General features: G+C 42.9%; 7 protein-coding genes across 16 annotated transcripts; 5 read left to right on the forward strand and 2 right to left on the reverse strand.

The window, feature by feature from the left end:
* The first annotated feature begins 4,569 nt into the window (after nt 1-4,569).
* On the forward strand, nt 4,570-8,673 carry ccdc43 (coiled-coil domain containing 43). The gene is made up of 5 exons (XM_042087045.1): nt 4,570-4,819; nt 5,582-5,675; nt 5,843-5,978; nt 6,509-6,558; nt 6,683-8,673. The coding sequence occupies exons 1-5, from the start codon at nt 4,646-4,648 to the stop codon at nt 6,868-6,870; spliced, it is 642 nt and encodes a 213-aa protein (XP_041942979.1). The 5' UTR covers nt 4,570-4,645; the 3' UTR covers nt 6,871-8,673.
* moto (minamoto) lies at nt 8,673-15,342 on the reverse strand. The gene is made up of 8 exons (XM_042087037.1): nt 15,168-15,342; nt 14,547-14,666; nt 14,106-14,263; nt 13,918-14,022; nt 11,778-13,467; nt 10,449-10,583; nt 10,093-10,288; nt 8,673-9,925 (listed from the first exon to the last, which is right to left on the reverse strand). The coding sequence occupies exons 1-8, from the start codon at nt 15,171-15,173 to the stop codon at nt 9,744-9,746; spliced, it is 2,592 nt and encodes an 863-aa protein (XP_041942971.1). The 5' UTR covers nt 15,174-15,342; the 3' UTR covers nt 8,673-9,743.
* Nucleotides 15,343-16,368: 1,026 nt separating this feature from the next.
* LOC121705798 (titin homolog) lies at nt 16,369-29,774 on the forward strand. 8 transcript variants are annotated; one of them, XM_042087029.1, is made up of 17 exons: nt 16,369-18,842; nt 19,166-19,501; nt 19,868-20,365; nt 20,660-20,797; nt 21,015-21,128; nt 21,382-21,516; nt 22,336-22,467; nt 22,929-23,066; nt 25,972-26,109; nt 26,467-27,630; nt 27,716-27,859; nt 27,937-28,011; nt 28,139-28,235; nt 28,358-28,503; nt 28,656-28,824; nt 28,962-29,087; nt 29,323-29,774. In XM_042087029.1, exons 1-15 carry the CDS (start codon nt 16,655-16,657, stop codon nt 28,727-28,729), a joined length of 5,517 nt encoding a protein of 1,838 aa, XP_041942963.1. In that variant the 5' UTR covers nt 16,369-16,654; the 3' UTR covers nt 28,730-28,824; nt 28,962-29,087; nt 29,323-29,774. The 8 variants fall into 8 exon arrangements, with proteins under 8 accessions (XP_041942963.1, XP_041942962.1, XP_041942964.1 ...); XM_042087028.1 differs by having other exon boundaries at nt 28,656-28,811; XM_042087030.1 differs by having other exon boundaries at nt 21,457-21,516; nt 28,656-28,811.
* A 2,245-nt stretch (nt 29,775-32,019) lies between these two features.
* On the forward strand, nt 32,020-45,149 carry mylk5 (myosin, light chain kinase 5). Its single transcript, XM_042087038.1, has 15 exons — nt 32,020-32,560; nt 37,002-37,220; nt 37,389-37,424; nt 38,846-38,973; nt 39,183-39,336; nt 39,732-40,040; nt 40,362-40,458; nt 40,633-40,836; nt 41,398-41,615; nt 41,875-41,998; nt 42,216-42,368; nt 43,667-43,787; nt 44,131-44,215; nt 44,332-44,454; nt 44,609-45,149. Exons 1-15 carry the CDS (start codon nt 32,437-32,439, stop codon nt 44,827-44,829), a joined length of 2,316 nt encoding a protein of 771 aa, XP_041942972.1. The 5' UTR covers nt 32,020-32,436; the 3' UTR covers nt 44,830-45,149.
* A 551-nt stretch (nt 45,150-45,700) lies between these two features.
* Nucleotides 45,701-52,830, forward strand: aldh3b1 (aldehyde dehydrogenase 3 family, member B1). The gene is made up of 10 exons (XM_042087040.1): nt 45,701-45,855; nt 48,599-48,783; nt 48,888-48,998; nt 49,367-49,487; nt 50,563-50,648; nt 50,740-50,821; nt 50,995-51,387; nt 51,888-52,054; nt 52,234-52,333; nt 52,512-52,830. Exons 2-10 carry the CDS (start codon nt 48,622-48,624, stop codon nt 52,700-52,702), a joined length of 1,413 nt encoding a protein of 470 aa, XP_041942974.1. The 5' UTR covers nt 45,701-45,855; nt 48,599-48,621; the 3' UTR covers nt 52,703-52,830.
* A 364-nt stretch (nt 52,831-53,194) lies between these two features.
* Nucleotides 53,195-56,281, reverse strand: LOC121705804 (caseinolytic mitochondrial matrix peptidase proteolytic subunit). The gene is made up of 7 exons (XM_042087042.1): nt 56,149-56,281; nt 55,604-55,705; nt 55,413-55,484; nt 55,200-55,296; nt 54,901-55,088; nt 54,694-54,799; nt 53,195-53,931 (listed from the first exon to the last, which is right to left on the reverse strand). Exons 1-7 carry the CDS (start codon nt 56,158-56,160, stop codon nt 53,705-53,707), a joined length of 804 nt encoding a protein of 267 aa, XP_041942976.1. The 5' UTR covers nt 56,161-56,281; the 3' UTR covers nt 53,195-53,704.
* Nucleotides 56,282-56,979: 698 nt separating this feature from the next.
* On the forward strand, nt 56,980-60,046 carry si:dkey-204f11.64 (uncharacterized protein LOC100537752 homolog). 3 transcript variants are annotated; one of them, XM_042087047.1, is made up of 3 exons: nt 56,980-57,727; nt 58,624-58,750; nt 59,357-60,046. In XM_042087047.1, exons 1-2 carry the CDS (start codon nt 57,638-57,640, stop codon nt 58,747-58,749), a joined length of 216 nt encoding a protein of 71 aa, XP_041942981.1. In that variant the 5' UTR covers nt 56,980-57,637; the 3' UTR covers nt 58,750; nt 59,357-60,046. The 3 variants fall into 3 exon arrangements, with proteins under 3 accessions (XP_041942981.1, XP_041942982.1, XP_041942980.1); XM_042087048.1 differs by having other exon boundaries at nt 56,981-57,727; nt 59,422-60,046; XM_042087046.1 differs by having other exon boundaries at nt 56,985-57,727; nt 59,331-60,046.
* The last annotated feature ends 506 nt before the right edge of the window (nt 60,047-60,552 follow it).

Raw genomic sequence — 60,552 nt, forward strand, 5'->3', positions numbered from 1 at the left:
AAATAAACCGAAGTGCAGATGATGCAGATTGAACAAATTGAAAACTGTGCCTTTAAATGAATTAGGTTGCCATGACGTGCCCATATCACACAAATGGTTTGTTTTGATGGTGTGCTCCATGCGTTCAGATTTGTGCTGTCAATTCAGCGAGTGTTCTGTGCACTGTCTGCCATAGTCTTCACATGGGCAGCATATAATCACACAGATCACACAACGTGACAATCTCGGTCTCCCCCCTTTTTTTGGTTCTATAACCACTGTTTTTGTTCTCCCAGTTTGTTTTTCCTTTTCTCTGCGTTTCGTTATTTTTCCAGTGGTTGGACCAACAAAGTCCACTCACAGAAAATGCAGCACTTTATTAAAGGTTAAATGTATCACTGTTAGTAAGTGCTATTAAGTGTTATTAAATTGTCACTATTAATTCACTCATTAATTCTGATTGACAAGAACCTTAACGAACATTGTGGCATTCACTGTTGTACTTGTGAGAGCACTAGTCAGTTTCATTGTTCTAGCAATGATGGAAAGAAATGGGGGAGCAATTTTTCTCTTGCGATTCCTGTCAATTTCTTTCTCCACGAAGATGGAGGCCTCCATGTATTTCGGAGAGGTGGCATCCAGATCACACTGCTGACACAGCTGTCCTGGAGCTTCTCTGCAGTCTGTAAATATTTGGGCAGTAGAGAGCAAACAGCCAGCCAGAGACATGCAATCCCTGGTATTTCCATCCACCATGCCATGCCACCACAACAACAACACAACACACTCAACGACGCCCTATAACACAAAACCTTTAAAGGCACCCACTATGTGCCTACACAGCCCGGCACACGTCCTTTAAAGGCACTTGCTGTGGCAATAGTTCTGCCTGTGGCTGAGCCCAAAAGGTGGCCTTTATAGCCCCACTCTGGCGCGCAGCAGTTAGTTCCTCCCGTTGATCCTGCTAATACTGCACACAGTTCTTGTGGTTCAGGGATGGAGGGATGGAGGGAGCTCTGCTGTTGCAAGTTGCAGTTCAGACGAACTAATGCAGAGGCAATCAAAAAGACAGACCGTGTAACACAAGGCTTGCCATGGAAAAGGTCAAGCAGACAGTAGAGACAGTGCTTCAAAATCATGGCGGTAATGTGAAATGAAAACAAACACACCCTCTCTCTCCTCTGTTCTCATGCTATGCATTACCCATTCTCAACGTTTCACCTACATTCCTCCTCCTCCATCTCCTCCCCCACCTCCTCTTTCCCCCTTCACTTTTGCAACCCCAGAACTATCCATCAATGGCCTGATATCAAACCAGGTCCCCAATTTGATTCACCATCTGTGGCACGCTTGAGATATTAGCCCTGAGATGAGATCCGTGACACTGAATACCAAGGGGAGAGATCCAGGGAGGGGAGGCTGTGAGGGCCGGGCCGTTCATCCCAGGCCAAAGTCACGTCCCTGGGCTTGACTGGCCGGCCTCGTTTGGCTCCTTTCCTGAAGTGGCTGGACTAAATATTTGCCCTCTGCTCTTGGCTGTCAGGAGATGTCCGCTCCCTCTCCGTCACACCCCCGTCCCCTCCCCGCCAGTGCCTTCCATCAATGCCAAAATCCCACTCTCCATGGCAACCGCGGGAGTTGGCACGGTGACCAGGGCGCCCAGCCAAAAGGATGCTGGGGAAAGGTTTTTTTCCCCGTCGCACTGTGGCAGGTTGGCAAAGGTCACGACCTGCAGAGGGATGGGTCTCCCGCAGGAGCCCCTGCAGCAATGATCACGACACAAATGCAAAATGCGGGAATTAAATGCCCCGAAGAGCCTTTATGACAAAAAAAATAAATCTTCTCTGGGAAGATTGTGGTACATAATTCATACACATTCACAATCACTCAATTACAATCACAAAGTTAATAATTCCTATATACATATAAGGGGCCTATATTCATATGTCCACACACACACACACACACACACACACACACACAGAAACACACACACACAAATGTAGAGCCACAAACTTTCTTGATGACAAACATTGAGAGGTAAAGGCTATCTGAGAACACTCCTCCTGCCTCCCCCTCCACCAGCCCCCACCTCCACCCTATAGCCCTTCTTGCCAGCTGAGACCAGGCTGTCATTCTCTCTTTGTGTTTCTTTCTCGCTCTTTCTTTGTCTTTCCCACATCCAGTGTCTCACATAAACATAGAGCTGCACACTGACTCAACTGCGGTGCCTTTGGCCCCTGTGTGTGTGTGTGTGTGTGTGTGTGTGTGTGTGTGTGTGTTTGTGTTTGAATGCCCTGGCTCACCTTAGACTCATCTGTCATCCCCACTCGCTCATCTAATTAGTCTCTCTCTCTCCCTCCCTCCCTTCCTCTCTCTCTCTCTATTTCTCTATTTCTCTCCCTTTCTATCTCACTGGCCACTCTAACAGGCCATTTCTTTTTAAAGGTTTTACTTGTAAGAAGTTGCTGTAGTTACTGTAAGACTATACTGTTGGTCAATAGTAGCTAACAAGCACAACCTCAAATTCATAAGAGAAACAACAACAGCAGCAAACTCAGCTGCAGTAATTAGACAACAAACAGATCTAAGTCCTCCGCAAAAGTGACATTCCATATCCTCTCTGATTCATATGCCAAAACTAGTCCTTAACAATTATCTTAAAACTACCAATCTATCCATATCTACATAATATACATAGTATACATTATGCAATAGCTTTTTATGTCTAAAGCTGATTTGATTTAACGATTTGATGGATCTGTGTAAGCATATGCTTGAGATTCAGGTGGTAAAGCCTATCTTTAGATCAGTGTTTCTCAAAGTGTGGTCCGGGGACCACTGGTGGTCCGCAAGCTATCCCAAGTGGTCCGCGAGCAAATGTTGTAAAAATAATATAGATGAGTTGTTTGCAATATTGAACCAACTTGTATGTAAATCCAAAGTTCTGCAATACCGCCTATGTAAGCTATGCCAATTTAAATCATATGAATCCTCTGACACAATAAGCAAGGTGCAAAGACAATAAGCAAGGTGGTTCAGTGAGTAGGCCTATTGTGTCTATTAGCTAGGTGGTCCGTGAGGTTTTTTTCTAATGGTTAAGTGGTCCTTGGTCTGTAAAAGTTTGAGAAACACTGCTTTAGATGACATGATCTGAATATCTGGAGCCTCCTTCTCGGGTGAAGTAGCCTAACTAACCAGCTTAAAAATAAATACATGCCACTTCACAACCAGATTGGAGAATTTTGGAAATATTTTCTTCTTTTCTACATTAGGCTGTATCAGAAGCAGCAATTGCCTATTGTCACCATGACTTTCCCAGTTGTCTCTCAAGTTGGTGGAAACTGAAGGAGAACTTTGAGCCTGCTAGTTTCAGTTAGGCCTGTCCTCATTTGATCATGTGGTTGAAAAAACGCCCCTTAGTTAGTTACACTCTGGGTGATTCTGCTAGTCCCTGAATGTGCGGCCAGTGAGATGTGGCTGGTGGTTCTTGCAGATGAGACGTGGCCAGTGGTCCTTTGCAAGGTCTGCTGGACTGTGCTGTCACATCCGTGCTCGTAGCGCAGCTAGATGTTTGACAGAGAGGCCACCGAATACCCAGCCCTGCTGGCTAGAGGGAGATGGAAATCGAATATGGGGGTGTGTAGGGTTGCCTGTAGAGCTGGAGACGTGGATACCTCACCGCCACCGCCACCACCCCTAACCTCCACACACTCACCCAGTCCGTGCCTTGCAGCTCCCGTCGCTTTGCATCAGTCTGCCACCCCTCGATATAAATAGGATGGCCGTCCCTCAAGCCACAAACAGCAGCAGCAGTTTGGGCCAGCCACCCAGATGCCTGGAAGAAACTCGGACAGCATCAGCCTGTTGGCACGCCACCCTCCCTCTCTCTCCGCCTCTGGTCCTCCGTCACTCTCATCTCAAACTATTTGTCATTTGCTCTCACACTCTGTTGCATATTCACATCTCCATGTATGTCCTCTATTATGCAAAAAATCATATCATGCACAAGTTTCTCACAAATCTCCCAAGGTAAACAGGCCTTTAAAAAAAAATGGAGATGATGTTAAATCTGTGAAATTTAAAACACAACCATATTGTGTTTAATGTGATGTATTCGTGTGATTCGATCTGGTTTACATAATTATGCATTAAAATAGGGCCTATATCGTTTAGCACTCAAGCACAGTCACAGGTTAGGGCACCTGTCATACAGAGACCCATGTCTCCATCTAGCGGTTAACTTTTAGTCTTACATCCAGCATTCAGTCACGTCAGGGCTGTCTGAAGTAGGCCAACAGAGAATTTGGTGCTCTGGTGGATGCTGCTGGTCTACGATCTCGGTCTTAAACAACTTTAACGTGTGATGTTAACTGAAGTTTGTGATGGTCGTGTAGCTAAACGAGCCTGCTTTTAAAATAATAATAATAATAAGAAGAAGAAGAAGAAGAAGAAGAAGAAGAAGAAAAGAGTATTTACAAAGTATCTAATGTGTTTGACAGACAAACAAATAAATAAACAGAATTCGAGGTTCTAACCTGTACTCGGATTCACAACTTCCTTCCGAATCATTGAGCCAAATAGGCCTTCTCTTTATTGAGCTTCATATTCTATTCAGGCTGTGTACAGCTACCTCTGTGTCATTGAAGGACCCCGAACAGCCAAGATGGCTGCGCCCGGAGAAATCAACGGGGAGTTTGAAAACTGGTTAAACGAACGATTAGATTCCCTTGAAGTAGACAGGGATATATATGGCGTTTACATTCACGGTGTTCTTCAGGAAGAGGAAAATGATGAAGAAAAGATTGACGCCTTACGAGGCATTCTGTCTGCTTTTCTGGTCAGTGCATGCCGGTTGGGCATGTCTTGTTGACTAGCAGCCTAGCTAAATGAACAGCAGAATAGACTAGACTGTGCCTGTTTCTTTAGATGGTTTGGTCCCCTCTGATTGTTATGACCATTTTTGTTTTTAGGAGGTAACTCTTATTTCCAGTTAAGAAAATAGCCAGGAACACTGACGTCAAAGGAGCCCAACTAGCAATGTTAGCTTAATGAAGTTAAGAGTCACTCTGAAGGCAAGGCATACTTCAGAGTAGCTACCGTATTTAGAAGATCATTGTTAATGTCACTATTTTTAGCATGCGGGATAGCCTTCCTTAAAGGGGCTTTCCGCGCGGTTTTCTTTTTTGCCATCGTTGATTACTGTAAGTTTGCTTATTCGTTTTTATCGGTCTGAATATACTAACAATTACATGAAATCTATACAATTAATGATATTTTTAAATAATATCTTTGCCACAGTCTATTTAAGTTAAGCCGTTAAACAATGAGATGTTATTCATGGAAAAAACTATTCGCTAAGCGGGGTAAATGGTCAATTAAACACCCATTCACGGTTGGTGAAAATGAATGAAGAAGTAGATTATGAAAGAAAAAGGTGTTCTGAAAGCACTGACAAAATGGTGGGCTGTCCTCCAGTGAATTTGATAAACCATAAGTATATGTGCAGACTGTCGGATCTGCCCCTCGTGAGCCCCTACTAATATAACACTGCACTCAAAAATAAAGCTCTATGTGACACAAATATTATTTTCTTGTACAGGAAGAAGATGCATTAGAAACTGTCTGTCAGGAGATCATAAAGCAATGGACCGACTATTGTGCCAAGACTGCAGTCACTCGGAACAAGACAGATGGTATGGCCCAGTATCATGTTTTTTTGTACTTATTGTCATGTCTGATCTCTTCCATATAGAGTAGAGTAGTTCCGGAGCTTGAGCCTACATGCAATCACTCACAACTGGTATGAATGGTCATGAGCTCTGTGGTGTGCTTTCTCACTCTTTTTATTGGTGCTTTTCAGCGGAGGTGCAAGCCATTGCTAGCCTGATTGAGAAGCAGGCTCAGATCGTTGTGAAGCAGAAAGAAGTGTCTGAGGAGGAGAAGAGACGGAAACAAGCCCTACTAGAGCAGTATGCCCAGATCACTGATGATGAAGAATATCCTTTTGTGTGTCTGACGACCTGTTGTGTTTCTGTAACCGGATTCAGAATTTGTTATTATTAATTTGCATTTTACAAGTACATGTCATTTCTAATTTTATAATATTCATTGATGTTTGACTTTATAAAGAGCCCATCTTAACTTTAAGTGCACACATAATGTGTGTCGGATTTCTTCCGGAGTCATTTAGATTTACATGAGTGGTCTATCTTGTATATCTGGAGATAAGAGAAACATATTAGAAGGCCTCTGTTTTTTTTCCTGAATTAGGTTTTACCCTAAAAACAAGAAACATCGGCAACATCACTTGCACATCAATAGCTTACCAGAAAATGTTTAAGTTCAACCTTCAAAAAGAGACTTTTAAGCATCAGCTAGGCTTATATGGTTTGGGAAGATGTGAACTAATCTACCTGACTAGATATACTGTATGTTTGAATGTAGGTGTAATATCTCATAGTAAGTGGTATGGCCCTGGCAACAAACATATTGAATGTCATGCTGTCCGTTTTCTTAACGCCTGCACTGAAGATGAAGAGGAATCAGCCGGAGCTATGGCCATCCCCAGCGATAAATGTATCCTTTCTAATGACATACTAGTATGTTCATCTTTGATCATGCATTTGTGACTCATGGGATGTGGTTTGAATTTACCTTATTTACCACGAGATCTGGAGGCTCCTTGACAAGGGAATCGCAGCCCTCTTTAAAAACACTAACGTGGAGGACGTGCTAGGTCGTAAGAAGCAGCAGCGGGACCAGGCCAAAGAGGACTCCCAGAAGAAGAAGGAGCAGGACAAGATGCAGCGGGAGAAGGACAAGCTGGCCAAGCAAGAGCGGAAGGACAAAGAGAAGAAACGCACACAGAAAGGAGAACGCAAAAGATAAAGCAACCAGACGGGATGGGAGGCAGGACGGAGTATCTCAAATCAAAAGTAATGGACTACTCAGATATCACATTTTCGCACCTCAATTGCCATTTTCTAATACAGAAATAACGATTTTTCAGAAGTTTGCTTGTGCTTTGGTGGATGTAACTAGAAGGAAATGAGATATTTTCTTCCAGGCCTTCCATGTTATGTTTAAGTGTACTTTGCTTTACTCTCCTGAAGAGATCTGCTGTCAACGTAAAGCCAACATGCAGAAAGTGTTTTTTTTTTTTTTTCTGCCATAACACTCGCATAGATTTTTGATATTGAATTAATTCAGGGTGACAATATGCATGTATCATCTCTCCAAAACAGCTTTGCCTTAAATGCATATATGTTTGCTGTAACCTAAGTAACGGTCATCTGTGTAGAGATTATGTGTCAGTAGAAGGGCTTCATGTCAGATCAGTTGTTTCAGCCTCAGAGGAACAGGAAGAAAGGAGAACTTGTTTTTTTTTTTTTTTAAATATAGAAGCTAAACAGTTTATTCAACCCTGGAAATACTTTTGAATTTTTACAGATTTTTTACAACGTTTTCCCACTGGCTCCCTGCAACAAATAGAGAGCCCAAGTCTTGCCCTTTTCTGTCAGTATAACGCTCGATGGTGTTTTATGCCCCCAATGTCGACTTAAAGGCACCTAATCCTAAATCTAACCCCAACCCTAACCTTAACCCATGCCTAAACATAGCGCCTTCCAGGCAGCGCTGCCTTGAAGACAACGTTGGGGGCATAAAACACCAAGAAACTCAGTGCAACTAATGGCGTCATGATGGTGACAGTAGGGAGCGCTGGACATTCTGCCACTCCAGAGCCGCTCTGTGCCACTTGGAATTTGGAAGCGCTAACTTGGAATCTTTTCAGTTGTATAGTAACACAATGTGTATCAGCTGTGCAGTAGTACGAGTAGGTACAGTATACATAACATCAACGTGACAGTTACGGAGAGTTTAAACAGTTTCAGACATTATTAAGAAAGTGGACTGCATTCATAGTCATGATTCATCTCTTATTTTGTTTCCAGCTGAAGTAAGACATTTAGAATATTGATGAATTTTGATCATGAATCATTATTAGTCATCATAATTAAGTGTTAAACAAGCACATATGTTTTAAGTTGAAGTAAATTAAAACATTAAATAGAACAGCTGTGTATCTACAGTGTGAGTAATGCTAGAGCAAGACTGCTCTAAAATGACAAGATTTAGAGTAATCTTGCTCTGGGCTTATTAACATTTAGTTGAAGAATGAGATCAATTGGGTTATTGGGTTAACCATGATGTTTCTGCTATATTTTCTAAGTATAAACAGATCAGTTTTCAAGTACCGGTAGTTGAAATGTCATCTGTATGTCAGAATAATGTAGTGGCATCTGGTCCAGTTAAGCTGTATGAAATAAGATTGCATCATGTGTTCTCCACTTGTGTGATCATACATCATTTGTACTGGTTACAGATTACAACACACTGAGGGAGTGTGTGTCATCAATGTCCTACAAATTAGGCACCCCTGTCCTAGACCTTGTTTGTGATGTTTTGCACATCAGACGTGTATGTAACATTTATAGGCATCTTGTTAGTGTGAGGCTGAAACCAAGGATGGTATGGCAGGCCACTGTAAGTGCTCTTTTCCACCATGCACAAATTTCCTGGAGTAGAGCTGCAGGCATTTCTTCCACCCCTTCCTAAAAAAGATCTTAATCCTGTTGAACATTTATATTCTCAGAGTTGTTTTATACTTAAATAAAGTGAGCAGAGAACGGTGGTGTTTTGGGCTGTTTATTTAAGTAACTAATTACAGAAGGTTCTGATTTACATGAATACTCAACAGAAAAATGGTTAAAATACACTGGTGTTGGAACAGAAATAAATGTGGTTGGTTCACTTAATTGATCACAATCTAGAAATTACACTCCTTATTGTTGGTTGCTGACCACAAGGAGAAAAGAGGTGATTTTAACACAGCAAGGAATACAAACATTTCAACGAGACGTTGTGGATGTCATGAATAAATCTTGGATGCTCAGGTTTATGTTTTGATGAGCCTGAAATAAATAAAGCATGGATTCCTCCAAGAAAATTTAAACTTTCATCATCTGATTATTTCTTCAAGATTCTCACAATTATTACTGGTACAGAAACACACAAAAAAAAACCTGAAAGCTGGATGTTAAGAAACATTCCAATAAATACATCAAAGAAAGGAAATTAACGTTACAGAAATCACAACAGGAATTATTCATAAATACTGCTTTAAATAATTAATACTCAAGATTGGTGTTTGTTGTTTATATATGTGTATATATAAGATACCAAATGCTGGTAGAACATTAATACCAGGCTTAAAGTTATTTCAAGATTAATTAATAAAACAGAAACTTTTTTTGTTAGCATTTTTAAACTTTTACCCTTTCCTATTAACAACCAGTTTTTCACAGCATACCCTTCATTACATGTTTATTCCAGAGCCTTAATGGTGGTGTTATCCTTCCCTTGTCAATACACTTTCTGTGATCTTCAGCACTACCACTCAAAGTTCTCAATTGTCCCTCTTTCCACTGTTCACACACGCATACACACCTTGTTACTGCCACTCTGGTAGTCTTTAATGTGGGTTTGGCAGATTTCACTGGGATTTGGGATATCACAACCAGCATAATAAAGTCTGTCCTTAAATAAATGTCACTGAACACTATCTGTTGACTAAAACATAAGATTCAATATCATTGTATATACATTGTCAAAAAACTAATAAATCCTGTCTTGGATGAAACTGAGTTAAGGCTACCTCACTCTCTTCCCTGAGACAGAGGCTTAGTCACTGCACTAGGGGGCTAAAATACAGCGCTGATCCTCTCCAAGTGGATCTCTGCAGCAGGGTAGATGTCTGCCTCTGGGCTCTCCAGGCCGTGGCTGCTTTTGGGCAAGGTCATCTGCAGGGCGCACCACAGGGCTGTGCGTGACTTCCTGGTGCTGCTGGTCAGGTCCCTAAGGGCCATGGCCAGCAGGAGAATGTCTGAAATTACAAAAAATACAAACATAAATGAATAAACATGCGTGAGGACACTGACACTGAGTGAGTGGTGCTGAACCCTTCATCAGTTTAACACCTCAACACATGCCCCTAAGCACCGTGTGTGTGTGTGTGTGTGAGTAGTAGGTCCTGTGGATTCAACTCTTCACCTCTGTCCTCGTTGAGAAAAGCTGTCCCGGGTCTCTGGTGTGAGCCACCATTACCGTTGCTACAGCTGAGAAGCTCCTCTCTGCGGCGGGCCTGAGTGTTGTAGATGGCCTCCAGGTGGCGGTCCAGCGTTGTGCAGATGTTGGCGTGCAGGGGAACGCTCCGCAGCCGCTCCATCCTCCCCAGCAGACTCGTCACCTGACCCACAGCAGACACGTTACTGGCCAGACACTTATATTTGGATACATACCAAAACAATGACCCATAATAACAAGACAAAAACAACAAAGTTACATGATGCATCTAGGGGTGAACAGAAATGAGAAACCAATGGCCATGCTGTGGTACCCATACAAACCTTAGCTTGCTCTCGCAGCTGGTCAACAATGAGGCGATCCACTCGGGAGGGGTTGTGAGGGACCTTGGGCAGAGGGTTGCTGCTTCCCACTGATATGCGCTTCCCTGGGTAAGTTTTGGTCAGGATACCCTCAGACTGCAGGACAAAACAGATACATTATCAACATATTGACTTGCTGCAGCTGGTCAGCTATGGCTCATGGCCATGCAACACACAATCAGTTCTCACATTCCACAACAATCTGTCTTAACTGTATTATCTGCCTAAATCCACACACATTCAGATAACATGAATAAATGATAGCTTCAGGTGCTTGTTATCTAGAGCTAATAAAAGTAAAGTAAGTCAGGGCTCGAAATTAACTTTTTTTCTCAGTGTCCCGCAGCTGTCCCGAATTCTACTTGCCACTGTCCGGACTTAACCACCAGTGTCCAAAATTCAAGTTCTTGTTTTTTCCCATTCTACATAATAAACAGCATAATAATCAGTAACTTGCATCACTTAATTAACTCATTCTGGTCCAATATGTAAGTTCTGAACACTTAATTTATTGAGCACCATTTTATTAACATTAATCATCTGCTGTTTCACACAACACTCATTTTCAGAGGTTGCGCTTTTTACTCTTTTTGGTGTCGGCCTATGTGTCACTTAATATCCATTTTTATACAAAACCAAGACGGCGGATTCCTAAGGAAACGCAAGCACCCATCCCATTTGGGTATCTTCTACTGTATTTGTACCAAAAATGACATTGTAGCCTACAATGATTCGAAGAGCAGTAAACAGTGTTGTAAGGCTGCTTGTAGCCTAGAAAACCGCTTCTTTACAGATCAGCTGGCTAACGCTGCTTTTGCCAGCTGCCCGTTACGCCAGGTAAAATTTTGTATAATTTGATTCAGACGAGAAAGATACGATTGCTCTTGGGTGCTCCTTGTTGGTGGCCCCCCCAAACCCAATCCTCCCCCACCTTTCTTATGCAGCCCTTGCCACTTAATCTACTAAACCCCTCTTCTACTGCACTTTTTACCCCCCCCCCATAAATGCACAAATAGGTTGACACCAGACATAATTTCACTGCATTTCTTACTTCCAGTAACTATATGCATGTGACAATAAACTTCCTTGTATCTTGTATCTTTAGTTTAGGAAAAAAGTACATATTTTGAAATTTGCTTTTTTCTACTGTCCCAGAGTTGTCCCAGACATCATTCTATTGTGTCCCGGAAGCATTTTTTATGGTCCCCGGGACGTCGGGACATTGTTAATTTCGAACCCTGACTCAGTAGCCCATAATAAGCAATGTTGCCATGCCATCTCCATGCTCACCTTCTTCCTCTCCTTCTCCAGGAGCCTCCACTGTTCGTAGCACTCCTCCAGGTGCTGGTGAAGCTGGTTGGTGGGTCCCCCGCGGCTCCTGCCCAGCCTGGGACCCCTGAGGGCAGAGAGGAATCCTGGGAGCAGCTGATCTCCTCCCACACCCAATCCCATTGCCTCCTGCAAGTAGGGGTTAAAGCCTGTTGCCTCTCCCTCGGGCGTGATGTCACCGAAGTCCATCAGGGAGTTGTAGGGATGAGAGGAGCGTGAAGGGAGGGAGTTGCAGCCACCGTGTCTCTGGCCACCCATGGGTGGGTAGAGCAGGGGCAGGAAGGAGGAGGACTGCTGAGGCTTCCCTTGGGCGCTGTGTTGAAGGGCTTGAGGTCCATACAGGCTGCCGAAGAGCTCCAAGTAAGGATTCTGCAGCAGGCCCTGCTTCCTGTCTCCACATGGGGGCTTGGACTTTCCTTCCATGAAGCACTGGGGGGCGCAGTTGTCGGAGCTGTGCATCCGAGGCTTCTCGGCGTGGACATCCATGTCGGGCCCGTCTCCAGCACCACCGTTTCCCTGGCCTCTCCTCAGGCCCTCCAGGCTGCCACATCCTGGCCCTTGCCGGCCCTGCAAGCTCGCTCCAACGTCCCCCTGGCTGTAGTCGGACATGAAGCTCTGGCCAGGGCCCCTCTGTAGCTGCTGGGTGGTCAGCAGTGAGCGAAGGTCAGAAGCAGAGGGAGTAGAGAACCTGGGCATCCCAAGATTACCTCCACCCATCATGTCAGCTCTGGACATCTGCTTGCCTTGGCCATGGTACTGGTTTGCCTGAGTGTACATCGAGACATACTGATTGAGGTTGGGCTCATTGACACCACTGCTGCTGATGCTGTTCTTGATTGGCTGGGGTGAGGGTAAGGTCTGGAAGTAGTCGCACTGCTGCTGCCCGGGTCCCGCGTAGAAGTCACATGGCGGGGACTGCCTTTTCCCCAGGTCGCTCCCACGCTGCTCCTCGAAGTCCCTTTGCACATCTCTCTTGAACTGCATAGCCGGAGGGATGCGGGGGTACAGGAGGCTTTTCTGTTCGGCCGCGCTGTCCTCGTAGTGCCTGTGGTTCAGTGCTCTGTTCTGGGGGAGCTCACGGGAGTAGATGCTCTCCTGGTCCCCCATCAGCATGGCCTGCATGTTGGCCGCCAGCTTGCTCACCTCCTGCATGGAGAGGGGCTTCTGCATCTTGGGCTTGGTGTGGCCCATGCCAAAATCATCCCCGTAGTCACTGTAGTACGACTCACCCGGCCTTCCAGACTCAAGGGCCCCGGCAATCCCGCAGAGGCCCTCGTCTTTCACGAATTCTTGAGCCTTTCCCACGCGGGCCTTGGACATGTATGAGCCGGCCCCTGGGGGCAGCTCTAGACCTGGGGGTTTAGGCAGCTCTGTCTCCAGAGTGGGGTAGGCCTGAGGGTCTCCATTGTAGAGGGGTGGGAGCCAGAGAGGGTCACTTTCAAAGTCACTGAGATGTTGGAGGCAGTCGGCCCGGAGCTGAACGTCCTTGCCCGTGAGCTGCCGCAGAGCCTTGAGCTGGGGGTCAGAGTAGCCCAGGCCTGGCTGGAAGCCGGAGTTAAGCTGCATCTTCAGTTCAGGGGTAAAGTACTGCTGCAAGCTGTTCTGTCTCATGGTTTTAGGAGACCAAGCACACTTCAGATTGCCTTGGTTTCTGCCATGTAAAATGAAACACTATTGTAAATGTCAGTATTTTATTTCCCATCACATTTGTTTTCCACTATGAATAGTGGAAAACGAATGACTATGAATCCGCCTCTTTGGATTTAAAATTGAAAAACTTTTTTTGTATAAGTCAAAATAATATTTAATTTAACAAACCAGATTTTTCAGTAGCATATGTAGATGTAGATATAGATGTGTGTGTGTGTGTGTGTGTGTGTGTGTGTGTGTGTCAATTCATGAACATATGTCATTTTGCTGCTTTATTGGGTGTATGCTAGGCCTATATACTATAACTGTTCCATTTTATCCCTCATTCAGTCATTCATTTACTCTATCACTTATTCACTCACCACTCCATACTAATTTGAATTGCCTCATTATAGGTTTGCCATTGGTTTGAGGCTTTGTATGATGCACTGATAAATGATATGCTACTTACTCTTCTGCAAAAGTAGTGTCCGACTGATCAGCATCTTCCAAGATATTGGACACTAAGCCATAGAGATCAGCCTCACTTCCACACTGGTTTGCATCCATCTGACTCCTTGAGGACAAAAACACATACTTTTTGCTGATCTGTCAATATCAAAAATACTCTCATAAAGAAAAAAGTCCAGGCAGGTTTACCTTTCAAATATATTTTTGTGATTGCTTTGAGCACAATCCATAAAATTGTGAAAGTCATCTGGAGCTCCCCATGGGGTGTAGAGGTTGGCATCCTCAGACAGAGGGAACTCGGGTAATGGATAGGGGTGAGGCAGCCTCCCAATATCTATAAGACTGGCCTAGAGACATTTGGTAATGAAGTTAGATTATGTAGTACATAATATCTTGCATAACAGGATCACTTTTCTAACACTCATACAGCAAAGAGGAACACAAATTTCAGCAAACCAGTCAACACTGATTTGGAGAAATAATACATTTTTATCTTAGATGGAATAACTCTATGCCATATTTTCAAGTGGAATATGAACATGTGAACATTGTAAGTCACCACGGATTCAAGATGATGTCTTTAAACGTTTTTTAACGTTACCTAACAACTTCCTAACTAGCATATCTCACCTGGTTCTTCTGCTGAGAGAAGTACGAGTCTGACCCTGATACTGCATTCTGGAACCGATCAAATGCCATTCTTGGACCACATAAATTCCCTCTTAACTGACTTTTCAATGCATTATTGCCCTTAGAGAAATTGAAGCAGTCGTTACCAAAAGTACATTTTGCTTACTAGCCCAAACCACATGAAACCATATGCACTTCATGAAGTAATTCAAGATGGACGTAAATATCTCCAAAAAACAAAATGGTAGCCTACCAAATTCCCAATTTTAGCCTTTACTGTCTATGATGTTAGCTAGCTAAATTAACCTTGTGAGTGCATGCAGTCACAACGTCGCTTAGCTTCTGATTTACTAGCATATTAGCAACACACCTCTTGTAACATGAAATATCAAGGTATAACGCTAGTTATGCAAAATACATAATATGGCAATATAAATTTGCAGTCACATAATTCCTTAATAAGTTTCATAAGTAGCTCGGTTAAAATACATTGATTATCTATAGAGTTATGGGACTAGCTAGGTAGGAAGCTAACGTTAGCTATTCCAGCAGAGTTGATATTTTCTCGTTAATTTAGCTAACGGTTGGTCAGGCTATTGAAATGTCTTCATCATTGCTCACCTCCATTAAAATGTTGTAAAACGAAATTGTATGTTCTCCACAAGTTAATCCGCCAAATTTAATTCCCACGATTATTTAATATCAACACTTCATTTGACAGAAAAATAAATAATTTCACAGAATATAACAAACAAAAACACAACAGAGACGCTCGAGCTCTTCAACTTCAATTTTTCTGGTTTTGATTGTTGAGCCCTCGAGAAATAGAGTGTTCTGTCGCGGTCTGTTTTCTGCTCTGATTGGTCGGAAACAGTTTCTAACTTCCAATGACTGCATGGGCAACATAATAAATAGCATAGCAACATTGGAAGGAAATTTTAAGAGCGGGATTATGTCTCTCACTCCAGTGACCTAGCGGCTACCATATGAAAGCCCAGAAAATATATCTAAGCAATGTAACATACACCATTGCAGTAAGCACATGTACAACCATAATTATAATACAATGCCATATTCTCCAGACTGTTACAGTGACGGTGGGTTGGGCTGAGTTGGAGTTTACTGGTTTATGAGTTGAGGTGCCCTTTCAATGGGGTGTAGGCAATATATTTTTGTTGTGCAGGTTGTGCGCCCAATAATCAGTTCATAAAAGAAGTAAGTAGTCTAGTATGACATTTTCTATGTACAGTAGGCTAGGCACCCTCACAACAAAGTTTAATGTGGGTGGTGGTCTTGGTGGGTTGAGAAGTTTCAATTCAGTAGCCTGCTTTATTTCGGCTAGGGCTCTGACTTTATGCTTTTGAATGTCAACAGCTCCCCCTTGTGGTTAGTAATGGTCTCTCAATACAATCATGTCAATCTATGATCTCAATGCATGTTTGTTACAGTAAGGAAACAGGAAATGAGAAGGTAGGCCACGTAGCCTAAATTATGGGCCTTGCGATTAGTTTAGTACAAAACTAACTAATCTGTGCAGTTTGTTTTGTGTGGCTGATATTGCGGGGATAAAGCCACTCAAGGTTGCAAGTTTTGGCCTAGGCGTCTGATGTTGGTGTATGGGTTAGCTTATGTGGCGCTATGCTATAATATTGTCAAAAGGTAATTTGCGAAAAGTAAACAAAAATAACCATGAATGCCATAACTGTGTCAAGGAAATACGCGTTTGTAGCGAGTTGTTCAATGCCTGCCCTGTAGGCTACACACAATGCTTCACAAACACAAATGTACTACGTCATAAACGTAAACAACGTTGATCAAAAAGGAGATTTCGTAGGGCTTTGTGGTAGTCATTCTGGCAGTGTGCAAAACACATCTGACAAAGAAGGTGTGGTGCTCTGGTGATTTGGGGGCAAAGCCTCCGGCAAGCGGAGTTCTATCTTCACCCTCTGGTCTCTGTGTTCAGGTAAAATAGCCTAGGCCTATTAGTTCTTAGGGAATTCAAAACATTTCTGACACACCACCAGGCGGCTGCATCTACCAGACACAGTGGAGAGCTACAATAGCACAGACCTTTTATTTGTAAAAAAAAAAAATAAGCATCTTGAAACATGAAAGCGGTCAAGAAAATATTCCGTAAAGACAATCCTGAGTCGGATGTAGACACCAGTGGTTCTGACCCAGAGGGCTCAGACATCAACACTTCTAATCCTAAGACTGATATGACCTTACACTTTCAAAACAACTCTCCTGCTGAACAGATGATTGCCACTGCCACTGATTCTGCCCCTGATCCTGAGATTAGCATAGCGTTAGTTTCACCTTTGAAACCAGACCCAGAGTCACTTTCTGAATCCGCTCCAAAATCCACAACCATCCGAAAGAACACTCCGAGCCCTCAACCCATCAAGGCACTCCAGGGCCTTTTCTCAAAACTGCGTCCACGTTCAGGAGTCAGTTCTGAGTCTGATGCTCAGTGCTTTGTCGAAGACCCTGTTGACCAGAGCTCAGAGAAAGTTGCCCAGCCTGATGGAGAAATTTCTCAAGTAACATATACTCAAGAACAGTCCGACAGTTGTATAAAATCAGACTGCCATGAAGAAATGACACCTGAAATTTATGCAGACTATGCGGAGGCTAGCAGAGAAGCCATGGGTGTCTCTACAGACACTATGGAGCAGCAAAAGACAGAAGAGGCGTCCAGCAAGAGTAAGGGATTCCTAAAGCTTCCCTACATCTCAACGGGATCTGAGGATATACTCCAAAATGGACCTGGGGCTTCAGATCAAGAAAACACATCGGACGAAATAAGCCGAGAGCCACTGGAAATAAAGATGAATGTTTGTGCTACAATCAAGAGGAACATTTTGCCATCCATCTTGTGTGGCTCCTCTAAAACAGGCCCAGGGCCGGAGCAGGAGGGGAAGATACAAGGCAAGATAAAAAACTTTGTGCGGTCCACATTAGGAAAAAAGGAGCCTCAAAAAACCACACGTACTTCTGCAAAGACATCACAGACTGAGACACATCCATCACCAGCTTTAGTGGACGACAAGGGAGGAAACACAGAGGATGAGCTGAGTAAGACCCTGGCATTGAAGGCAGGCTCAGACAGGACCCAAGTCAGGAGGCATGTATCCAAGGAGGCCGTGCGAAAGAAACCTCACCATCCTATGCAACAGCCCAGTAACACCAAAACTAGAGAACTGCCCTCGAAGCCGCAGTCTGTGAATGTGGGGGACTCACACAAAGACCAAAGTGCCTCAGTGCCACCTGTAGGACCAGCGGAGCACCGAAACAAAAGGCATAGTGTCACACAGTCGCAGTCTACCAGACGAAACACAAGGCATAGTGTCACACGGTCGCAGTCCACTAGACGAAACACAAGGCACCCAGCCCAAGAATCAAGTGCTGGCATCCATACCACCAGAGATACCTCAAAACATGCCTTTGAGAGTCGCACTGAACCATCAGGGAAACCTCATCCTTCAGTGGCTTCTAACAGAGCCCAAGCAAAGGACATCAATAAACAAACTCAACAAGACAGAGAGACACAAGAATCAAACAGGGCCACGACCAGGAAAAGCACAACTATTGAAAAAACAGAGAGAACATATCCTCCAACAGCGTCAGGTACCGTCACGAACAGAAGACAAAAGTCTGTGTCCAGTGACACTACAACAAATCAGTCTCAGCCGTCTAGGTCAGAATCACGCAAAGAAAGAAACGCTGGATCCACTGAAATCCCACTGAGAAAACCATCCATCTCAGACAGGGCCCAGTCCATGGAATCAACTAAGCGACGAAACTCTACATTCAATGCAGCTCAAGCTCACAAGCCAGTAAAAAAACCAAGCAAAGACCAGACCAACCACAGCAGCAGCAGACGAAAGACCAGTACCGCTGAGGAGGGACACAGCAGCACTCAGAGGTCAGCAGCAGACAGCATGGTGCAAAGTCCAGCTGTACAGGACAAGGGACAAAAGTTGCGGCAGGAAGATTCAGGCAGAGTCAAGGACAATGAAAGGAGGCGTAGCAGTGCAGGGAAAACCAAGCCAGCACCAGCAGATCAAGACACAGCAGGGAAAACCAAGCCAGCACCAGCAGATCAAGACACAGCAGGGAAAACCAAGCCAGCACCAGCAGATCAAGACACAGCAGGGAAAACCAAGCCAGCACCAGCAGATCAAGACACAGCAGAAGCCAAAGCTCAAGGCCCGTCATCAAAGAAAAAGCCGGCCAGTGCTTCTGCCAAAAACCAAAACCAGCACGCTGAGGACCTGGCAACAGTTGTTCCAGGTAAACCTCCCACCAAGACCAAAAAGTGAATAAAGATTACGACCTGATACAGAAGATTAGATGCTCTTTTTTCTGATAGGGTCCATATGTATGTAGTTTGCCACATATTTTGTAGTAGTATTCCTCAAACCAGGCAGTAGCAGTATAAAACTAGAAGGGCTCAATGCAACCCTTAAAAGAACTGATTTCATAGTGCATTTGCCATAGAAGTGCACACACTTATCAAGACACACACACACACCAACACACAAACAATGAACATAGTTACCTAAAGTTGTCAAGATGTTTTGCTGAAAATATGTCACTGATTTTGTCTCCTGAAGACAACAGGCAAGTGGGATTGAGAGGGAGCAAAGAAAGGAACACTATGTTATGCAGTAAGACCACAGATACTAAGACCACTGAGTCATGTCAACACCAAAACATGATCAATAACAAAACGATAGAGAGTGAAGACATGGAGGAACAGCAGGAGATTCTGAATTTGGTGGCTCCGCAGATGCCCACCGTGACAAGGTTGACCTGCTGCATTGACAAAAAGGAAAATCAAGAACCAGTGATTGTCATCAACACAAATGATCTTGAGAGGGATGTTGAGCATGCAAAGGATGGAGGAGTTTTTGTGTCAGATGAATCACCAAAAGTGGCACAGATTAAGGGTAGGTTATTTTATGCACACAGACCTTATGTACAATGAACTGATGTACAGCATATGTTTGAAAATGTAAAAGCCAGATGGGTTTAATATCTGAGACAGGGAAAATGCTATCTGTGAAAAACAAAGTGTAGTATTGAGTTGTTGTTGTTTTTTTAAGAAAAAATGGAGAATACATTTTTTCAACAAATACAACAAAATAACCAATAGCCAACTTTATACTCCAGTAAAGCCATCAAATAGACATCATGATCAATACCTCTCTTAGTTTATTTAGATTGTTCAGATTAGTTGTAGGCCTACAATAACTGATTGTTATCTCAATGTATTCAAGTCTGTTGATTGTTGTAAAGCTGTTTTGTTTTACCAGAACATGACCAAAAGAGATTCCAGCAACCCGATGAGAGAACCAGTATGATATTAAACAAAATTGCCCAGGTTGAACCATCAGAATCACAAAGAACCAAAGTTGAGGAATGTTCTGAGGGCCACTCAAAAGAGCTCCACCCGCCAGAAGATTCAAACAGAGTCGAGGAGAGGAACAAGAAAAGCACCTATATGCAAGATGATGTTGCCCAAGGCGGGTATCACAAACCAATAAGTTTAGAGCCATATGAACACCAAAAGTCTATATGTTTCAATAACAGAAAAATAGATAACCCAGAGGAGCAACTGGAGAATCTGAGGCCGGGGCAAGCACAGTCAGAATCCAAGGCTCAGATGGAATCACCTAAGTCACCTTCTCTGACCTGCTCCTCTGACCAAAGTCATCAGGTTTTGGACAGTGATACTGACCATGTAGAGCACCCAGCTGAGATTCCATTAGTAGATGGCCCAGAGGAACCACTGATTGAGACTCAGACTAAAGGTGAAATTTATATTACTTTTCTAAACCTTTAACCTACGGTACTAAGCAAATTTGTTTGCTTATGTCTTGATGTCTGTACTTTACAGATGAAGCTGGTGAGTCAGCGCTCCGTCCGGCATTTTGCTTCTGTTTATTGTCAATTATTTGTTAATTTATCTGTTTATGTCTTGGTGTCAGTGTGGAGCGCTTTGGGTTGCACTCTGCATATAAAAACGTGCTATATAAATAAACTTACCTTACTTTTATATATGATGAAAACCTCTTGATGATATTAATGATATTTTATATTGCTAGTGTCCATACCTGAGAAGTTAACTACAGACCCCGCAGACCTCATCACTGTGACCAACCTCAGCTTCACTTGGGACACAGACAGCATCACCAAAAATCCAGAAGAGATCCAACTGGTCTACAACAACACTGATGATGATGGTATGAGTTTTTAACATAATGGATCCATTCTCATACACATGGATTTAGAGAGCACTCAGATCTGAATACTGAAATACCACTAAGGGTCAAGTGTTTAGGAAGCCAGTTATGCAGTATTTATTAGAGAAATGTCATGCATATGGATGACAAGGAAGTTAAAGACTTCTTGTTTTGATTTTCTATTCTTTGCTATTCTCATTGACATATTTCTTGTTAGTGTCCATACCTGAGCAGTTAACCGATCCTGCTGACCTCAGCTCCTCTCCGGACACAGAAGACAGCCAGACAAAACAAGCAGAGTTCCAACTGGTCGACAGGGCTGACGATGATGGTATGCTTTTTAAAAAGTAACAGGCATCCACAGTATCATTCAACACATAAATGAGTGTGCCGAAGACTCAAGTGTAATTACTAAAGAATGACCTCTACTGGAAGAGACTAGACACATTTGTAAGAGAATCACCTATCACATGAATATTTTTAGTTTATTAAATAAAGTGTAAACGTTCATAAATTGTATGAACGACAAGAAAGTTGCAGACTTAGTGCTCGTTGAAAACTTGATTGGCCAATTTTCTTGCTAGTGTCGATTCCTGAGCAGTTATCCACAGATCCTGCTGACTTCATCACTGTGTCTGATCTCTCCACTGTGGGCACAGAAGACATCCCGACAAAACCAGAAGAGATTCAGCTGGTCCAAGACAGTGTTGATGATGATGGTGATGATTTTTAAATAAGGGTGCAATTCATATTCCCATACAAATACATACACAGCACACTCAAGTCTAAGTACTGACAAATGACAAATGACCTAATAGATAAGCACTGTAGAAGCCAGACACAAAAATGTATACTATGTAACACATCTTTTGTACTAATTATTGCATTTATACATTTTTAATTCAATATTGCATCTTGAATACATTAAGTGCAAGTTGTAGATGATGTGCTTGTTGAAAACCAAAAAAAAAACACCTTTTTTTCTGGATACTGTCCATGGCGGAGCAGTTAACACAATGTGTTCCAGACACATTGGAGATTCTACAACAATGTGCACTGTGTAACACATGTTTTTGTCTTAATTATTGCATTAATGCATTTTTAATGCAATATTGCATATTGAATACAGTACATTAAGTGCAAGTAGTTGTAGATTCTGTGCTCACTGAAAACCTATTATTTTTTTGCTGGTGTCTATTGCTGAGCAGTTAACCACAGATTCTGCCGACTTCATTACTATGACCAACTTCAGCTCTCCTCAGGACACAGAAGACATCAACACAATTCAAGAAGAGATCCAACTGATCGGGGACAGTGCCGATGATGATGGTATGATTTTGTTTAGTAACAGAGCCACAGTCTCAGACACACATACATGTAGTCCACTCAGCACTGAGTGAGGAGTGACATCTAATGGAAACGTATTATAGAACCCATACACAATAGATATCCCAAAAGACTAGATGTACCACAAAGCGTAAAGTTGTAGATTTGGTGCTCATTGAAACCCTGTTTTCATTGGACATTTTTCTTGCCAGTGTCCCTATCAGAGAAGTTCACCACGGATCCTACAGTCATTGGGACTGACCTTAGCTCCACTGTGGACAGAGAAGACATCCAGATAAAACCAGAAGAGATCCAGCTGATCCAAGATGCTGTTGATGATGATGGTGATGATTTTTAAAGTAGCAGAGCCATTCATAGTCTCATTCATACAAGAGCCCTCAGGTCCTGAGGAATGACCACTACCATTGTTGAATCCAATACTGTAAAACCCAGACACATTAAAGATCCTACAAAGATAAATACTATGTAACACATAGCAGTGTTTCCCATACATTGACTTATTTGTGGCGGCCCACCACAATATCAACATTGACCACCACACAATGATTTTCCTGGTTGTACTAAATTGTGCTTAAATCTGGTTAGAATCATAACCACACTGCACTAATCTGTTAAAAACTGTTGCATTCAGGTTAATTCTGCAAACCTACCACCACAAATAGAATGTAATTCTGTGGTAAACACTGCATAGACATTAAGCACATACGCCTTGTACAAGAAACAAGGAAGTCATATTCTGTGTGCTTGCAAAGCTAGGTCTTAATGGTCATTTTTTTCTGGCTAGTGTCCATTGCTCAGCAGTTGACCACAGATTCTACTGACTTCATCACTGTGACCAACTGCAGCTCCACCCTGGACACAGAAGACATGAACACAAACCAAGAAGAGATCCAACTGATTGAGGAGAGTGCTGATGATGATGGTATGATGAAGTAACACTGACATTCACAGTGCCATGCCACACATAAATGAGAGAAGAGAACACTCAAGTCTGTAGAACTCAAGTACTGAATGTCCTCTATGGACAAGTGCTTAAGAAACCAAATACATTTAGAGAAATATCGTATAACAGGGGTCTCCAACACAGTGCCCGCGAGCACCAGGTAGCCCGTGGAACACCTATGAGGCGCCCGCAGCACACCTTCTTAAAAAAGCCAACAAGTCTGCAGATCATGCTCTAAAAACATCCTCCATTGTGAAGTTTATTGTGAAGTGATATTTAATTGTAGACAAGAACCATTTTAAGAATGTATGTAACCATACATCTGTAACATTAACTTATATTATTGGCGATACCTTACAAATTGTAGCTGGGTTATTGGCGATACCTTACAAATTGTAGCTGGGTTACATTTTAGCCTTTGGCTCCGAATCCTATTCCCATTCAATCTTTAAACAACAATGGAAGCGGCGCGCATACCCGCTGCTTGGACACATAGACAGTAAAAGAAAAAAAGCTTGCTCGTCTGGTGTAGCCAAGTAGCCTGACACAGTCATACTCAATTCTAGTCAGAATATGAGTCTGATACTGCTCCATTGGGACGTAATTATGGGGCGTGTTTCAACCGATACAGGAGGGGAATGCCTCTGCACTCAATTGGATAGACCTAACCAATCAGAGCAACAAAATAGCTTACCGTGAAGTGCAGGAAGAAAATACACAAACCATCCTTCTTTTCTGGTCTTTTGTAAAAGTTAGTGCCGTCAATAACTCCTAGCCTACAACACTCATTAGCGAAATCCAAGAGATACATAGTAGGGTAGGCTATTAGGAAAAAACTGATTGCCTTTATCCCCTCCGTTTTTAAAAATAATTCTGTTGAACACTGATATGCTACAAACATGTTAAACAGCTGGGAAAGGCTGTCGCAAATCCCTTGAACAGGTGGTCAATCAGAGATTTCAAACGAATGAGGGAACATGTCGCAATGCAACAGCGCTGTTTTCCCTTGATGAGAGTTTTCCCACATCTCAACTTTGGCCAAAGTTTTCAGAAATAATAATTTTCAGTGATAAAACCTCATTAAATAATATGCATTTTCCATATGGGGTCTTAAAAGCCATGTATCCTTCTAGCCACAGCGTTTTTGTTTCAAACATAAGCCTAATCTAAACGTGCTCAGATGACGTGATAGACCAGGCGCTGTTGCTCACCTGTCCATCATCGTAAAGCCCGATTTGATTGGTCCGTCCGATCTAGGGCATACTTGCTCCACAATGGAGCAGTGCCAGACCGAACTTCCCAACCTTAAATTTTGTGGGCGGGACGAAGTTCGGAATCGCACCCAGGCTAGTAGCCCAGCATATCTTTGCGAAAGTTCTGTGGCCATTCCCAGCAAAAACCTGCAAAAAGTAATTTCAGGGAGGTATCCCGAAAAAAAAAAAGAAAAAAGAAAGGCCTTCTTAGATACTGTAATACAGATGAATTCATTTTCTCTAGTCAGTACATCAAATAAGGAATGTATATAGATAGACAATAAAATATGTAGATTACACTATTCATTTAAGCTGCTTATACTATTTATGCAGACATCCCAAGTCCCAAGAATTTGGTCCAACTAAACCAGAGCTGTGAGCTGCCTTGCTACAGCAGTGCTGGGGGAGCAGTGAGGGGTTAGGTGCCTTGATCAAGGGCACTTCAGCTGTTGAGGTTTGGTTCTTTTATGTAGCCTTGGCAGCTAGCCATCTAGTATTGGCTTGCATAATATGCACATGAAATGACAGTTGTTAAACTCACCTCAACATGTCTTTTCCAATCATTTAACCCGCCACGGGCAATGCTAACGTCACTGCTACAAACAGTGCAGCGTGCAAGACTATCATTAGGTTTTTTTTTTAACAGACACTGACATTAAGAGTGCCACTAAATGTACACATAAATTAATTTATTGTATGGTCCCCTATGAATGGAATTTAACGAAACTTAGCATGCATTCAGAGGGTGTCAAAGTTATCCTACAGGTAAAATTTCGAGCAGTTCTGAACACGTCAGCCAAAGATACCTGGTGATTACAGAGCCTCAGTTTTGCTTTTTCATTTGTAACTATGTGGCGCTATTCCGTAAATGAGCGGTTATGGGATGGGTTGAGATGGCCCCTTGAGCCCAACATACAAAAAACAGTGTGGTCCTCCTAGGCCCTACGGTTCTCGAGATATTCACAGAAAACTGTCCGCCCTACCCTCTTTTCGGGGGGTCCAGTCCGGCGGGGGGGTGATGGATCAAAACGAAAATCAATGGTTCCGTGTCAACCGTGTGGGGCTACATGCCCAGAAAGTTTCATGCTGCCCAGTCTTTCAATGTCCCGGGAATTGACCATTTCTCTTGCTAGTTTCCATTGCTGAGCAATTAACCACAGATCCTACAGACTCCAGGACAGTGCTGCTGCTGATGTTATGGTTTTCAGAAGTAAAATAGACCTCCTCATAAACATACATGAATATACAAAGCCCTCATGTCTAAGAATTGAAAAATAGTATCTAATAGATAAGTACAAAATGTAAATGCGCAGACTTTGAAACATCAAATTCATAATCATTGTCAGTGAATTTAAAATCATTATATGTTAAGTGAATTGGGAAATTATAGGGAAATTATGAAAAAGAAGTAGAGTACAGGTGTGTATTTCTGCTTTCAATGTTTTGATCATTTTAAAAGCCAGGCCACTACATTATCCAAGGCTGCAGAGGTACGTTGTAACACGTCAATCAATAACAAATAGTGCCGTAATAACTGCAAAAACCTTGTTTACAAGATACAAGGACGTTGTGAGCCTAAACCTAAGAACCTTTCTAAGAACCTGTTTCTTGACGGCCATTTTTATTGATAGTATCCATACCTGAGCAGTTCACTACAGACCCTGCCAGCTTCATCATTGTGACCGATCATAGCTCCCCTATTGAGACAAATGACATCAACACAAAGCCAGAAGAAATTCAACGGGTACAGGACAGTGTGGATGATCATGGTATGGTTAGTCATGCATAGTCACACACACACACACACACACACACACACACACACACACACACACACACACACACACACATACATATTAAGGCTAAATAAGTAATGCAGAATTACAAGAGTTAAATAAACTTGGATGATGATACATTTTTTAATAGACATTCACAGTCTACACACATACTGTGGGTATTATAAGCCCATGAGAGCATAAAAAATCCTTTATGTACCAACACAAATTTTAGAGTCACAGACTAATGAAACATTGCTGTCAAAATAAACCATTAATGCAGCCACTCCGTAAAATCAGAGCTGAATGATATTTTGTTTTTGGTTTGTTTTTGTTTTTTGTTTTCATCAGAGGGGTCCCAAGGCACCCAAGATAAATACAGCATGATAAACAGCGAACATGCTCAGACGGATCTGCCAAAACCAGCACAAGAACCAGAAATAGTAGAGGCTGAAGACAGTCTCAATGAGGACAGCCTTGTGACACCAGAAGACCAGCTAGGACTTGAGAAATACAATGTGATTCAGAATGAGGTGTCCCAGGATAGAATGCAGAGCCCATTAACAACTAAGTCACGTAGAGTGCAATTCACAGACAGTATCAGAATAGGAACTAAATCCATGAAAGATCTACACGAAGATCAGGAGGACATATCAAAAAGAAGGCCCACCAGCTTTCATGACCAAAAGCAGAACCAGACCACTTTCATTCCATGCAAGCTTCCAGCAGTTACTTGCTCTCTTGCCACCAGCTCTGCAGCCCAGGTGAAGTCACTAGCGCTGATACAGCCATCAAAAAGAGCCAAGGGTCTTCATGGGATGTCAACAGAAAAGAAACCTGGACTTCTTGACCAGAACCAGTCACCTGTTATCGCCTGTTATCGCATTGACCATACTGTGGATCCAACTCTAGCTGCACAGGAGTTTTCATACAGTTCTGCTGGATTCAACACCACCACAGTCCTCAGGTCCTTTCAAGAGGTCCACGTGAAACTGCAAAGAGGCAAGAAGAGAAATGGTATGGAACTCAGTAAAGCAGTCCAGGGTAAGACATTAAAGCCAATACAACAGTCACAAAAAGCCCAACCCAAGGACAGCAGCAGAAGGAACAGCAGCAAAAAAAGCACTTCAATTACTGAGGATCGTCCAAAAAGATCTTATCAACCCATTGAAGATAACAAAAGAAGTAAGCTGGTACAAAGTGAAGTTTTCCAACATGGATCCAACATGTGTGTACACTCAGAGTCACCTGATGAGCAACCAACTGACACTAACGGTATGAAGGAGTCTAAAACCATGAAGAATCAGCAGGGGATGCCCAAGCCAGTTCCAGTGAACCTAAGAAGAATAAAAGTCAAGCCATCCATGGAAAGAATAACCACGTTAGATGACAAAAAGGAAGAAAGAGAACCAGTTATAATCAGCAACACTGGAGACCTATACAGTGGCATTGACCATGCTAAAGACCTGGATACAGTTACTCCAAGTGAACCTCTGACAGAGGCACAGATGAATGGTAAGACAGTGCACATGTAGATAAAACAAAAACAGATATCAACTTGGGTCACTATGCAAGACTATGTTTCCATTTCTCTTCCTAGGGTTCAGAGCCATATTTGACCTGTTCACCAAAGATGATACAGGATTTATCAGTACCACTGGATTTACCACCACCCTGAACACAATAGGCATCACTCTCAAACCTGCAGACATTCGTCTGGCCCTGAAGAAAGCTGGATGCAATGGTAGTGTGCTCTCAAACTCACAGTGATACTTATAGGATGTTGATGGTAATGACGACCAATGCTAATTTCTGCCCTAGAGGATGGACTGGTGGGGTTCCAAGGCTTTGTCTCTGTGCTGACAGACACCCGACATTTCTCAAAGTGTGTCAATGGTATACGTAGGCGTTTGATACTGAAAAGGGTTTCCTCAACAATTAATTTATTATCAACAAAAGTGTAAAATATCTCTCTCTTTTTCTCTCTGGCTGTCTATTTATCTCTTCATTATAAACGAGACAGAGCCTGAGGATATCACAGTAACAGTGTTCTACAAAGCCATAACCAAGATGCTGGACTCTGGAATGCTACCTGTAAGCACAAGAGATGAGATATTGAAGTCAGTACCTGTACTATCAGATATAAATTGATAGGCTTACTACTGGGTTTCCCCCACATCATTTCCTTGGCACCTCTATTGCTCTTTACCTGACTGTGCGTTGTTCTGCTCCTCTTTGATAGGTACTACCATAACAAAACACAGCGTCTGATTCACAGAGCGGGACGTCCACGTGACGCTGGGGGTCACGTCCTCACGTACTACTCAAAAGTGGCTCATCTCCTGGGTTTGAGCAGGCACCAGCTTCTCAATTACATCAAGCCTGCTGGTGAGTTGACCACAGATATGCCTCCTTATAGCACAATCCTACCCCTGGCTCCACTCTGCTACTTCTCATGATCCCATCCTATCCCTGCACTCTGGGATGACCAGTCTAAGTAGTCACTGCAGCAGTGTGACGTGTTTCATGTGTGTGCACAGCTGAGACAGATCAGAGGAACCCATACCTTCAGAAGCCCTGCCTGAGTAGCACAAACCCGACAAGCACTCCTTAAACCATCCACACTCCCCCAGCTGGGCCACGGCCAACCTGACAAGAGCTGGAGGACAATAGAGATTGAAGACCGCATCAGACAGGTGGTGCTATTATGTATGACCTCACATCTCAAAACATAATGTTCACTCTGAGCTGACAGCTCTAGGTTTACACTGTTCACTCAATTCTCACTGTTCAAGCCATTGAAGTGTGAAGAGTTTGTGTTACGCTGTTGTGTTGTTCTACCACAGCTGTCAATCAAGCACCCAGGGGCAGACACCATGGAAATGATCACTCCTGTCAAGATTGAAGTCAACCTCACACTGCAAGAGAGGAAACATCTCAGCTTTGAGGAGATTGATCACATAAACTTGGAGGTATATCATAGTCCAGTCATATTCTACACTTTTTAAGCCTTTTGATGTCTCCCCATGTGTAATTAAAAAGCAACCGACCTAACACAGGGTGCTTACACAGGTGTGGAAAGTGGAAAGTCTGGACATGTGTGAAAAAGTCTTGATAAAGTTCTGGAAGTTTTGCTCATCATAGTTTCTCTGTTGACTGTGTTTTCCTCTTTGTGTGTGTCTTTTTGTAACTCTTTTCTGTCTGCAGTGTCGTGGTGGTGTGCGGAGGTTCCGGTACGACTTAACCAACAACTTAGTACAAGCGTTGGGACTCGCGGAGCTCCGGGGGCTCCCTGCAGCCCTACTACCGGCTCCTGCACCGGCGCCACCTGAGCTTCAACGACGTCTTCAGCACCTACTCCTGGTCCTGGAGCGCCGCCGCCGCCAACATGGTGGAGCCGACAGAACTGATCCGGGAACCCCCGCACTTCTCTGCGCAGACGCCTGCTTTGAGAGAGCCCGACCTCATTCCCAAAAACGGCCACACGAGTCCCCAAGCACCTGCCCTATCCGGAGAGCCGCGCGTGTCGTTACCGCGTCTCAAAGCGAGCCAGAGGAGCGGCCCCTGTCTGGTGCGCACCTGCATGAAGACCCAGCTATGATCTCCAGTTCCCCACCTGCATTCTGCCTTTGATACCAAAGTTATGCTAAATAAATATACTAGTAAGCATATTGAAACCAAATGTATTCACTTGAATGTTTATTCAGTGAACACTACTTGGGTGCTTCATCACACAAAAATGGTTTGACACACCCCCTAATAAGCTGAAAAAGTCAGATGTTTTTCCTGCCAAACCCCAAGATACTCCAAGAAACCCCATATTTTATCATCTCTGTAGTCCAGTGGTTCTCAAACTTTTTCTGTCATTCCCCGCTTTGGAGGTGGGAAATTGTCAAGCGCCACCTGACCCCTCCTGTTCATCGCGCCCCACCTGACATGTCTCTATTCCCTACTAGTGGGGCCCTCCCCACACTTTGAGAACCACTGCTGTAGTCTGTTCAATGCGACCTACAAGCATGCATTAGACTGTGAAATAGAGGGAATGAGACGACCTTCAAAGTAAGTAAATTAAAGTCATTAGTATTTAGCACCATTCATCATGTTGTATTAATCACTGTAATTCAGTCAACATAAACAGAAATGCAGAAAATCGGTCCGTGTAATATTCGTTCATTTGATATTCAATTGAGAATCCAAAATGAAAAAACGAAAAAAGGACTTGTTTTTTCATTATTTGTTTATGAATGTGATACAAACCGACAAATAATGCTTTGTTTTTCAGACTTTTGATTTCATGATCAGATCAAAAGTAGAACGTTTAAAAAACGGCCTCAGGCCCAAAACTGATTTTGATATTTATTTTTTTCAATTTCTGTGACCCGGAAATTATTTATTGACTTCCATTGCCAGCTGCTGCTTTTTTGCTGTTTTGCAGTGTTAAATCGGACTAGGCCTACCAGACAATAGATTGACCATATTGTTGGCCTACAACTTCAAAGCCTTATCATATGCATGTTACATGCATGACATGAAAAGTAGAACTTATTGAACAAAAATGGCAAATTACGCAGTCGGCTAAACATTTTAAACTTGCGCAAAACGGCATGAACCCAGCAACAGTGCGTCGCATAACTTAAAACACAAACTGAAGCAACAGCTTGGACAATCCTACTGCAAAGCCTTTCCTTCCATAGGTATGCAACGTCTATGACATACAAAGTGGAATATGAACGCATTTCACACCTGACAATTAAACGGAGCTGCCGCCTGTTCGCGATTTGATTTGATTTCTTGAGCTCTCAGAGCAGTGTTAATTGCGCGTCTTTTTCAGATGGTGAACGTAGGCCTATAGTTGGACGGACAGGACTGACAACTAGACGGGCCTAGGCCCGCCTATGGCTCGATTTGAATTATTTGCTCTGTGAATGAAGTTGTAGCCCCTCTTTCCTTTGATCAATGTGCTTGTTGAACGATGTGTCCCTAGTTTCCCTGTCATAGCTACTGTCTTTGGTGTAATCTCACCAGAAGGCTACTGCAGCTGGCTGCCTTCCAATGGCGTTGGCGACAAATGATGATCTGAGCTGATAGATCTAGCATCTAGGCCTACGTTCCCTAACATGGGCTGATACTACATAGCCTAGGTCAGTTATTACTTCTATAATGCTTTGGGCGAACGCGATGTTCATAAACGAAACAGGCATGAGAAGGGAGATGATTTTCTGTCGATTCAACTAAACCAAGTTTGCCATCGTTGCGCAAGTCGCCCAATTTCTCGCTATAGTTGTAAGACAATATTTTCTGTCGCTATGGGATGGCCAAAATTAAATCTAGCAACAAAGTCACTGAATTGGCAACACTGAGCACTGACAGGTCTAGACCAAGAAAGTGACTTGGATAGACTTCCAGGTCACAGAAATCGGAAAAAATAAATATCAAAATCAGTTTTGGACCTGAGGCCGTTTTTTAAACGTTCTACTTTTGATCTGATCATGAAATCAAAAGTCTGAAAAACAAAGCATTATTTGTTGGTTTCTATCACATTCATAAACAAATAATGAAAAAACAAGTCCCTTTTTCGTTTTTTCATTTTGGGATTATCAATTGAATATCAAATGAATGAATGATACACGGACCAAAATCCCTCCTGATATGTATGAGGTACATTTCTATTTCCTGTAATTCTCAAGTGATAAGAAAATGAACTGAAAGTCACTTTGGCTAGTAGATCTTGTTTGGAGGTCGTGTTTGTCTGTCCCATTCTCATGCTCCGCATACTCCACCTTCCTAACAAGCAGGTCAGTGTTCTGCTGCACGTTGAGACAGTGGCACATTGGTCCACGATAGTGCTGACATGCTGCACATCCAAAGGTCAGTTTCTACTCTACTGATAACGAAGCTGGGGTGAAAAAAAAGACTGAAAAACAAATCTCAACGCGATTGGTCCTTGACAGTAGCATTTTTCTCCTGCTCTGACTGCTTTTTTTTTTTTTTTTTTTTTTGCTTTTCTCACTCTTTCACTCTCTCACAGCAGAGTGCTAGTGTAAATAAACAGAAGGAGTGGTCCCAGCCAAAACAGAAAGAAGAGCAGAAGGGCAGAGAGAGACCTGAAGGTATATGGTGTGTGTGGGAGGATAGGAGTGACAGTGGGAGACAATAAGATGAGTAGGCAGATGTGAAAAAGAAAGTAAGAAGAGAGAGAGAGAGAGAGAAGAGTCTGGAGAGAGAGGGGAAGTCTGATAAGTGGTCGGGGGGAAATGACTGTTGACTTCTTCTTCATGCGGGACTGACAGCTCCGGCGGCTGTGTGGATTCTAGAGTGAGGATGGATCGTGGAGAGGGGAAAAAGCGCTATGTGTCCACCCTGCATGTGCAGCTGTCTCCTGGCACTCGGACCGTAGTCACCACCAACAGACGGACGATGAGCGCAAACAAAGCACTGGACTCAGGTAAGGGCTAGCTGTCAGATTTTGTATACATGAGACAGAGTGCAATGAGAGATTTATATGTACATTTCTTTCTCCTCTCTCTCTCTCTCTCTCTCTCTCTCTCTCTCTCTCTCTCTGTGTGTGTGCGCGTGGGAGGTAGTGTGTGTGTGAGTGAGGTTAGGTTTGTTACTGTAAACGTTTCTCCTGCGGGTCACTGCTGTTGATATGGAGTGTTGAGCAAATAGTTATAGTGTGCACATCCCACCTTCTGACAGGTGCAGGACTCAATTGAAAAAATATAATGTCCGCAACACTGCTTTTGACTCCCGATTATTTAATGCAACGTTTCAACCCTGCTGGGTCTTCTTGGATATGGAGTGTTGCCCGTTTATAGCATGTCAGGACAGGGCTCGGCGGGTCGTCTTAATCTGCAGTCATCGGCGATACGGTCTCCTCCACTTTCACTTCTCCTCTGTGCCAGCGCGGCCCATGCTAGCTCAATAATCCCTCTAAATCCACTTTTGGACTCATAAACTGCACTTCGTTCCAAAAAAGCAGAAGCAACAGAGCAAGCTGAGACACATTTGTGTTCACCCAAGCAGGTTATTTGTGTTCAGCCTAATTCTGCAGAAGGGTACTTTTATGCACCATTCAGTGTTGAATCTTGAAGACAGGTTTATGTCAGTTTACTGTCTTAGAAAAAATAACTCTGTCAACCGTCAACGACAGGTTCATACATCTCTTAGTGACATTAGTGGTGAAAAGGCAACAATGGTATTTCAGTTCCTGACTGGGCAAATAACTTGCTAGACAAACAAAAGCTTTCCCCTTTTGGTCATGATCAAAAAAAGGACTGAGACACTGAACTGGTCACCAAATCAGAATGGACTGTATACAATGGATGTATATCAACAGAGAAGAGCACAGCTGAGTGACTTTTCTTATGATCAGACCAGTGTGATTGGAGAGAGGGAAGACGCTGAACAATCTGACCATTCATAGCACTGTCCAGGGAGAGAAGCGCACCGGTCTGGTTTTGCCTTATGTAACAGATTCCCATTGTACTAGAACGATAGCAGGGTCCACTAGAGGAGAGGTGTGACAATCCTTCCTTGTCTGTATGTGGAGAGGTCAGAGCAACCAGGCCTACGAGGTCAAAGTTCACCTTATTCAAACACTCTGGAACAATACTAGAGTTTTCCTTCGATGAGGAAAAAAAGGACCCCGCGTGTAAGGGGCTTTTTTGGGTGTGTCCAATGACACATATCAAAGCGTTCCAGGCAATAACCTGGCAATCGGGTCATGATTTCAGAGAACAAATACCTTATGTGCAATTAAATGGTCCAATGACCCCCCCACCCCACACACACACACACACACACACATACACACACACACACACACACACACAGGGAAACGGTTAATGTTCAAACAAACCTAGAGGCAAGACCATTAGCTGATAAATAGGAATTTTAAGGAAATGCGGAAATGCGGTGACACCAAAACAGGAATAGAAATAGTGTGGCCTGTAAGACACAGGAAACAAGCTAACTTGGGTTTCTGAAACTGATGCAACTATTTATGAGCATGTAATGTAATATCATCCTTGTATTCCAGGGGCTAAAAACAAAAGTAATTTGAAGCCACTTTTCTGTGGAATTCTTCAGTGGAAAAGTGTCTGCGTCTCCATGTCACAACATGTTTAAAAAAATGTAATTTTAAAATTACAAGTGGGGACTGTAAGGCAAAATCCACTCTGAGAATTATTGCATCTAGATGAATGGACAATGGCCAGAACGGACTGATTATATCAGGCACCCAAGGCCTGATCACAATGCTGCTAAATGCATCTCTTGTGTCCTTTGATCATTACTCAGCCCTTCACCAGGGTCAGAGAGACTCAAGATGAATGGTATTTCAAGTTTGTGTAATTGTACTGTGTATTAATGTAAAATATTCATGTTTGATCTCTAATTTATCCTTATCATATGGGCAGCCGTCTGATCATGGTTTCATTACAGTCTGAAATATGTGCCATAGTTTTATAGCCCAACTAGTCCAATGCGATCTCTGCTGGGCCTTGATTAATGGGGGTATAGTGTTAGGGCCTCACAGGGATTAGTCACTGGCAAATGCATAGTGTAGAACACCTGAGAGTGTTCGTGAGCTTGGCTTCTCTTCTCTTCTCTGCCCTGCTCATGTACTCTTGCACCCTATTTGAGTCTGTCTTCCTTTTCCCTTTTCTCTCACTCATCCCAGGTTTGGTTTTGTGTTTACTACATTTCAGCTACCCTACCGTGTATTGCAGTATTAAACTGTTCCTTGATCTACCACATATAACTGTAAGAAAAACACGAGGAAAAAAAAAAAAAAATTCAGTTAATGCAGCTTCAATCTTTATTCCAATAAAAAGCAATCACAGAAGTACATGTGACCTACTTCTGGGCACCAATCTTGTAGAGTGACCCTTGATGAGTCTTGTAAAAAACTAACTATTGAGTATCTCAAACTCTTGGCATATATTCTGTTTCAAAAGTCCCTCCTACACTCTAATGTTAATGAGTAGATAACACCTTGACTGGGATGGTTATCAGATGCCTTCCCCCATACTGTTTCTCCAAATAGTGTTCTCACACCTCGGTTCCCTTCTGGCCCCAGGCGAGGCCATAGCATGGACCTTTGAGTGTTGTATTGATAAGATCACCTGTGGGACATAAAGTAGCATATGATGTTTTTAGACAGGGTAAACTGTAAAATCTTCCTCTTGGTGTGCCATGCCCTTGCATTTAACATTTGGTTTATAAACTGTTGAGTGATATTGTAGGTTGTTTACTAATTATGGAGACTAAATTACAAGTCTAATGCATCTTACTGTCCCATAAAGTTCTGACATGCCTGAACCTACCCGTCAGCTGTTTTCTGTAGTTGGTAACATTTTGACGGTCCTTACAGGACCAACATACACATACATACACTCATACACACTTAACGGTAACTCAGTTTACTGAAAAGGCATCAAAATCAACACTGTAACATCAGCACTGCCCAGTTTTTTGTTATTATTATGTTATCTATATGTTTGCATTTTCTTTTATCTTTCGATCACGGTCACCGCCACTCCCTCCTATTATTTCCTCATTCCTCTTATTCCAACCAGATCCTCTATCTCCTATTTAGGCAAGGCAAAGCATGATGTTTATTTATATAGTAGTGCATACACAATGGTAATTCAATGTGCTTTACATACAGTAAATAAAAGAAAAGAATAATAGAAAAATAAAAGCATAAACGGGCAATAATTTAAGAATAGTTTAAAAAGTACATGAAATAGAATAATTAAAAAGCATCAAAGACATAAAATAGAATTATTAAAGTGCATCTGATTAGATCAGTTAGCAGAAAGCATCTGAGAAGAGTTTGGTCATAAGTCTAGATTTGTAAGTGACTAAAGTTGGGGCATTTGTAATAATAATAATAATAATAATAATAATAATAATACGTTTTATTTATATAGCGCCTTTCTCAGACTCAAGGTCGCTTTACAAAGTCAACACAAACAAAGCAAGACAACACAAAAACAGACAGACAGTCAAAAAAAAGGAAAAAAAAGGGCATTTGCGATGAGTCAAGCGGTGGCGGAATGTGAAAAGTGTTCCTGAAACAGAAAGGTCTTGAGGTGAGCTTTGAAGAAAGAAAAGGAGGGACTGTGTTTAGTTGCTTAGTTCTAACAGCGGGTTTTAGCAACAAGTATTTCCCCTATGAGACATTGAGAGGTCTAGAAGGCTGGAAGGTGTAGCCTACTGCTGAAGCATGTCTGATAGGTAATTAAGTTCCATTCCATTTAGTGATTTATAAAAAAAACAAAAAAAAAACACAGTTGTGTTTTAAAGTCAATTCTGTGACTTCATGGAACCTAATGCAGGGACATTTTGGAGTTTGGAGGGATGTGTTCTTTTTGTTCTTTTAGTTTTGGTGAATACCCTAGCTGGTGCATTTTGTATCACCTTACCTGAAACTGTTTGACTTGAAGTCTTTCCTACTTTCTACCAAATGTAATGACTTCAGTTCTTTCAGGGCTTCCCATTTCCTTATCATTTCCTTATCGTTAACCACCCCATAGCTCAGACTTATGTTATATGGCTCCACACAGTTGCCCTAGATGTCCATTACTCTCTCTGTTCTGTGTCCACCGGCCTCACATCCAGTCATTAGTCACAGCCTGTCTCTCATGTGCTGTGCTCTGTGGTGTGTTGCTGTGTTTGAATGGTACACAAGTCTACGCAGCAGAACCTGTTTCAACCCAGCTATCTTTCTGTGTTTATCTGTTTTGCTGATAAAGTTTTGTTGGTAGACGCACGCACATGCTTACATACACACGCGCGCACACGCGCACACACACACACACACACACACACACACACACACACACACACACACTCAATTTCTCTTTCTCTCTCAACAGTAGACAAAAACACAAATGGAAATAATCAGGACTTTGAGAGAGTGTGCCAGACGAAGATCAAGCCGCCTGCATCTTCCCCCGTGTTTTCCCCAACCTCAGAGAGGCCGAATGGCTCGAGCCCCAGGTCACCACTGACACCCTTGGGTAAGGGCAGTGTTGCTGAAGGACTACTGTCACCTGTTCAGAGTCCCCAAACAGAAACCCCAACACGGCGGAAAGGTAAATAAATACATCAACAGCACTGAAATCAAGCATAAACTACTGCTCAGGGCTCGCTCTGCCTAAGAACATACACAGCTCAAGCGTACTGTACATGCTCACACACAAATAGACTCCGCCCACAGTTTTTTTGTAATATCACCTGCATTTCCCCTTAACTTCCTGCAGAAGCTGTTCTGAAGAGGAGGACAAGTTCAGGGACAGGTACGGTCTCTCTTTTTTGTTCTTTTGCTGCATTTACATGGACATACCCAATGTTAGATACATACAGACTGCACTCCACTTTACACAGCACATCTATGGTGTAGCCACAGTGAAGGAAAGATGAACAAGATACAGTAAAGGTGGCATATAATGGGAAAGTGCGGGCAAGATGAACAAGATACAGTAAAGGTGGCATATAATGGGAAAGTGCGGGCAAGATGAACAAGATACAGTAAAGGTGGCATATAATGGGAAAGTGCGGGCAAGATGAACAAGATACAGTAAAGGTGGCATATAATGGGAAAGTGCGGGCAAGATGTTTGTGAACTGTAATGTTCTCACTTTCCAAGCAATGCTTAGGTATTTTATGTTCAAATTTATGTGCAGGCTTACTGAGTCTAGGAATGCCATTATAATAAGGTCTTTGACGGACCCTAACCTAAGTGAGACAAGATATTCCTTCAGCTTTTGGAAATATTGGAACCAACATTTGTATGTATTTATCCAGTGAGCACACGTGTGCTATGTGTAATTTATTTTATGTGTGTCAGTATACTATGTGTGTCTTATATTTGGACCTCGAGTCTGTCAATAAAGATAATAATAATAGACAGTCACAGCAAGACTCAAGAAGCACTGAGCTCTCTGCAGGATTGTTAACCTGCCAACACTGTACAAATGTTTCAATCATCCCAGCTCTCCCTTATGGTTGGCTTGTGGTGTCTCATTTCCAAGGGGAATATTTACCCCTATGTCTTTCCACTCGGTTTTCGAGGGACAAGGGCTAGGGGTAGATGATGGGATAGGGGAAGGGGAAGGGGTAAAACAGAGAAATGAGATTCAGCGTAAGTACTCACAGATCAGTGTTTCGTTTTTTTGTTTTAGTTTTGAAAGTGAATGAATTTTATCATTGTGTGAGCTGGATTAACATTTTCAGTTTTGTATGAAGGAGTGTGTGTGCGTGTGTGAGAGGGGGGTGGAGTGTGTGAGAGTGACAAAATGAAGTCATTAAACACACAATAAAAAGCTCAGTTTTCTCATCTGTAATCGCTTTATGACATCCAGGCAAATAGTCCTGAACCCACAGATTTGAATAAATATACATTGCTCATATGACATTGGTAAACCGTCAAGCAGGGCCATTCATATCTGGTGATCTTTACTGCTCCTGTGATCAGCCGAATGTAGACTGAAACAAATGAAGCCAGACGTCATAGCATAGACAGCTCCATCACCAATGACAGCTCAGTTGCATTTCACTCAATCACTTAGATGGCCAGCAGCAGTAACTCAAATTGGATGGATGTAAACATTATGGCTCACTGTGCCTGGATGACTACATTTTTCATAGTAAAGCATTTTTGCTCTGCTCTCCCTCTCTCTTACTGTGTGTGTGTGTGTATATCTCTCTGTGTGTCTAGCCCCTCCATTGCTGTTCTTGACTCCCCCAGCTGTAGTGGAGGTTCAGGTTGGGACTGAGGCACGTTTGGCAGCTGAATTCAGTGGCTGTGCACCTGTAGCATCTTGCTGGATTCACAACAAAGAGGAGGTATATACACACACACACACAGTCACTCACACACAGTCACTCACACACATGGACACACAAACTCTGTCAATGTCCAGGTGCACATGCGCACACACCCACAATCTCTCTCTCTATGTGTCCTCAGACATAACCAAACACATGTATATAGACAGTAGTATACAAGACACACACACAATAAATACGGAAACTCTCTCTCTGTCTGTGTGTAGGTGAGAGACAGGCCTGGGTACCTAATAGAGAGCAGTGACGAGCGCAGCACTCTGATAATCTCGGCAGCTCAGCCAGAGGACGCCGGCCTCTACTGCATCCTGCTACGCGACCGCAAGACCTCCGCTCAGCAAACACTCACCCTGTCTGTCGCTGGTATGCATCGGCTCTCTCTCACACAGACACACACACACACATACACGCACCTGGTAATGTTCAGAGGTCTCTTTTGCATGATGCACTAGCCTCTCTTTAGCTGGATCAAAGAGCAATACACAGCACAAAGCATCGTCACAGGCCCTCTGAACTCTCCCTGTGAGTTTCTTCAAGCATCCTGAAAGTTACTGCCAGTCTGCTAGTTTCAGTCCTTGTGTTTACTCACTGTTGCTTGGTATTTGATTGAAAGTACTAAATTACTCTTCATGTGCCAACATCATCCTTTAAACACATATCCTTGCAAGCTTCCCACTCTAACGTGTGTGTGTGTGTGTGTGTGTGTGTGTGTGTGGGGGGGGGGGGGGTGTGTGTGTGTGTGTGGGTTTGTGCTCCAGACAGACCCCATCCTCCGGCCTCCTGTCCTGTGGTGTCCTTCACCCCGCAGGGTCCTGTGGTGTCCTGGTCAGGTCCCAGCTACGACGGCGGCAGCGCTGTCACAGGCTATGTGGTAGAGGTTAAGGAAATACACCCAGGAAAACCAGGGGTCTGGCGTGAACTCACGGCCCAGTGCAAGAGCACATCCTTCAGGCTCCACTCTAAACTTCAGCCCCAAGGGGAGTACTGCTTCCGGGTACGCGTCTGTAACACAGTGGGTGTGAGTGAGCCAAGCGAGGAGTCACAGGTCTTTCAGATGGAGACTGTAGGTGAGAGATTCCGCTGGATGAAGGCCTTAGCTTTATGGAGAATGTTGTGTGGCCAATTGCCATCCATTGCTTTTCTAGTTACAGTATATCTGCAGATAGCATTTTAATTATAGTCAGTAGTTAGAAACCAAACATAAGCACTTTTAAATATTTACCTTTGACCAATTCCCCTCAGAAGTAGTTATTATTAGTGCAAAAAGTGTCACACACTTGTGGTGTATGGGAACAAACATCAGGCAATGCCTTTGGATTTCAGGAGACATGCTTTCCAGATAAAAAAAAAGCTTTATTGTGTTTGTGTGCGTGTTTCATGATTCCCAGAAGACCAACAGGAGATGCCACCGCAGTATGTGGATGTCACAATTGACACACTCCACAAGGTCACCGACCACTACAATGTTCTAGAAAAACTGGGATCGTGAGTATAATCAGTCATCAGATAAAAAAAACTTGGGGAAATGTAATCAATTAGTCTCTGCCTTTTCAGAAACGAACACTGAAAGAAAGGAACATGTTAAAAGAAATAAATGAATTAAAAGAAAGTAGCCATGAACAGATGAGAAGCTACAGTGTTTGTCTCTCTCTCCTTTAGGGGTAAGTTTGGACAGGTGTTCCGCCTCAAACACAAGGAAACGGGGCATGTGTATGCTGGGAAGTTCTACAAGGGTCGGCGTGAGAAGGAGAGAGAGGCAGCAAGGAGGGAGATTCAGCTCATGAACCATCTCCATCACCCAAAACTGGTGCAGTGCCTGGGAGCCTACGACAACAAGCCTGAGGTTGTCATGGTGATGGAGTTGTGAGTATGTCTGTTTGTGTGTTGTGAGTATGTCTGTGTGTGTGTGTCTTGTGAGTATATCTGTGTGTGTGTGTGTGTGTGTGGGTGGGTGTCTGTTAGCAGATGTCGGATGTCTGTGTGTGCAACGGTATGAAATAGGCCTGATCTTCTACAGCAGGGAGTTTTTTTCAACAAGTAGTCCTGGAAGGCATTGCAGATCGTCCCTCACCATGCCTTCAATAACCTAGTTTCACTGTAGGAATCACTTTGTTTTGGGTTCAGCAGTGGTCCTCAGGTTGCTTCCGTAGATCGTCGTAGTTCCTGATTCACAATCAGTGGAAAACACGTTTTACAGGACACACATGAGCCTTAGGCAACATAGTTCTCACAGGAGTCAAGTGATAGCATTCTCCAGCACACAATCAACAATTCAGTTGGTCTCATCTGAGTAGTCGGACTCTGCTGTCACCTGGGTTCAACAATACTAACTTTATTGTTTGAGTACGATCTTGTGTGACGCTGTTATAATTCTTTTTTATGTGGTGCGGGGGTGACATGAATTTCTCCTGTTCTGCCGAGCAGCATAGCAGGCGGCGAGCTGTTTGAGCGCATCGTGGATGACAGCTACGAACACACAGAGTCCACCAGCGCCCGCTACATGCACCAGGTTCTCGATGGGGTCCGGTTCATGCACGAGCAGAACATCATCCACCTGGACCTCAAACCCGAGAACATAGTCTGTGTGGACAAGAGCGGTACCTCAATTAAGGTCATTGACTTTGGACTTGCAAGCAAGCTGGGTGAGCATGTTTACACGTATGTGCGTGTGTGTATGTCATGTGTGTACAGCTCTGTCTTTTACCTAGGATTAACCATTATCACACTTTGTTGGATAGTACTCCATTATTAAAAGTATTTGTGTAGAGCCCATACTTTGTCATATATAGAGATTTTCCACTATAAGAGAAACTGGGCATTTTCCAGCTTACAAATGTTGCAGCATCTCCAAACATCCAGATGGTGCTTTAGCAGAAGCATTATTTATCTTCTCTCTTTCAGATCCCTCCACACCTCTGACAGTGATGCATGGAACTCCTGAATTTGTGGCTCCAGAGGTGATCAACTATGAGCCTGTGAACTTTGGCACAGACATGTGGAGCATCGGGGTAATCTGCTACATCCTGTGAGTACTAAATCTTCACTGAGTAATCTCTTTCTGATTGTAAAGTCACAGAGTGTGAAATAGAAATGTGTGTGTGTGTTCGTGTGTGTGTGTGTGTGTGTGTGTGCGTGCGCACGTGCATATGTGTATGTGTGTGTGTATGTCTGTGTGTGTGTGCGTGTGTGTGTGTGCGTGTGTGTGCGTGCGGGCGTGCATATGTGTGTATGTGTGTGTGTAGGCTGAGTGGAGAGTCCCCATTCCAGGGCAGCAGTGATGCTGAAACTCTAGCCCTGGTCACGGCTGCACAGTGGGAGTTTGATGATGAGAGCTTCGAGGACATCAGCTCAGAGGCCAGAAATTTCATCAGCTCTCTGCTCAACAAGAACATGAGGTCAGAGGTGACACACACAACCATGTCCTCAACCCCATGCACACTTCCTCCCACTGCAAAGGTTCCCCACCTGAAGAAATACATTACCCATATTTACATAGTGGCCCATTCTCTCTCTCTCTCTCTCTCTCTCTCTCTCTCTCTCTCTCTCTCTCTCTCTCTCTCTCTCTCTCTCTATATATATATATATATATATATATATATATATATATATATATATATATATATATATATATACAAGGATACAAGGAAGTTTATTGTCACATGCATATAGTTACTGGAAGTAAGAAATGCAGTGAAATTATGTCTGGTGTCAGCCTATTTGTGCATTTATGGGGGGGGGGGGGGGTAAAAAGTGCAGTAGAAGAGGGGTTTAGTAGATTAAGTGGGAAGGGCTGCATAAGAAAGGTGGGGTAGGATTGGGATTGGGATTGGGTGGGGCACCAACAAGGAGCACCCAAGAGCAACAGGGGCAAGGAAAAACTCCCTTACCAAGGAAGAAACCTTGGGCAGATCCACGGCTCAAGGGGCTAACCCAACTGCCAGGGGTCTTGGTGTGTGTGTTGGAGAAGCTTCCTCATGAGACAATGTGCTGTGTATTGGGGGGGGGGGGGGGGTACAGTGTGCTGTAAGTATGTTGGGGATGTCGTGTTGGCGAAGCTTCCTGATGAAATAATGTGCTGTGTATGTAGGCGGGGGGGAGGGGGGTCAGTGTACTGCAAGTATGGTGAAGGGACTTACTATTGCAAGCAGAGTACTGTATGTATGATGTATGTGAGCGATGACAGTGAAAATGTGTGTGTGGGCGGGAGGGGGAGTGGAGCAGTGACTGTGTGTGTAGTGTGTGTGTGTGGGTAGGTGGGGGCAGTGTGCTGTAAGTATGTAGAGGATGTGTGTTGGAAAAGATCCTGAAGACAATGTGCTGTGTATGTGGGGGGGCGGGGGGGGGGGCAGTGTGCAGCAAGTATGTAGAGGAGGCTTACTGTAGCAAGCAGTGTGCTGTATGTATGTGAGGTGATGACAGTGATGATGTAAGTGTGTGTTTTTTGTGTGTGTGTTGGAGATGGGAGTGAGGGGTGGGGGCAGAAAGGCTAGGCAATCAAGGACATATATATAAACCTGACAGTCCTACACCAATAAATGTCCAAGCCGTACGTGTCAGGCTTGTGCAAAATTCCAGAATTGAATTGAAACTGGCTCTTAAATTCCAATTCAATTCTTGAATTTCACTTGCATTTCAATAGAGGTAGCAAACAGGAAGCAGAATTGCAATTCGAATTGTGCTCCTGTGTGTGCAGACGCCGGATGTCCTGTGAGGAGGCTCTAGTCCATCCCTGGATGCTCTCAGCTGGTGGAGGAGCTGCAAAGTGCCTCTCCAAGGATAAGATGAAGAAATTCCTGGCCAGACAGAAATGGAAGGTACTTGAGTATATGTGTGTAGTGGAGGAGAATTATCAAGAGAACTATTATTTAGTCCTGTTGACATTAATTAACATTTGTTAACTAATAAGCTAAATATATGGTAAGGGAAAATGGTTAAATGATCCTGAAAATGTGAAGATATCTTGGTCTAAGCAGTAAAAGGAACAGTTCTGAAGACTTATAAAATATTCAGGCAAAAATAGGCAGGTAGTAGACAGGGAACATCTGAGTGTCAAACTAATAAGAAGCGAAGACAGACTGCGGAGTGCCATGAGGAAAGTAAAAGACCTCAAGAGACTGATGAGACTCCCTGTTGGTGTGTTTGTGTGTGTGTGTACAGAAAACTGGAAAAGCTCTCTTGGCTTTGAAGAGAATGACACTGAAACCCAAAGAAGGCTCGATGTCTGTAAGCAGCCCAGTGGAGGGTAAGGAATGCACATTTGGACCCCCCCCCACCCCCCCCCCCCCCACCCCACACACACACACACACACACACACGCACCTTCAAAGACTGTAATGGTTTATGCCCTCTGTGCTGTAGACTCTCCTGAGGTGCTGGAGGCTTTGGAGAGGAAACTCCAGTCTACACCACAGTTCAGCCAGAAGCCCTCAGACGTCTCAGTAGCAGCAGGATCAACAGCCCTGTTCATATGCAAAATCACAGGTATCAATGAACCCACACACTCTTATCTATGCACACACACATGCACACACCCACAAACACACGTTCCGAAATGTACAGCTCATCAATGAGTTTGACCCCTTGGTTGGTTGTAATCCCCTCTCCCTACCTGTTTTCTGTGCCACCTCCTGCACAGGCTACCCTGACCCAGAGGTGCAGTGGCTGAAGGGGGAGGAGGAGCTGGAGGAGCAGACCTCCCGCGTGACCGTGGACTACGAGGAGGACGGCAGCTGCAGCCTCAAACTGGAGAAGGTGGAGGCAAAGGACTCCGGAGTTTACACCTGCAGAGCCGTCAATGACCAGGGGGAGGCAGTGTGCTCTGTGACACTCACTGTGAAGAACAGAGCTGGATGTTGATGTTCACATACTAGTGTGTCTCAAACAGGAACAGACACACACACACACACACACATTTGCGGTGCCTTGTGTTCATGACTATGATGGTGAGAGAATTATAGGTTTTGATTTGCTTTACATAAATCTAATTTCTCTGCTCTTACTGCATGTGTATGGTTATATAATGACAACTCATTACAATCATATTTGGTGGTGGTGGCAATTGAGTGGCAATTATGTGACTCACTCATGAAATACAAATGCTGTACTGATGAGGGAGAAATAGAAAATAGTCAGTGGTAAAATCTGTCATACAACTAACAATAAACATATAATTTCCTTAAGTTGTTGTGTTGCTATCAGTTACTGTAGGCCCTAATATCTCACTTCTGGTTTATTATTTATAAGGCCAATCAATTAGAATAGCAGTTTAAACGTAGATTTTTTTCATGTGGCCAATATTTTGAATGAACCTACTGCATTTTATTGTAGGTTAAATGTAGGTGTGTTGTTGGCTTTTAATTCAAACATTACTCCACAAAAAATAATACATTTGACTGATTTGGTGCTTAAAAGATGCCTAACACAGTTAGTGACTCAACAGAGAGCCTTGCAAAAATCTCAACCAAAAATTCCACTTAATGGACTATCCAACATAGGACAGCATTTGCTGCTTCGTAGACAGGTGGTCATAAGATCAGGAAGAAGAAGTTTAACTAAAATGACACAAAACCCCACTGATCTGTATTTTAAGCGGCAACTGAGGAACTTTAACACAGTGGACCTCAGTACATTTGGTTTAACGACCAATCTCACATCTTCCAGCGGGTTTTTCTTGTTCCGTTGCCAACATCTGGCTCTGGTGACCAAACCAGACAAACTCGATCTTGATGAATCAAAATACATGAAACCCGGAAATGATTTTGTTGGTTTCCCACTCTACCTACCTGCATGTGTTTCAACGCGCTTAACCGATTGAGGAATAGTCAACGCCTCCGAATTGAAACCATTGAGTTCAACTGCAAGTAGCCTAAAGGTTGGAGTCAGGTAAGCTCGCCGTTCTTTTTTTAATAGCCCATTATATGTAGTTATCCACATTCCAGCTAGGATGACTATTAGCCGACATGCTTGAATGGAAGTAGCCCAAGGGCTAAATGTTTGTGGACGAATTGTGCCATGCTTTAGGTTTGCGTAAAAAGGCGTTTGTAGCTTGTACTGTTAGAAAGTATGCATAAATGTTTTGTTTGGGCTGCTGCCGCCGCCGCCACTAACGGAGGCCAGCGGTTGGAATTTCAGTTTGTTGGCTATGGAAGCATCTCAACTGTTTCACTCCCGATTAGCTATCACCATTTCATGTATTTCCCTTCCTTATGTTGGGCTATACCATTAACATGTAAAATTACAAATAATCTGTCCAGCAGATGATGACAGAAACTCAGTGGTTTGGGGTAGGCCTATGGCCTTACATTTTAATGTAGATCAAAGGAACGAATTAAACATATAGATAGGCCTGATCATTTGAAAGCCTTGTGTATATTGTGGGGAAATGGGCATATCAGCCTTGTGACCTTTTTTATAGTGGGATAGTACCTCCAAGTAATCAGACACTTAAATATGGACTGAACCTTACAACGCACTTTAACTCAGGTCCACCCATGTAGCCTACTCTGATGCCCAATTACAATCTGTTCTTGTATTTTGTATCATGTGTTGTGATGTATAGTGATGAGATCTGGGGCCTGTACTACGAAGCGGGGTTACTGGCTTATCTGGGTAACTTCGAGAGTAACTTGATCACGTGTGGCATAACTTCCCGATTAACTCGTAGCCTACTACGAAAGGTGGATATGTTTTAACCTAGGTATGCTGCCATGGCAATTTACCCTGCATCTCAAACCTGCTCCGACCAGGTTATGTTCTTGGTTAACCCGAGGTTTCCGTTAACCACACCCTTTATAAGTAGCCTACCACCCCTCCACTAACAATTCGGCGTACCTGGATGATCCATACGACATTGGAGCGCAAAATTTGTTAGTAGCGCCGCAAATCATGAGGGGCTCTCTTCGCAGGGCGAGGGGTTTTAGAGACCGGCGGTCTCTAAAACCCCTCGCCCTGCGAAGAGAGCCCCTCATGATTTATATATATATATATATATATATATATATATATATATATATATATATATATATACCCGGACGATATTCTCTATGAACATATAGATTGTCAGCCGAAGGAATTCGTTATCTTTGTCGGATGATCTAGGCAGAAGTCTCTAATGTCACCCGTCATAGCAATACCCTTACGTGGACATTAATGTATTCCATCTAATCGGTGATGCTGAACATCTGAGCAAGAATACTGTATGTCCGAAAATAAATCGGACATAGGCCTAGCCTACAGTATGCTGAACATCTGAGCAAGAATAGCCTAAAATAAATCGGACATAGCCTAGCCTACAGTAGGCCTAATAAATGAAAATCACAATTTTAACAAACTTGTTGAATTGAATGTCATATTACTGTACCCTGCACATAAAAGGCTACACATTTCCACAGCACCAGAATCCGACCGAATGCCTCCCTCAACCCCTTCCACAATCGCCCTTCCACTATTATTTGCGAAGGCCAACTCCTCTGCTACTGTAAAACACTCCTTAGTAGGCTATAGAGTTCAAAGACACATTTTTCTTGTTAGCTGTAAAACAGAGGCCAAGTGAAGGCTATAAGCATACTAGGCCTACATGTTTTCATAATTAAGAAATATTAATGCAAGCTATAACTATATAAACCTACTATTCTGAATAATGTGTTTGTGTTTCATTTTCACCTGCTGCCATGTGCGTTTGGCAATGGTGTTGCATCTGAAATGTTCACAGTATTAGGCATACACTAAATCAGTCAATGGGGGCTACTTAAACATTCAGTTATCCTATTACTGTAATCTATATCAAGTCAAAGTCAAAGTCAAAGTCAGCTTTATTGTCAATTTCTTCACATGTTCCAGACATACAAAGAGATCGAAATTACGTACAAAGAGATCGAAATTACGTATAATAATACGTATGTATAATAATATATAATAATAGTACTATATGCCCACTTCTAAATTGTGTTGCATCTGTAGGCATTTCTATGAACTCAAAATAGGCAATTTAATTATTTAAACTCATTTCAGACATTCCGCAAGCTAATCCTCCGTAACACATATTTGAAGAACATGTGGAAATAAAACTTTACTTTTAGGCATTAAGGCTACCCGATCTGCAATACGTTGCCAACAGCCTTGCTTTGTTCACTGCCAACGTATTTGATTTTTGTCGTAGAGTGGGTTTTAATTCCTCATAACTTGTCATAATAATTGTGCATTCCTCATCCGTAAAAGATGATCGCGTCATCATTGAAAGTGGTGACTTGCGCTGCAACACGCCCCTTTTATGTGAACGCGCACAAACTCCAATTAGGTTAACCCCGGCTCAACAAATCAACTTCATAATCAGCGTCGTAGTACCGATTAACACCACTTAAGATAACCAGGTTTTGTCAACCCCGGTTTAACAAAGTAACCCTGGGTTACATCTGGGTAGGTTAAGCTCCCTTCGTAGTACAGGCCCCTGTTGTGTTGTGAGCACACCAAGGCACTTAACTAAACACTAAACTTAAACGTGATTCTTGAACTTGTCCCTAGGACTATTGGTGTTGAGAAATATCTGCATTTACAAATATCTTACATGGCCTATGTACTTGTGACGTGTGTCTTCACCAACTTTAAACCTGGTAATACATCTCTGTAGACGTGTATGTCACGTGCAAGAAGATGGAAAGTCACAGTGAAGTGATTGCCAGACTCCGTGCAGCATTCTGCACCAGAGTGACCATTCCACTGCAGTTCCGTCTCACTCAGCTAAAGGCCCTCCTCGCCTTGATGGAGGAAAACGAAGCTCAGATTGTGGAAGCATTGCACAAGGACCTTGCCAAGGTATGCATATGAACATGTACCACAGTATTTGCTGTCCTCACCATTTTAGTGGACTGCCATAGATGTTGAACTACAGCACCTGTCCCTTTTGCTATGTTAAACAGCCAAAATTTGAAGCAGTACTTTCAGAGATTGACATGGTGAGGAATGACGTTTGCTACGCAATGAATAACTTGAAGACCTGGATGGAACCTGAATATGTGGCCACAAATCTGGTAATCGTCTCTAACAAGACCTAATGCATTGTCTGGAACTATCTGTTTTGTGGATCTAGAGATTACGATTCTCTGATAATTGAGCTTAGTTTTGTTATCTTTCGTTGAGACAAAAGAGTCTGCTCAGTGACGTCTGCTTTGTACAACATTGCTCAAGGCCTGCGTGACCAAGCTGGAAGTGTTAACCATAACTAACCATAATGTATACATTGGAACCAATATACTGAACAAGTATTCAGTGTTGTCTACAATAATGAGTGCTACCTTTAGGATCTAGTGGTTGTGCAGAGCTGTCCAGATTTTCATATCTGTTCTGTTATCTTCATATCTACATTCTTTCTTGAAATTGTTTTGCTGTTGTGTTTCAGGCAACAAAGTTTGATGATTGCACCATACGAAGAGAGCCGTTTGGAGTGGTTCTGATCATAGGGGCTTGGAACTACCCTCTCCAACTCATTCTGCTACCTCTGGTTGGTGCCATAGCTGCAGGTACACGCTTTCATTCATGCCTGTGTTCTGAGCATGCCAGCCTTATGTTCATTACCCTCATTACATATGGTAGTGCCTATTTAATTCAAAGAGATGGGCATATTTACATAGTGCCTGCCAGTATTTTTAGTTTTGTTTACAACTCTAGTGACACTAATATTTCACCATATTGCTACATAAATAATATAATATTTGATCATGTGGGAGGTCATAATGCAGTCTTTTTACTGTGCAGCTGTTCTGAAATGAGCAGACTTCAATTCAATTTCAACTTCAATTTCTCTAAATTCCGTTGGCCTCTTCTTTAGGAAAGTCACTCTGACCTAGAAACTATTCCATTCATTAGCATAAATCTGTCATCTGTCAACCATCATGTTAAGGGTGAACCAAGTCTGGTTTGTCTGTGTTTGCCTTTACAACTTCAGTAGAGGTGGATAATTTATGGCTGAATACTGAGGACAGTCTGGCTAAGTCAGCTAGCATGGCTTTTTCCACCCATTAGACCTCTGAAGTTCGCCTACAAAAAGGACCAAAAGCTGCCGGATCTCCTTATATGGGCAAAGATGGCAATTTTGGGGTCCTTTTTGTAGGCGAACGTCAGAGGTCTATTAAAGAGCCTATTTGTGCTAGTTTTCTGACCGAGGAAACTAATTGTATGGTTTTGGGAACAAATCATTTGCCATTTAAGGTTATCATCAGTTCACTATAGTATCTCCTCAAATGCATGGATGAACATCTCTTTACACAGCACCCCTAGGGAGGGTCAGTTAAGATATCCATCAGAATACATTTGGCTAGAAACTTCAAATGAATATGTTGTACACATTTAATAAATCATACATTTTATGTTTCCCATCTCATACTTTTTCAACCAGCAGTGGCATGATCAACATAGTCTGATTGTCATCAATGGATGTGTGTTCCCTACAATGTGTTGTGTTTTTAGTTCTGGTTACTCCTGGCCAGTAGTGCACTATGTTTTTACAGATTGGTACCGACTATCATTCTATGTTCAGCATCCAGAAATAACAAATAACTTTGAGTGTTCATTCTTTATACTGGCATCATGCCTTAGGTAACTGTGCAATACTCAAGCCGTCTGAGATCAGTCAAGCAACCGAGAAGCTCCTTGCTGAACTCATACCCAAGTACCTGTCCCAGGTAATGCAATGTTCATTCACGTGTTACCTTCCCTCATGCATGTTTTTTGTGAAAAATGTGAAAAATTCATGTCTGCCCAAATTCCTTTCAGGAGTGTTATGTAGTCATACGGGGGGGGGCAGAGGACACCAGAATGTTATTGGAGAACAGATTTGACCACATTTTTTACACAGGTAAGATAAGTTGCAATTCAGGTCTCTCCTTGTGTTCAGCTTTTTTATTTTGGCTCAGTTCCGTCTATGTTATTTTTCTGTGTTGATGTGGTGATCCTTTGTAAGGTTTCACTTGTGGTGGTGTAAATTGACTTACATTACTTAACTTTAGATTTGCACATCTCCTACTTTAGGTTCTCAGTCAGTGGCTCGGAGCATCCTCCAAGCTGCTGCTGTTTACCTGACCCCCGTCACCCTGGAGCTGGGGGGGAAGACCCCCTGCTTTATCTATGGCCGGCTGGACATGAAGACCGCTGCCAAGAGGCTGGTCTGGGCCAAGTACTTTAACTTAGGCCAGAGCTGCGTCGCTCCGGACTATGTCCTCTGCACAGCCGAGACGCGGGACGCCCTGCTGCCTGCCATCCGCGAAGCCCTGGAGGCCTTCTACGGCACCGACCTCCAGCAATGCCCAGATGTTGGCCGCATTGTGACAGAGAAGCACTGGAGCCACTTGATGGACATGCTGGGGAAGTCCAAGGGGAAAGTGGTGATCGGGGGGGAGAGCACACGAGAGGAGAAGTACATCGGTAAGCAGGGTGGTTTGGAAGAATGTTATAACGCCGCAGTGCTAGTGCAGCGCAATCATATAGGTTTAGTCATGTCTTCAATGTCGTGTTCAATGTTGTGATGAGCTGTTCCAATCCAAACTGCACAACATATGACATAGGGGATCACCACGACAACCTCTGATTGCACATCATAGGGGGCGCTGCAACTTTACATTGCATACATTTCTATGTCTCAAAAGCCACTCGATGCGGTACATCTAGTTTCAGCAGGAGTACTGATGTAAACTCTAATAGTGATTTACAAAGCTGACCTTAGATTTTTGCATTCTGTTGCCTCTAGAGAAACATCTGCTTTATATTCATAGAACCACCATTTTCAACCTTGAATTTCCCAATGTGTACACTAAGCCATGAAAAACATGTGCACAAAATAAACATTGATGTATGTACAATGGTTTGAGAGCCCTTGTAAAATCAGTAGTATGAGTGATGCCTCACACGACTTCCTATTCCTGAAGCACCCACAGTGGTGGTGGACGTTGACGGAACGGACGCCCTTATGCAGGAGGAGATCTTTGGACCCATCCTCCCTATCCTCACCATGGAGAACCTGGAGGAAGCCATCGACTTTGTGAACGCCAGAGAGAAAGCCCTCGCCCTGTATGCTTTCTCTGATGACCCTAAGGTAAGCAGGAGAGATAACTGATGATGCTTAATGTGGCATGACTCGAGTCTATGGTTTGCGCTACACCCAATTAAAGTGGGGCCACAAGTACTGTTTCCATGAGTGGGCATGGTTTAATGTAAAGAATTCATTTCAATTTCTATGTAAACATTTCTATCATGACCCACTGTCGTCCTTAGATTGTGACCACAGTTCTGGAAAACACCAGCAGTGGAGGATTCTGTTCAAATGATGGCATCGTGCACATGACACTACCAAGCTTACCTTTTGGGGGAATTGGTAAGTGTGACGGTTGCAGGCCATTATGTAATAACTACAAGCGCTGTACTGGTGTCATGGATCCTTTTAACCCATGCACATGGCACACAAGTTGGTCAGTATACGCAGGTTATATACCTCTAGCCTTTAGGTTAACAACTCATTCTCCTGACCCCCCCCCCCCCCCCCCCCAATCCAGGTGCCAGTGGGATGGGCTGCTACCATGGACGTTGGAGCTACGAGACCTTCAGTCACAAGCGTGCCTGCGTGCTGAGGAGCTGGGCACTGGAGCGGGTTGGTGCCTTCAGGTACCCCCCCTACAGTGATGCCAACCTGGGCTGGCTCCGCTGGGCGACCACCACCAAGAAGAGCAGCTGCTCCGTCATGTAAAGACATTATCCAGGATTTGGGTTGATTTGCGGCACAAATGGGGCACTGACCAAAGCGAAACGCTTTTTGCCTGTAGCCTGCTATGTTAAGTAACCATTAAAACTGGGAATATTTCACAGTTGGTTTGATATCCAGAGATGAAAGGATCTTCTATTTTTATGTTTTGTAAAGACAAAAGTGTACATATTTTAAATGTGACCATTTTGTTGACTTTTTTTCCTAAATAATGTCACAATTGTTGATGATGCTGTTCCTTGCATCATAATCTGTAGCACTGCCATCTGTCGGTTTGCCACACAAAGTTTTCTGTAGTTAGTTTGTTTAAGGTGCATTATATGTATTAGGCTAATCTTGAATCATTATCTTTTCAACCTGAGTTAGAAATGTAAATGTAAACAAAAACATTATCATACATTATATAAGAAAACAAAAACAACAGTTCTCAATGTACTGTAAAGTAGTTTTAAATAATCACTCCTATGAAACTACAAATAAAACATTTGAAAAAATAAAGAGTTTTTATTTCCCCATGATAGTCTGAAATTTGTTCAGTTAAGTAAGTTGTAAGATGGTTTGCTTTGTAGAGGCAAACATTTAACATTAGAATGAATTAGAATTTTAATTTAACATTAAATATTAATAATAATATCCTTTCTTCCAAATTAAAAGATTCTGTCCAATCTAAACTTAAACACATATTTTTTATTATTCTAAACATTTTTTTAATAAAATGAAACCTATAGGTTACAAATGCAAAGCCACTGTTGAGACTGAGTGCAACACACATTTTCTCTCATCACAAAAGACCACATACGCATTTCGGAGATATGGTATGTCTTCTGTCCAAATTTAGAGAACCAAGACACCAGAGATAAAACACGGTGTTGAAATTAGGCCAAACGAGGTATTGCTGGTGCCTTCATTCCAGGCATACCCTTAGTGATCTGTGCAGAATGAGGCTGACAGACTTGTTGAGGGAGGGATGAGTCTGGACTGTTCCCTTCAGGGTTCCGGTTTGTATGAGGAGGGCGGGTTGGTCCCAGATGACCCTTGCTCAGGGGCAGGAGAGTCGGGGGCAGCGGGGGAACTCGGCGCCGTGGTCTGCTCTTTCTGTACCAGCTCAGGCTCATCCTGTCCAGCCTGAGGGGGATGCACCAGGACCCGGTCGATGATGCCAAAATCCTGGGCCTCCATGGGGCTCATGTAGCGGTCCCTCTCCATCACACCCTCTGGGGAGGCAAAGGCATATTACATGGGTAAAAATGCAATACAGACTAAATGGCGAGAGACAAAAACAGCTGAGCTCAATGAGACAACGGCCTTTTCCGAAACTAGTTACTTTGCCCCCTCCCTTGCCACTTACACTTCGTTTGCACGTTCACTGAGGGTCCGCCATATTAAGGGCCATCTGAAACCAGTAGTGTGTTATAAACTCTCCAACACCGAGTGAATACCGGTGGTCACTTATCGAGGGTGTGTGTCAATTAATGTGGCACGTCATGGAGGATGTTTCAAAATGTTACTTCCGCGTCTGTAGGACATGCCTGTAAACAATTCCATGGTTCCGTGATAACCAGCTTCCACTAGGAAGAGTGAAGTTCGTCCCAAAGCTGAGTGTGGTATTATAAACCCTACGCGCTAATCAAGGGAACTTAATTTAGCTGCGAGGGTGTTTCCCATTCGAGTTCACTTGGTAATCGAGGGGGAGTGGGTAGGGATTAGTTCCGGAAAGGGCCAAAATCAACACTGGCATCATACCAAAACCAATTGCCACAAACGGGTCAATAAGACAATGTGAATTCAAAAAGGCTTTTAATGTAAATGTTAGAGACCACTATCACACGGATCATCCAAATATTTTCTGACAAAGGTTGTTTTTACAGAACTGCTCCATCAGTGTTATTCCTTTCTAATTTATTTAATTTATTAACAGAAAATATAGTAAACCCTCAACTTTTAACTGCAAAAAATGTTTCAGAGGTTGAACCTACCTATTGTTTCCAGTAGCTGTCCAGTGTGTTTGCTGTAAATGTTGTTGATCTGTCTCTTCAGTTTAAGAATCTCCTCTGCTTGAATGGCAATATCTGTGGCCTGACCCTAAAACACATTTTAACAGTATTAAACACAGCATATAGTACAGTTACAAACTACCCACCCCTACCACCTCCTCAACTGCCCAATGTGCCCCCAGCTCTCACCCTTGCCCCTCCTGATGGCTGGTGCACCATAATGCGGGCATTTGGGAGCGAATGCCTCATGCCATTTGTGCCTGCTGCCAGAAGTAAGCTGCCCATGCTGGCAGCCTGACCCACACACCAGGTGGAGATGGGGTTCAGGATATACTGCATGGTGTCATATATTGCCAGGCCTGATGTGACCACGCCACCTACGGGTGAAAGAGTACCAATGCAATAAGGTCAGAGGGAGAACTTAATAGAAACTACCAACGTTTCTCAACCAGACACGACAAAAGAAAATAGCTGATTTCCTCACTCACCAGGGCTGTTGATGTACATGTGGATGGGTTTGTTGTTGCTCTCTGACTGAAGGAATAGCAACTGGGCAATGACAAGACTGGCTACAGAGTCATCAATCTGATAGGGGTGGGGGAGAGACACAAAACAGATACTTTCAATTTGTGAGTACGCTTACACATATGGCAAGTCTGAGAAAGTGATACTGTTGAATCAATTAAGATGGAGAGACTTACTGGACCCATAACACAGATAATTCTCTCTCTTAACAAGCGAGAGTAGATGTCATAGGCGCGTTCTCCTCGGCCCTATGCGTGAATATGCACAGTAATATAATCACAATGTGAACGTCAAAATGTATTATTACTAACAACAGCACAATGACATGACATTGTGGCAGACCACTTAGTCCGCGGGCGAGTCTTACCGTCTGTTCAACTACAATTGGTATAAGAGGACTTCTCCATGGCGCACTTTGATGAATAATTCGACTTCCTTTCGCAGCAGACAAGCCCAACTGCAATACTCTCTATGACAGCAATAACAAGGCGTTACAGACAACAAGCAAATGAAATCAATCCAACGTACACGTGTCGACAAATTAGGCTGCATAATGTTCAATAGCATGCCGAGTCTCATAGTCTGTCTAATCTAGATTGTCATTATGGCAGGCATCTCAAGCTGGCAAGTATTTAACACCGTTTCGTTTTTAGCCGTTAATTTGGCTTACTTTCCAGTTTTCCGTTTAGTTGGCCAGATACAAAACCTTAACATTGCTAAGTTAGGTAACGTTAACGTTACCTGACATAGGTTAGCTAACGCCAGTTATACAAGCCTCCCCATCACTGCAAACATCAAGCATTGCAACGTTATTACTGACTTGAACTCCTTCTACTCTGCACAGTTCAAACCGTCTTATTTTCAGTGTCATCTCAATTATTTCAGCCATACAGTTAATCAATACTAACTTACTCGTATCAACATCGCAAACTCCTAAAGTGTGGAATGAGAATCCTTCTGGACGACCCCGAATGAACCGGATGTAATACCAGTTTGACCTTGCAGCCTCTATCCCATGAATCTACCACTAGATGGCGGTGACGGACAATAAACTTGAAGCCATCCATTCAGGTAAGCTTGACTTGCAAATAAAGTTACGCTTTGACCGATACAATTGTTCAGTAGCTATGCCAGAGAATGTCTAATAAGGGGAGAACTGCCACTCTCGGAAAACTTCCGTTTTCTGAACTGGTTGCAGTTCCTCCTGTGGTTCCACATGAGGGCGCTCGTCCACGAGTGCAGAATGCATGGAGGTCTATGGAGCTGTACCCCTCAAAATCCACTTTTCTTGGGATATAATTTTTTTTAAAGTAATTTGAGTATTGCATTCGAGAGGGGAGGCAAAGAAAATACACTTGGTTGAGTATTATATATTTTAAAGTCACTTAATTGTTCTAAAAAGCCTTTCAAATGTGTCAATGACGTCATTCATTAGCACAATGCTAGCGTGTTATGTGCAACAACGACCCAACCTGTAAGAAATCAAAAGGACATAAGTACTCGTTCATTCAACTTTTGACCTATAACCCATGTTGAAGTTATACAAACTACAATCAAATCTGAGATTTGTCAACGACAATCAGGTGAAAGAGACCAATTTAGCTGTCTAGCTCCATTGACTCCCATTCATTCTGCACTCATGGCGATCGCCCCCAGTGGAACTCTGGTGGAACTGCATCCAAAATTCGGTACAATGGGACTTAATACGGAGTGGCAAGGCTCTCCGTAGACGCGCTCTGGCTATGCTGAGTTTTTATATGATAAAACATGACAACTCTATATGAAAGGCTAGGCCTATCGACGTGAAAAGTATATTGTCAAATAATTCGCAAGATCTCACAAATTCTGGGAAGAGCCACACCATTTAATTAGGGCAAACGAGGTCACTCGTGAGCAGTTCTACAATCCACATGACCAAAATTAGTGACATTTCGAATGAGAGGCTTGATCTTTTTGAAGATCAGATTTCGATGGGAATTGTTCAACCGGATGATGCCATAGCCTAGGGCAGGCCATGTCAATCTGTGATAAAGAAAAGTGTTATTGTATCCTTTTGGGTTTGTATAACCTAAACTCCAGGACTGCTTGTTTGTGCTTGTAGCCTAGTATAATTTTAACCTGCATCGGTGCATTTAGCTTCTGGACTGGGGTGTAGCATTCGATTTACTTTGGCTACGTAATTTAGGCCTAGGCTACACGTTTAATTTAGCTTATGATTGATTTAGCCCACATACCCCCTCCCTTTTTTTATGGCTATGTGGGGCTTCTAAGGAGGTCGAGGAGGTTCTACGACTATCGGTCAAAATGCGGTGGGGAAAAAGAGGGGGCGCCGCAGAGTTCAATGCATTTTAATGAGTGAGGACTGCCTATCTGCAGACCACTCTCCTAAACCGACGCCGTCATGTCAAACAACACCGCGAACAGCAATTTGGTTACAGCGCAAAAAGCCGTCAAACAACTACGGCTGGAAGCCAGCGTCCGCAGGATCAAGGTAGGCCTACGCTTAAAGAAAGATACTTTGACTTGGAAAGTTGATTTTCTCTGATCAGGGTGTGACTTGTCAAGAAACTTTGATAGTGATGCATCGTCCTTTGGTCTACAACGAGGTAAACCTAACGTCTCGTGCCTATGTGAAAGCTAGTCCACCAAGTAAATGATATATTTATTTTTCCCATCAGAGTTGACATGGGTCGATAAAGTTATTTCCAAGCATGTAGTTATGGTAGGCTAATTGAAAAAGGTTGTCACTCTCGAAGCAATTATATTTTCTTTACCGATGTAGACATTCAGAATAAGTAGCCTAGGCTATTAAATTTATAGGCTACACGAAATAGCGCAGCCTTGGCAAAAATAGTGTTCGCCTAGTTGCACCTTTTCCCCCTCTCGGCTTTTGGAATTTGGGCAATACTTTTGTTCAACATTCGTACATTATGTTTGCATACTTGCCCGGTGTATCCGCTTAGATTGAGAAATGAAGATGCACATCTGGGTGTTCCCCCATGGCATCACAGTGGTGCTCTTTGTTGATTGTAGCCACATGACAGTGGGGCAATTGTTGGCTGAAGCCTCTCTGAAATAGTCCAGATTAGTGGACCGTCGCACGACCTAAATCCAACCGACGTGATGAACTTTTTGTCAGGAATTCTGCAGGCTACAATCAATGCTTTGCTTGTTTTTATGCTTTTGCTTCAAGGCCTCATCTTGTATTTTTCTCACATTTCTTTCCTCTCCATAATTATTAAACATTTGTTATAAATGGAATGTTATGTAGGCCACCATGTGTTTTGTTTCAATAGTATCAAGTGCTAGGCCTATTTGATATGATTAAGTCAAGATTTTTTATCATGAGGCTTGTCAGTGCCATCCTCACTTATGTATACTGTGTAGGTATCACAGGCTGCTGCCGACTTGAAGACTTTCTGTCTGCAAAATGCACATAAAGACCCTCTACTGATGGGAGTTCCGTCTAGCGACAACCCATTTCGCCCTCCAAAGTCCTGCGCTCTTTTCTGAGGTAAGTTTTGTATGTGACATGTAGGCCTAATGAATGAATAATCAGCCATCAACTGGACAGCTGCAGCCACTGACTGTGTCCAAAGAAGAGCTCCGACTCCCCTCAAGACTTGTTGACTACAATGCACAGGACATAATAACCCTGAACAAACTCCTCATGCTCACTGAGAGATCTAATGTGTGATGGGCACTGGTTAGTGACGTCATGTTGCTTAGCAACCCCCCCTAGAATCCTGAAACAGTTTGATCTGATTTTGTTGCAGATGGAAAGCAAAACATTGCATTTACGAGAAATACAGGATGATAAAAATGAATGGTTATTAAACAGAAGACAGAAAACTGAAGATTTTCCTCAGTTTGATTTACCTTAAGGAAAATAATGTGAATATGCTTATATACATATTTACATGCTTTTCAATGGTTTTGCTTAAAGAATGCAGCAATTAGTTCACCTACCTCCTTAAGCACTCTTATACAGACTAAGGTTATTTCTTTGCTTTTTCTGATAAATATGCTGAAAATATAGCCTAGACGTACTTTATAAATGCTATAATATGCACTCTTATGAATATCTCTTATAGTAATCCTGGGGGTGTAAAGCTTGCTGAAATGTTTCTGATTACCCTTCCGCTCCCCCACACCTCTCTCCCCACTCTCACCCAATGCTGGAAGATTTGGAAAATGCATAAAGAAAGTGAACGTGGGGGCATCTCTACTCTTGAGACAACACACGAAGAAAGTGGTAATGTGGGGCCATCTATACTCTTGAGACACCACATGAAGAAAGTGGTAATGTGGGGCCATCTATACTCTTGAGACACCACTGTATAGTCACTCCACTCTGTACCATGTTAAGACGATATTATTGTCATGATGAAGTTCCACTTTTATGCTTTTGTCATGTTACATTTGTTGTTGTTGTTTTTTTAAAACTAAGTTTTCTGCAGTGAAATGTTTCACATCACACTGTCATGATACTTTATCTGCATTGTTAAGGTTTGGTTCTTGTATTTTCATCAAGAGCAGTGTAGAAGGGCAGCCTTTCCCAGAGAATTCCTATCTTTTTCCATGCAAGCACCCTCTTGATACTAGAGGTATGATTTTTATATCTTCTGTGCTAATTGTGTTTATCTGTCATTTCACACAATTCTGTTAAACTTTTGCACAAGCATCAAATATATGGAGTGGGAAATTGCACACAAAAAACTGACTATTTGTACTGAGAAGATTGTGCCAATTGTGCAAAGGAGTTGAGGCAGATTGTCAGACACTTGAGAATAAAGTATCATTCTTCTTGTCCTGTGTCCCTTTGTCCCGTTGCATCTATCAGTCTGAGTCACAGGGCTAATTATATGCAGGCCTTGCGCAACCAATCAGCTCTGACTATGTTGCAGTGATTGTGTTAAAAAAAATATTCCAGTATATGATTCCAGTGCCACAGATGGTTAGTGACAGGCAGTGAGGTCATCTGGCAATGCCAGCCTATAATCCAACAGAGCTGACTATAAGGGAGGAGGATGGTGTTTACAGCTACAAAGCAAAGAGGAAATGGTTTGTGATGAACCCTAGTCTTTGTTGGTTCCGTGGACAGTATCAGGAAAAGATGTTGATGCAAATTGAGGCTCAAGAAGGAAGAGATTTTTTTCGATGTGTAACATGTCATACATTGGAAGATGCAATGCCATCTGATCATTTTGTCATTATGAAACCAAACTGATCTCTTTATTCTGTTTGTAGTCGCTTTCTGTAATCAGCTCAACATCTAGGCATATAGCCTACTTGTTTGTCTTCAGAGAAAATTAT

Source organism: Alosa sapidissima, chromosome 3 (genome assembly GCF_018492685.1).
Source record: "Alosa sapidissima isolate fAloSap1 chromosome 3, fAloSap1.pri, whole genome shotgun sequence".
Classification (NCBI taxonomy): domain Eukaryota; kingdom Metazoa; phylum Chordata; class Actinopteri; order Clupeiformes; family Clupeidae; genus Alosa; species Alosa sapidissima.

Bases quoted from the DNA above. Each gene is read 5' to 3' on its own strand.
- moto (XM_042087037.1), bottom strand. The intron at 14,023-14,105 runs GTAAACCTGCCT...TTTGTCCTCAAG, and splicing joins CACAAAAATATATTTGAAAG to GAGTCAGATGGATGCAAACC. The intron at 10,584-11,777 runs GTGAGCATGGAG...TTTGTCCTGCAG, and splicing joins TGGAGAAGGAGAGGAAGAAG to TCTGAGGGTATCCTGACCAA.
- mylk5 (XM_042087038.1), top strand. From the start codon at position 32,437: ATGGATCGTGGAGAGGGGAAAAAGCGCTATGTGTCCACCCTGCATGTG. The intron at 37,221-37,388 runs GTAAATAAATAC...AACTTCCTGCAG, and splicing joins AACCCCAACACGGCGGAAAG to AAGCTGTTCTGAAGAGGAGG. The intron at 41,616-41,874 runs GTGAGCATGTTT...TCTCTCTTTCAG, and splicing joins TGGACTTGCAAGCAAGCTGG to ATCCCTCCACACCTCTGACA.
- aldh3b1 (XM_042087040.1), top strand. From the start codon at position 48,622: ATGGAAAGTCACAGTGAAGTGATTGCCAGACTCCGTGCAGCATTCTGC. The intron at 48,999-49,366 runs GTAATCGTCTCT...GTTGTGTTTCAG, and splicing joins AATATGTGGCCACAAATCTG to GCAACAAAGTTTGATGATTG. The intron at 51,388-51,887 runs GTAAGCAGGGTG...CTATTCCTGAAG, and splicing joins ACGAGAGGAGAAGTACATCG to CACCCACAGTGGTGGTGGAC.
- si:dkey-204f11.64 (XM_042087047.1), top strand. From the start codon at position 57,638: ATGTCAAACAACACCGCGAACAGCAATTTGGTTACAGCGCAAAAAGCC. The intron at 57,728-58,623 runs GTAGGCCTACGC...TATACTGTGTAG, and splicing joins CCAGCGTCCGCAGGATCAAG to GTATCACAGGCTGCTGCCGA.
- LOC121705804 (XM_042087042.1), bottom strand. The intron at 55,297-55,412 runs GTAAGTCTCTCC...CACCCCTATCAG, and splicing joins TTATCTGTGTTATGGGTCCA to ATTGATGACTCTGTAGCCAG. The intron at 54,800-54,900 runs GTGAGAGCTGGG...AATGTGTTTTAG, and splicing joins AGCCATCAGGAGGGGCAAGG to GGTCAGGCCACAGATATTGC.
- LOC121705798 (XM_042087029.1), top strand. From the start codon at position 16,655: ATGAAAGCGGTCAAGAAAATATTCCGTAAAGACAATCCTGAGTCGGAT. The intron at 22,468-22,928 runs GTGATGATTTTT...TTTTCTGGCTAG, and splicing joins AGATGCTGTTGATGATGATG to TGTCCATTGCTCAGCAGTTG. The intron at 28,012-28,138 runs GTATACGTAGGC...TAAACGAGACAG, and splicing joins TTTCTCAAAGTGTGTCAATG to AGCCTGAGGATATCACAGTA.
- ccdc43 (XM_042087045.1), top strand. From the start codon at position 4,646: ATGGCTGCGCCCGGAGAAATCAACGGGGAGTTTGAAAACTGGTTAAAC. The intron at 4,820-5,581 runs GTCAGTGCATGC...TTTCTTGTACAG, and splicing joins GCATTCTGTCTGCTTTTCTG to GAAGAAGATGCATTAGAAAC. The intron at 5,979-6,508 runs ATATCCTTTTGT...TAACGCCTGCAC, and splicing joins CAGATCACTGATGATGAAGA to TGAAGATGAAGAGGAATCAG.